Source organism: Epinephelus lanceolatus, chromosome 19 (assembly GCF_041903045.1).
Source record: "Epinephelus lanceolatus isolate andai-2023 chromosome 19, ASM4190304v1, whole genome shotgun sequence".
NCBI lineage: Eukaryota > Metazoa > Chordata > Actinopteri > Perciformes > Serranidae > Epinephelus > Epinephelus lanceolatus.
Window position 1 is genome coordinate 21,425,443 of NC_135752.1, and position 58,045 is coordinate 21,483,487.

Genomic DNA, 58,045 nt, shown 5'->3' on the forward strand with positions numbered 1-58,045 from the left:
CCGGCAGGGCTCTGATTCCTTAATGGCCGATGTATATTTTATTATTATGGCATGAAATAAAGATACACTGGATGCTGCAGCTACCCCGCCAAAGCCTGTTTTTTTCCCTCTCTCTCTCTTTCTGTTACTCTCATGATTTAATCCTGACCATTTCCCCCTTCTCTCTCTATCCCTGCTGACTCCTCCCTCCATTTCTGTCCTGCACTCCCTCTCTCTGCCTCTCTGTCTCTGACACACTCAAACACACGCACACATATATACACGCCCTCCACCCCCATCGCTGCAGTGTCTCAACTGCCTTGGAGCAAACAAGAGAGGATATAGAACACAGACGTTAATAAGACAGAGAAAGAGGGGTGCTGAAAGAGAGAGAGAGAGATGTGCGTGAGTGTGTGTGACCCTGTGAATATGAGGAAGATATGAAGATGAAGCAGCAGGACTAAAGGTGGATTGCACAGAGCCTTTCTCTCCCTGCAAAGGCTTGTCTGCAGTATCCTTTGTAAATGGATGCTGGCTTGTGAGCACGGTAAGCCTGACTACTCTCAAACAGACACAAAGCTGTTTTTTTTTTTGTTTTTTGTTTTTTTTTTTGGTAATCACCGCAAGGCTCAGTCTAGTTTGGACGCAGCAGAGGAGCAAGATGCTGTTTTATTATAGCCGTTCTGTGGAGGGCGAGTGGGTTTTCCTGATAAAATGGGGAAGGTGATGTTCAGAGATGGCACCAAGGCAGGCAGCCTGTCCAGTCCCCTCCTCCACCCTGCTAGCTCTGTGCCAACGGACGCTGCTATCTTGTGCTTGCAATTTGACTCATCATCTCCCCAGAGCATCCTCGATCCTTATAGAATGCTTTTATCTGAATGCAGTGCTTAGTTCATGTAATTACTGTATGTAGGACAAGTGAAGGATGCATCAAAGATGTGTGTGTGTGTGTGTGTGTCTGTGTGTGTGTGTGCGCGCGTGTATGTGTGTGTGTGTGCGTGTGTTTGCATGTACGTCTCTGTGCTCTGCCCAGGCCATAAGCTATGAAATGGAAAGAGGGGAAATGAGAGAGTAAAAGCACACGATCAGGTGTTCAGTACTTACAACTGGCTTTACGAGACATTGAATGTGAATTTGCAGTGGGAGGTGTGCAAACCCCGCGATGCTGGCGGGCACTGGGATAAGCGGGCAAATTGTGGCCCTGACAGCAGCGCAGGAACGTTGTCGGATTTGACAGCGGGGCTTGCTGTCTGTTGTTCTACAGGGGAAATTTACATTCATTAATAATCTCGAGCTGGGATTTATTTAGTTAATTTGTGTCTGGTTGTTTGTGTCCGTTTATGAATGTAAATCTACACGGTGAGAGGGGGGAACGAGGGAGAGAGCAGATCATGCTCATTACTCAGCAGGCAAAACGGGATGATTTGTGACATTTTGTGTTTCAACAATCAGATTTTCAGCAGAGCGTTTGTGTATTTTTTTCAACGGGGGTTGGGATTGGTTGTGCAGCATCAGGAGAGCATGTGTATTTGTGCGTACTGTATGTGTGTTTGTGTTACATGCTTGTGAGAGAGAGAGAGAGAGAGAGAGAGAGAGAGAGAACGAGTGCAGGGAGGGGTCGAGGGGCTGGGGGGTTTAACAGTAGGGAGGCAGATGGGGCAGAGGGGCGGAGGTTGATGCAGCAGAGAGCAAGAGAGAGAATGAAGGAAAGAGAAGATTTGGAACAGATTGGATGAAAGAGAGGGGACACAGAAAGAATGCTGGATGTGTCTGTGATAGTTTCACCAGCAGTGGCTCACGTCGAGGCCTGAGACATCTGTGAATCAAGGCGAAGATGGTGGATGAATTCCACCATGCCTTCATCTCTTGAGCACTACTGAGACCAAAATGGATCAAGAATATTAGATTGATACTTTTGATGAACCTGTGTAATGTAGCCCGATTGGGATTTGTGAGAAAACTGGACAGGGATATTGATTGCTGTCATTGTTTAATGCTGACAGATTGAAATTAGCCTTTACGGGCAGCTGCAAGTCTAATTTACTGTTCTTCATTAAGACAATGCTTTATTTTGGAATTCAGACAAGCAGCTTTTGCAGCATACAAACCATATTTTAACCAAGATGCATCTATATCTTGCTTTATTATTATGTTTTGTCTCAAATCACCATTGTTGATACATCAAATGAATTAACATCCATGTGTTTTTGAAGGGGGAGACAACTGAAAGCACTGATGTATTAATATCTCCACCAGGGCGGTTATGTTTTCGGTTCTGTTTGTTTGTTTGTCAGCAGGATTACGGTAAAACTACTGGCCTGATTTTCATGAAACTTGACGGAAGGGTGTAGCGTGGACCAAGGAAGAACCAAAACATTTTAGTGAGGATCTGAAAAACAGGACAGAACAAATTAGTTTCACTTTCTGTAACATTGCAAGACGGGGCATTTGGCATTGGCAGAATAAAGGCCATACATGTTAAGATTGATGGTAGTTAAGTCCAAAAAGTGATGGATCTTTTGCAATTGTAGAAATACGATGAGTCCATTTCACAATAACATAATAGACGTTCTGCCCGGTTGGGAAGCTGTGGCACCCATGTGTAGTGTCAAATACATGGCATTCCTGGAATTTCAGGTCATGTTGCTTAAAACCATGTTTCAGCATTATTTCTTCATGAGATGAACCATTTCTTTCTCTCTGCCATGACTCCTTCTTATTTCAAGTTTGCAGCAGCCTAGATGCATTCGTTTGACGTCATTGTTTTGCAGTGTGCAATTGTCAGAACAACATGCTGGCATTGTTAAAAGGAGTCAATGAGTTCTGAGGCATACAATTCCAAGGAATCAGACAATTTTGGAAGAACCAGTGATTGATTCCCATCCCTACATATCGTGCAACGAATTAAACTCTTGCTGACATCCAAATGTGAATTCTCTGCAATAAACTTCACCAGAGATATTAAAGGGGAACACCGCCTGATTTAAGAATCCCAATGTTATTTCCATGGACTAGTGAAGTTTAATCTTTCGTGAACATGAGTTACTCTCTCTCAAAGCCAGAAACCAGAGAAGTACGTCTCAAACTTGTGATGTCACCAAGTAAAAAGTCTGGAGCTGCTCCACAGACAATAAATAGGAGTCTGATTTTGTCCACTCTTTCTTATACCCATGAGCTTTGTTCTGTTGCAGTGTTCTCAGTCCTGAAACAGAAAATGAACCCATGTACTCAGAATATTCCCCTGGGTCAGGGGTAGGCAACCTGCGGCTCTTTAGCCCCTCCTCAGTGGCTCCCTGTGGCTTTGAAAAAAAAATTAGATTACATGAAAATGAAAAATGATTATTTAACATTTTTATCTTCATTAATCATTGTTGTAGGCCTAAAGCAAATCATACATTCTCCCACTGTAGAAATGTGTAGCCTTTACACCAAATTTAAAAAGTGTCTCAACATTTTGTTAAACAAAATGTGTCACACGTCTACAACCCTCTAAACTTCGCCAATCCTCAAGAGCTGTGACTAGCCTCAAAGCTCTCTAACTAGGCTAGCTATTCATTCCATATACAAAAAAGAAAAAATCTTCACAGGAATATAGGGAATTGAATTATGCATAGACTGATTTGTTTGCCATCACTGCAAGAGTAGCCGACCTCTGGCCTGGGTGCTCTCACTTTCATCTATAACATCATTCCCAATTTGTTGTCTATAGAGCAGATCCAGACTATATATGTGAGTACATCAGAAATTTGAGTTTTAGCGCTCTAGTTTTTGGATTTGGGAGAGTTGTTACTGTTTACTTATATTTTTGGACTGTCTTAAACCATAGCAACAACGTGTGAATTCGAAAATAGGGCATAGTTCTCCTTTAAGGAAAAATGTTTGGACTTGAGAACAAGCAATGACATTGACCGCAATTTAGCATATTTAGCACATCACTTATCATAGAAGAGGGGACTATTGGCCTTGGTGGAGGTCTCTGAGTTCCCCTCTAGTTGCTCAGTGCAGTATTGGTTTCATTAAAACTTCAAGGGGTCTGAGTTGTGATTTAGGGTGGTAACCAAAATGTGCAGATACTTAATTCCTTATGATGCCATCTCAAGAGAAGATGCACGTCATGTTGCTGGCATGTCAGTAAGTGGAAAAAAAAAAAATATTGGCCTATAATATCACTGCCAGAATCAGAACTGGGTGCACGGCAATAAATGTTTTGCATGCAAACATCATTTTGAAGGCAAGGCAGCGTCTCTTTGTTTGTGTTTTACACCCGCAATTTATAGTGTCTTTGATGATTTGGTCCAGTTGTGATCTTGTTGTCCTCTCAATATCAACTACTAGCCTGCTTGGAAACCATGATAAGACAAACCAAGGTCACATCCGCTGTGACTAAAGCTCTAATAAACCCTAATTATTCTAGCTGTAATTTTCAGTTTTCTTCTTCAACGTGTCAAAAAAAGTCAGAGGCCACTGATGACCTTGGCTTTAAAATGATGTTTGACAAGCTTTGGTGTGAAACATAACAGTTAATCACATCCTTGCATCATGGGGCTTCACCAAGTTTCATACACAAACACTGAAAAATGTCATCACACCCTTATTCAGACTGTTTGAACTTGATATTAGAAAAAACAGAATACCTCTGACTTTGATTTAGTAGTTTTGCTCGGCCAAATACGCAAACCTCAACTGGGATTTTTAAACCAATGGAATACACATCACATAAATTAAGCATAAAGCTTCTTTCAACACCATCAACAGCTACTGTTTTTGTCCTTTTTTATTTTAATGGTAGTGTGCAGTATGATGCCACTCAAGCGACCTTTATGCATATAAAAATGAGAGCGAGAGTGTGACAAAACCTATGCTGAGTTGACCTCCTTCCACCTCCTTTGTTACTTGCTACATCCACTCCACTGGGTGACATAATGGCAGGGGACAGCAGGGACAGACTTGGTTTTAAAGTGACAGCAGCTGTTATTGAGGTAGCAGCTCTTGCACTGAGGAGGCCAATGTCGACGTCCAGTGCACTTTTAGCCATCTTTAACCTTTTAGGTGAGCACGCAGCCGGCTTGGACAATTAAACTCAGCTCTATTACAGTTAAGTACCAAGGGGGCCAAGCACAGTTCCCTCGGCAGCCTACTTAATAAAATGATTAATCTAACATGTCACTTATTTCCTGGAGAGGGAGTGCCAGAACAAGTATTACACATTTGCTTTAGCAGTTGTGAGAATTATCATTAAAATTGATCTTGTAGAGGCAATGAAATATCCTATAAAACCATAGAGGAGATATGTGTCCATAAAGTTCAGGTCTCTCAGCTGCTTTGTCACTCTGTATGTTCAGACAGGGCATTGCTCTGATTCAGCTGGCTCAGCAGTTGTGTTTGTTTTGGGTCTTTAATCCTTGCCAGGTACTGGGACAAAGTGTCAACTAATGTGGCTGTGAGACACTGTTTGGCAGCCATTTCTTTTAGACAGGCACTGATGTGGAGAGGACTAATAAATGACTTAACAGTAAGGCATCAGCGAGGAAAGCTGTCGGCTGAATCGAACCAAATCTTAGGGCGGGGCTCTGTGAATGAGTAAGGATTAAGTTATCTTTGGCTGTTACATGAAATAACATCAGCTCAATTCATCCCTCTCTTTCTCTTTGCCCTCCTTTTCTAATCTTTGCTGGTAGTCGCATACAGGGGCCTGTCTGTTTCCCTGAGGCCGGTGAATGAGAGCCTTACTTCCAGCACTCAAATCTGAGAGGGCAGAGCAGAGGGGACTAACAGAGCAACTTTGTGTTCCATTGCACACACATAACAGCGGTCATATGACAACAAGGAGGTGGAAGAGAGGGAGGAGGGGGGTGTTGAGGGAGTGTATTGCCTACTACCCACTGGTGAGGGGTCTGTGCTGAAAGAAAATGAAAGCAGTGTGTGCATGCATGCATGGATGCACGTACATGTATTGTATTCTGAGATATTACTACAGGCTGTCTGGAATACGGCCAAAAAACAAGTTTATAGCACAACAATTAGCTTGCTTTGATGGGGGCATGCAGGTCTGCTTTTCCAAGTTAATGTCTGAAAGTGAAGTGAAGCTGCTGGTGTATGTCAGTGACCTCCACAGTCATTTGCTGTGATCTTGTAGAGCAGTGGTTCTCAAATATTTTTGTGTCAAGGACCCCTAAATTGATACACATTAGGTAACAGGCCCCCTTTTGATAAGATTTAGCTTCAGGGACCACCTGCTGAAAAGATTTCGCTTGTTAGATGACTAAAATGCTTTAGTTGAGGTGTTAACCGTGGAGGAAATGATACCTTTTACTCACATTGGGCTCACTTCTTTAGTGAAACAAATAGTGAAAATAAACGGTTCCCTATTTTTCTGGGGCCCCCCTTGAACTCCCTCAAGGACCCCTCGGCATCCTCGGACCTCTGGTTGAGAACCACTGTTGTAGAGAAATCAATTCTGATTTGCAATGTTTAACATGCTGTACAATTTCCTTCTCCTGTTTGAACAGGTGACATTTTCTCATATCTCTCCCCTCCTCACACATTCATCTTGTAAACACAGTACAGTTAAACTGTGCTGGCATTGTTGGCTGGCATCTGTCGAGGCCTTGGCAATATAGCAAGATTATACATAACTGAATTAAAATATAGGTGTGGCTTTTTTGGATGGTGATTTCATCATTTGGTGTAAATCTTGCACAGTCTCTGCAGGGGCAAACGCCCTAATGCAACATGTAAAATATTCTATTCTTTATTATTCCATTCAGCCTGTACTGCTTCATCATTGTCGCTACAGCATTTATTTTACAGTGCTGATCGGGTGGGTTAATGGCTGTTGCATGTGCAAGCAGTATGAGTTATTTCTCCTTTTCCTGTTCCAGTTATCAAATCACCAACTGCAGATAATGTTTGTGGGTTGTAGAAGCCTGAAAATGTCCATTACCCACAATTTCCTTCTGTTGCAGAAAGCGTTTATCTTATTTGTCTTGACCCAAATGAATATAAACAGAGTGTCTGAATGAAGTTTAGACTACTTATAATACTAACCTGAATAGGTTTGATCTACGTGATACACGCTGTAGTGAGAAAAGTTCTCGCTATGAAAGCAGAAAAACGTCTGATTGCACCAGCAGCCACAGATCTGAACAGACAGATATCCACAATCTCAAACGTGTACTCGCATTTGCTCGTACACCAGTGCACGCGCGTGCGCACACACACACACACACACACACACACACAGACGCAAGCGCACACCACACTCTAGTGTCCACCTTGTGCCATCTTATCCCTTCACATCAGACAGCCTACCCATAGCTCAGCCTGCGCACAAACATGCCATTGTCATCGCTGGCTGGCCTTGTGACTCAGTGTGACCCGCTGGATTGGAGAAGGGGGAACACAGCCATTGAGATCAGGAACGTTAAACAGAGCATTATCACGAAAAAGCATCTAGCATACAGAGACCTCACCCCCACCCCCCAACTCCACCCTCTAAACAGCCCACTGTTTTGGGGGAGTAAAGAGGAGAACACTGTCCACCATTGTTTTCAATAATGAATGAGTAGTGTCCTCACATGTGTACAGTATACAGGCATCTTTTCTCTGAAGTTCACATTCAGGACAGCATGTCAGTGGTGATAACGTGACATGATAGCATGAAATGTTGAACAAACAATTGTGAGAGAGAAATGAAGAGTTAACAGTAAGTAGCAACTAGCAATTTTGATAAAGACAATGACAGACAATTCAATTTACTTGCTTATATTGCATAAAGCTTAAACTCCCAAATGATTAGATACATTTATAATGAATAGGTAGATTCACAGCGCTGGAAAAAGCAAATATGACAAGCTGTCATGTATGTAGATGTCCTGAGCTAAGAAGGCTGTTTCTCTTAAAGCTGTACTATTTAATTTGTGCCACTAGAGAGCAGAAATAAACTACCCCCAGCTACACAATAACCACCATGTACTACCGTATTTACTAGTGAAAATAAATCTCATATCTACTCTTCTTTTTGGCTCCATTTTGGTCTCCACCCACTTATTTTTTGCAGGATGTTTTAATTTCTTCAACAGCTAGTCTCTGACATTGTTTGGTAGCCCAGTCCAAGAAAACACAAGAAAATGTTGGCATTGTACGTTTCTGCAAACCACGAATACGTTACGATTGCACGTTCCTAAACGTTTCCAAAACATGTAGTTCTGATTACATGTATACAAGCTGATTTCGTCATGTGGAAGTGGAGGGGATGGTATAATTCTAGGCAAGATGGCTGCCTAGCTGCAGACCAGTGTTTGAGAACAACAAAAATCTGTTGTTTATTAGTGAGACATTGAAGTGTTTTAATGGGCGTTCCACGTGCCACCAAACCTGGGTGTTTTTCAGCAACACATTGCTGCATTTCTTGTGGCAATTGTGTGGGTATATTAAGCCAAAACATGATCGTTTTCTACCCATAAACAAGTGGTATTTGTGCCTAACATAACCACATGTTAACCACAGTGTTGCTGGAACATAAAATGTCAACATATCTGTTACATAATAACACACAACTGTTTCATATTCGTGGTTTGCAGAAACGTACAATGCCAACATTTATCCTGGCAAATGGGTTGTGTCTGTCTACTACTTTAAAGCTTGGACACAGAAGCAAAACAATTTGCTAAAAGAGGTAATAAAGCAGAGAAGGGTGGTAGCTCTACGTGATTTTAACCACTTTTACATTACACAGTCATTTCAATCATATCAAAGGTATTGATTATACAGGTTATTTTTCATTAAGGTTCACATGAGTGATCTTGGCAGCTTTTATGTTTACCTAATGGCTCATTTATGCTCAATAGTAGATACGTATACAGACAAAGACGGGGCCTTCTGTCCATACTCTGCATTCATTTTCGACTCTATTTGTGCACATTGTCTGAAAGCTTACGGATTCAGAAGAAACAGAACAATACCACTGGAGACTGGGGGGCAGTGTGGCGTAGTTCAAGCGAGAAATGACTGTAAGACACGACAAAGACATTTTAAAAATGCCAGAAGAAAATGACTTGGTAATATAGTGGCTGTTTCTATTGAACGATACAACATTACGACTTCCTCCAACGTCACCTTGTTTGTTGTTGTCAGAAACTTTTGACTCTGCACTCTACTGCCATCTGCTGGATGTATCCAAGCCAACATAAAGGACCAAGCCAACATAAAGGACACATGTAAGGATGTAAGGTTATAGTGTTTGAAAAGGATGTATTTGTACGTAAAGGGATTATAAATGAGCCTCCTCAGCTCTATTCCATGGCCCCTGACTATAATGACCACATAAATCTAAATTGTGAATCCTGGGTAATCCAGTAGAGGCAATGTCACTTGACATATGATTTTGAAGTGGAGGTGCTATCTGACATTAGAGGCTTTCAGACACCTTCCCCCTGGAGGCTTCTTGTGGAGAAATCCCAGACACATACCAGAGTTACTGACAGGCTCAATCTTGAGACTCCTTGACAGCCCATTTAAAAGTGTCTTCACTACATCAATGTGGTTAACTAAGTATCCTTCTTCAGCCTGAATGACAAGGTCCCCTGCTTGTTCAATTTCAAAAAGGAGACAGAATTCAATGTTGGAAAATGGACTAGATTATTGTCGGAAAATGAAGGCTAGTTTGGACGCAGCTCTTTTAGGATCAAATGCTAAATCTTGCACAAAGTGGTGTGAACTGTTGAACGGTGCTGAGGATTACTCTGCCTGCGACCTATATCTCATATGATTCTGACGTAGGATGTAGCGACCACAAAGCTCTGACTCATCACACATACGCAAGCCTTCTACGTTGGAAGGCTTCATTTATTGAGGTATGCACAGAAAAACATACACTTGGTTATTACTAGCAACAGGACACAGAGGATATGTTTCAGAGGCATCACATGATATAGTGTTATCTACAGGATCTGTGTTAGCGACTGGCATTGGGATGACATTGATCTATCATTCTGCGGCTAGAAGCATGAAATTGACTGTCTGCCTTTTGTCCTAGATTCCACAATGTTACAGTTGCAGTATATTGAGTCTGTGGATGCAGAAACCATCTGTGTAGTGCCCTGCAGATATACCTGTACTTTACAGCTTCTCTCTGTCCTTTGACATGACAGAAATCTATCCATAAACATGCTGCTTCACATTACAGGCAATTCAATACCAATCAAAGTAAACGCCTTTGGATCTGGAACATAACGTCCATCCTGTTGCTTACTAATCAGTTCAAAATGCCTTTGCCCATTTGTTCTTATAGTTAACATCTTGTCCTACATTAAATACAGGGTGGTTAACAGATTATCAAACTAATAGAAGGAGTTAAGGGATTCAGCCCCTTTTTTACTTATTCATGATTCCCATGTTTAGGGTGGCGAAAGGATTTTGACAGATAAAGATTATAATCACTAAAGTAGCCAGCTCCATCTTATCAAAAGCTCCCATGGTGTACGGTATTAGCTGTTAGATGTAGAAATTCCTGGAAACCTCACCAGACTGGTAACATCTCCAGTAGTCTTTCCAGTAGCTCGTAGGCACAACTGATTTAAGACTTGTCTCAGCTTTACTCTGAGGCAGTAGGCCTGAGTAGATTGGTGTTGGGATAAATCAGAGAACACAAACAAGAGAGTATGATTAAATAGTACACTTATCCAAATGGGTTAAGATTGGGTTGTGTAACTGCTTTTATTTAATTTGTCAACGGTGCTGCCTGTAAAATATTTTTTACATGGTCTATTTCAAAATATTTTCCTTATTCAAGATTCAAGGATCCCACCTTAAAGGGATATGATTTTGGATGTGTAGTGATATGAGGTACTTATCCACAGTCAGCTGCCCCCAGTTTGGAGAAGCAGTTAGGAGCACAGTACCACTACGGATGCTAAGCAATGTACTGCTGTGGACAGGGGCATGAACAAAGTGTATTTTAGCCACTTAAAAAAATCAATATCAGTTTCAGTGTATGCTATACTTAATATTTTCACCATGTTAGTTTACCGTGAGACAGCGATTTCCAATGGGGAACTAAAGCTGCTCTCTTCATAGCCAGACTCCATTGAGAAAAACAGTAATTTGACATCGCTGAACACAGGAGTTGCTGCTCTACCTCTGCATAGCTTGATTAGCTTGTTTGTATTATTGTGTGATTTTTACGTTTCAAAAAGTTAGTTGGGATTTACCAAAGTTACAAAACAACACATACAAACTAACTAATTCAGACAGTGGGAGAACAGCAGCTATTATGTTCAGAGAGTTAAAATGACTGTTTTTTTCAATGGAGTCTGGTGGCTTTGATAAGAGCATAGGCTTCCCTGTTGGACATGGCTGTCCGACGGTGAGGTAAAGTGCTTAAATATTCTCAATATAGCATATACTTATACTGATAGTAATTGTTTTAGGTGGGACTTTTTTAGGTGGATAAAATATGTTTTATTAGTGACCCCTTCATGACAGTACATTACTTCTGTGTCGGTACTCTTGCCTGCTTCTCCAAACTGGGGGTGTGCTGACTGACATCCACTGTATGTGATACACTGACTATGGATAAATACCTTATACAACCCCCCTTCAAGATCCATACTATCCCTTTAACCTTACGTTAAATGAGGAGTAAATGTTTCTAACAACATAGCCGTGGCCCTTTAAAACAATGCTACGTGTTCTATGTGACTTAAATGTTATATACCTCAAGTGTACAGTTGCTTTATTGCTATATTTAAATAATGTTTGCCCTCTGTCAATTTAGGATAAACAGAATAAATTAAGTTCCTATATCCATCCTTTATAATTTAGTCTACACTCTATCAAGCTGGTCAATATTGACAATGGTAACCAATCAAAATACAATGAGTCAGCAGTTTTATTAGGTATATGTGTACTTAATGTGGTCTCATACAGTGTCCCCACAATAAATCCTTCCTTTGTCTAGTCCAGTTGTGTTGACAATGTGTCTGACAGGTGTTGATTTAACTCTATGATTAATTTAGAGGCTGCACTTTGCTTTGTTGCTAGCATAATGTCCTCCTCATGTACGGACACGACTTGAGAGCATCAAAAACACCTTTAAATATGATGCATTTCCCCAGAACAATCACTGGAGTCACTTTAAAGGAACAGTTCAACTCCAAATCAAAACTAAATTATACCTCTCTTACGTTTAGTGCTATTTAATAATCTTGTTTTGGTGTGAGCTGGAGTGTTGCTGTAGAGATGTCTGCCTTCTCTCCAATCTAATGGAACTAGATGGCACCCGGCCTGCGGTGCTCAAAGCGCTGATAAAATTCATTTGAAAATTAGAAGCAAAGTCTCTTTCCAGAAATACCAGGATACCCAAGATAATCCACAGACCTTATTGTGAGCAGTATCATGTAGGAACTGTTTTCTTTCTACCGGACTACACCCACCAACTGTATCATCACACAGAAGAAAGAGTGCATCTACGGCTAGTTAGCTAACGTTACAGCTAGCCAAGGAGGAAAGCATTACTATTTCCACCTCATGCTGTCACGCGCAGGAACTTCTTATTTATAAGTAGATGCATGCTTTCTTCTGCACGATGATACAGTTGGCTGGTGTAACATTAGTTTGATAGAAAGAAAATAGTTCCTACATGAAACTGCTCACAACAAGGTGTGTGGATTATCTTGAGTAACAGGGTCGTGATTTCTGGAAAGAGACATTGCTATTGAGTTTTTCAAATCTATTTTCTTAAGCAACACAAGCCGAGTGCCATCTAGTTCCATTATTTCGAGAGAAGGCAGACATCTCTACAGCCAATGTCTCCAACACTCGGCAGCTCACACCAGAACAATCTAGATGGATAAATAGCACTACAGGTAAGAGGAAACATATGTATTTTTCATTTTGAGGTGAACTGTCCCTTTAATATAGAATTTATCCCATACACTAAACAGTGGGTATCTGGTAATATAATTGCATATATTGTAAGAATTGTGAAATCCGTAAATGGCGATAATCATCATGTCAACACGATGTTCTCATACCAGCCACAAACACTGTACGTATTACAACACCCTCTGTTTTTCCAACAGATTTCTTTCATATGGGTATCTGGTTCAGTGAGTCTCAAAGTGAATTTGAGCTTTAAAGACTTGATTTGAGTCATGTGCAGCCCATCAGCCACAAAGATGTTGTGGTCCACAGTATTTGGCACAGCACTGCAAAGATTGAAACATCATGTCTCGAGCCTGAAATTTAATTTTTGTTTGGAATAAAAGTCAAATCCAACATTTCTCTCTAATGAAAGGCTTGTACTTTTACATTAATTCATGCAAGGTTGTAATATCTTCTTTGTTTTTTGTTTTTTTTTTGGATCATACTGACCCCATCTGTGCCCGTTTATATGATAAATGGCTTATTGTTCTCTTAGAATAATTCAATTCTGTTTATTTGTTTTGGTTCATGAAAGCTGAAAAACTGTTGGCAGGTGAATCTAATATTGGTTCCATTTGTTGATTCATTAATCAGTCACAAAGCAATAAGGAATACTTCTTTCAAAATATGCAAATTGAAAATTGGAAGTCCTGGGAATATTTACAGCTGCAGAGTTTTATTGAAAAGGCAAGAGCTGCTAGAACATGTCTGCTACTGATTAAATATTTAGAAACCTCCAGTGATTACAGCCTTAAGACTGTGATTGCTTTGTCAAAGACCAACCAAGCAGTGCTAATATGTATCAATATTCAATATTTTACCCTGGCACTGAAAGTGTTCTTTATTTTGCCATTGTTGTCTGCTCTTGCACAAGGAGAGCTCTTCTTTTGCAGTTGCTGATGATATCCTGATAGTGTTTGTTTCAACTGTCAACACAGTCACTACCAGAGTTTAGATTTCTCATCCCTTTCAAAAAAAATGCAAACGCCCGTGGAAATTTCAGTAAACCTTCAGCAGGTGCGTAGTGCTGATGTGCCGTTGTAGCTCAATAACATCAACACAGCTCCAAACAACGACACACAGAGCCGTGAATGTCACCCTGACCTCCACCTATACGGTCAGCAGCCTCATTCATGAGTGCAAATCCACTCCAGTGCATTTTCATCATTTCATGGCCTGTTCTTGCCTGGTACATTTCAAATCACTGCCCTGCGTGGAAAAAAATGCCAACAATCATGTCTATCTGAAAGAGGATTAGTCTGCCCCGACATCCGTTTACCAGATTTTCTGTTATATATGCCTTCATTTGGGAATTAAAACTTTCCATGTATTCATTTCTGTCCTTTCAACCAAATCATCAACTGTTGATCAAATACCCATTTCTTCTGACTTCTGTAAAACTGTCAGCCTCGGATGGATTACTGAATTGGCCTAGCAGGCAAAGGCCTAGGGGCCCCAAAGTGTAAGGGGGCCACCCTGGCTTTCACTTGCACACTGTCAAATGTGAAATTAACACGTACCGACCAGAGACAGACTCAACATGACCACCAAGAGAAACACAAACCCACAAAACATGCATAACGACTACACAGCCACCACAAAGACTGTGTGTCTTGTTCCTGTGTAGGAGAGGTTGTGGGGCCCTTTGCATATCTGTGCCCAGGGGGCTGTCAGCTCTGTCCATACAAGTCTTATCTGTGACCTTGTGGTGACCGTAAAAGATGTTTAAGAGGACAGCATGCCTATTGATCACCTCAGGTTTTCTCACTAATGCGTTGCTTATTCACTGCCTCTGTGGCATCACATAAATTAATAACATCTCACCAGCAGAGCCTCTTGTCTCGCTTAGAGGCTTTCTCTGCTTGGCTGGTCAACCTTCTGTCCCAGGAACCTCACAAGGCTGGGTTTTTTTTATCTGGTGATTTTATACACCTCTTAATCTATTACAGTTAGAGTTTTATACAATTTAGAAAACAAAGACTATAAATCCAGAACTGCAAAATCGCATATTGGTCTTGTCGGTTGCCAAAGAGCTCATAAATATCCGACACGGCCCAAAGGTTTGATCACAGTTTCACTCTAACCGCTTAATCTTGACACAATAGCAGGACTTAGTACAGATCTGGGGATTAGCTACTGTTTCACTCCTGGGGTTTTGGATATTATTGTAAGAATCACTCAGCTAGATTCCAGTAAAACTCCGACGCTGTATATGGACACTGACCAGACAGCCTGAAGTCTTTCAGTAACCTCTTTTTGTCAGGCAGCCAGGGGAAAGAAGGAAGCAACCTTCCAGCCACCAAACCAGCTGCCTGTGGATGAGAAAGGCCTGAGCCCTGTGCAGCTGATCGTCGGGCATGTGAGCTGTTTTGTCTTCTGTGTGCATGTACTGTATGTTAGATTGCTCCAGGGAGTCTGTGATGCTTCTTGAAACAATGCCAACATCTATCAGTAAGACAGAGATAATATTGCGCTTTTTATTGGTGTTTATATAATAACATGTTTATGGCACAATGCGAGGTCTGTTGTGAAATGCATAAATGATGGTGACACACAAGGTTCACTAGGTCTGCTAACCCATGGGGCATATGGATAGGAATTACTGTGCAGTCATCAGAGTCACATTTCCATAGCAGCATACTGTTCTGAATAGTGAAGGTTATATTGGCCATACATGTGCTTTTCTGTATAATTCTACAGCACTTTTTTGTGTGTGTATTCTGATAGTTGTAGGGTTTTTTACCTCTTGAGCAAATGCCATAGCCCTTTTTCAGTTTTCTCTAGTCACCAGTATCTGTCTGGGCTGTTTTGGCCAAATTTAACACACCAGGTTTTGCCCTCGTCTTGTTCATTCACTTCCCCAACACAGGTGCCAGTCCCCAGGTTGCTGCTCAGAAGTCCTTGGCCTGCTTAGCTGTGATGAATGGGCTGTTTTCCTGCATTGGTTGGTTTTGATGTAAATGGTTAATAAAGTGGAAACATGATTGCTTGCTGGTCCCCCGCTGAAGACAACAGTTATTTATGACTGGCAGATTTTATGAAGTGCGGTATTCTTCCCGCTGCCTGTCCGCGGCGGGGTTATTCTCACGGGAATGCCTCATTCGATCCCTCCTGAAATGCAAGCCTGCTGACCACAGCTCTGATACACACACCTGCACACCTCATTCATAAAGCATTACAAGACGACTAGAAGCATACCGGTGCCTTTCACCTTTTCTTTTAACAATGCATACTTTTGCTTTTCATTCATAAAAATAATGCACTTTCAGCATTTGTTTGTCCTTGTTTTTGACACACCTGAGCACAAGTGGGACTCATATGACATCACACCACTGCGCCAGAGCATCACGTGCACTTTTGCCATTCTTACCCTGAAATCATTTAATCGTTTAATGTAATTTAATTTAAATCACGAGTCTTCAGTGGCACACAGTGAGATACATTTCACAGCAACACATAATGGATTTAACACGCTTGTGTCGCTTTTTAAAATAGCTGCTGTGAAACACAGTTGAATGTTCTATATACACTTAACAAAGGCAGTACTGACCTGGAACACCAAGTTCGCTGTCACCATTTACCTGGTGAGGTGCTCACTGAGCCTGAAACCAGATGAGTGTATACGAGCCAACTTTCTCTTTCATTTCCTCTTTTTTAAAAGTAGTTTTTTGTGGTTGTTTGAATATAGTCGACTGCCTGAACACTTAACAGGTTTTCTTATCTTGGCAGGTGTTAAGTTGCTGCAATGTCTACACTATTTAAACACCTTCTTTGTGTGTTCAATTATCAATGTGAGATTTCTATCTTTGTGAGTCCTAACTGGCATGCCAAACTGTTTAATGCATTTTTCTTATAACAAATTTTGTGTGAGCAACAACACCGAGCCTCTCGTGGATTAAAAACACCACTCAATCTAATGTGATTGACCCCAATTTTAATAGCATTTTTGTGGACTAAACAACCGCAGCAGGAGAGAAGAGACCATTACACAACAGAAACACGCTGTGACTACATGTACTCATCTCTAATAAAGGGCGGGATTGTAATTATTTGCAGCATGGTGAATTAATAATAGGAGGTAAGCACCTGGGAGAGTGATGGAGGGGGGAGCTGATGGGCCGTGTGCAGCAGGAGCAGTAAAGGAAAGGCAGGCGAGTGACCACGCTCCATCTAATCTTGGCTATCACGTTACCTCGGCCCTCATGATACATCGAGGTGCTGGCCTCCCTCCGTGGCCCCTATGCCTCTACGTCTTTTCACTTACTCTTAAAGTGACACGCCTCTTCTTCGTAGCAGAGCCAACTGTGCTAAAACACAGGCGTCGTCTGTTTTTTGGAAGATGGTTTGACATGTATGAGGATAGATAGCAGAGGAGGTAAGCCTGGAAATATATCCTTATTGAGTAAAGGTGATGAAACTCCTGGTACCATGTGGAATAGAGATTGTGTTTTATGTTGTTGCTTGCATTGAGAGCTATTTCAACTTTAAATTAGACTATTTGTTACAAAGAGTAAGCTTGTATTTTTCCTGTAGGCGCTTTCTTAATTAATTTTTGTTTATTTTTTCAAAGTTCCAGGCATTTTGTCTTGCTGTGTTATGCTCTAGTTATTAGGGTTTAGGTCGGCAACAGACCACGTTTTCTTCTACGCTGTGTAATGGCATGGGAAATATTATTAATACAAATTTAATGTGATAATAATATACACTGATTTTGCACTGCTGGCACACTACTTCCTTAGCAATTATCTAAAGTGGTATGACTTCAAAAAGTGCGGAAATGCAAGTGCTGCATATTTCTGAAACAGCAAATTGAAAAGACTTCACACACACACAGCTTTAATGTGTTTCATAGGCTCTCAAAATCAGTGATGTGCATTAACCGGTTTGGCTGGCTATGCCATTTTCAGAGGGTAGTCAGGTGCCTGGAGCCAGGAAACAATGCTCTCCACTCTGTTTGTGTTGTGATGCTTTGTTATGGCTTTGTTCTGCTCTGTTTGTCCTCTCAGTCATTTCAAGAGTGGACCTCACTCACTCTGAGAAATGCTCCCTCCCTCTCTCCTCTCTCTCTCTCTCTCTCTCTCTCTCTCTCTCGCTCTATGTGACAGGTCTGCAGAGTATAGTTTCGCCAACAAAACTAGGCCACAGTATGATTTCACATTTGTTCCTCAGCCAATAACATGCAGCCTGTTTCAATGTGCATCTATTTATCACAGAGTCCCACAGGCATTCACTGCTCCAAATTTGTTTTTGCTTTAAATTTATCACATACTTTGAGATATTATTTTATTTGAATTCATGTCTCCAAACTTATCAGAATTCAGTATTTGTTCCATTAAAGTAAAAGCGCCGCCTCCTGAAAAGCTAATGCACCAAAGCAGGAGCAGAGTAAAACGATCACAGTGTTGAATCTTAAGGATAACAGCACAGATGTCTGGGCAAGAAGAAGGAGCTTTACAGTGGTATGAAAGCATGAGAGGCACCTGCTGGCTTGAGCCTGTTATTTTCCACTGTGATAGTAAATAAGCATTTTATCTGATGTCGTTTTGCTGAGCAGCTCTGAGAGTACGGCAGACCAGAAAGAGGAGAGTCAGAAGTGCTGCGTTGTGTGAACAGTAGAAGATGCTATTGGTTACGACAAAGCACGTCTTAATCCTGCATCCGTTGCCTTTTAAGTAGTGGAATAGTTTGTTTTTCTCGGCGTGATTCTATGTTTGACCTTGATTGTGTCTATAATGAGTCTGTGTGTGTATATGTGTGTGCGCGATGGTGTTAAATGGGTAGGCGTGGTAAGCTGAGGTCTACTCTGGTTCAGGGTCTATGGTAACACAGGACTGCAGAGGGAGAGACCTGGGGTGTGTAACTGTTAGGAGCTGGAATCTCAAGAGGCAGTGCACACAGAATAAGGGTAGCGTGGCAATGGTTGAATGTGAAATGTGCAGGTTAGTGTGCATGTAACTGTATTTACTTTCATTGTTGCTCAGTCAGTTTACATACACTGCCTGGCCAAAAAAAAAGTCACCACCAAAAAAAAAGGTCATACACTCTAATATTTCGTTGGACCGCCTTTAGCTTTGATTACGGCACGCATTCGCTGTGGCATTGTTTCGATAAGCTTCTGCAATGTCACAAGATTTATTTCCATCCAGTGCTGCATTAATTTTTCACCAAGATCTTGCATTGATGATGGTAGAATCTGACCGCTGCGCAAAGCCTTCTCCAGCACATCCCAAAGATTCTCAATGGGGTTAAGGTCTGGACTCTGTGGTGGCCAATCCATGTGTGAAAATGATGTCTCATGCTCCCTGAACCAGTCTTTCACAATTTGAGCCCGATGAATCCTGGCATTGTCATCTTGGAATATGCCCGTGCCATCAGGGAAGAAAAAATCCATTGATGGAATAACCTGGTCATTCAGTGTATTCAGGTAGTCAGCTGACCTCATTCTTTGAGCACATACTGTTGCTGAACCTAGACCTGACCAACTGCAGCAACCCCAGATCATAACACTGCCCCCACAGGCTTGTACAGTAGGCACTAGGCATGATGGGTGCATCACTTCATCTGCCTCTCTTCTTACCCTGATGCGCCCATCACTCTGGAACAGGGTAAATCTGGACTCATCAGACCACATGACCTTCTTCCATTGCTCCAGAGTCCAATCTTTATGCTCCCTAGCAAATTGAAGCCTTTTTTTCCAGTTAGCCTCACTGATTAGTGGTTTTCTTAAGGCTACACAGCTGTTCAGTCCCAATCCCTTGAGTTCCCTTCGCATTGTGCGTGTGGAAATGCTCTTACTTTCACTATTAAACATAGCCCTGAGTTCTACTGTTGTTTTTCTTCGATTTGATCTCACCAAACGTTTAGGTGATCGCCGATCACGATCATTGAGGATTTTTTTCCGGCCACATTTCTTCCTCGAAGACGATGGGTCCCCACTATGCATTGGACAGTTCTTAACCCAATTTTAGTAGTTTCTGCAATCTCCTTAGATGTTTTCTCTGCTTGATGCATGCCAATGATTTGACCCTTCTCAAACAGACTAACATCTTTTCCACGACCACGGGATGTGTCTTTCGACATGGTTGTTTAGGAAATGAGAAGCAACTCATTGCACCAGTTGGGGTTAAATAACTTGTTGCCAGTTGAAAGATAATCGCCCATGCAGTAATTATCCAACAGGAGGCTCGTACCTATTTGCTTAGTTAAATCCAGGTGGCGACTTTTTTTTGGCCAGGCAGTGTATGATTAATTAAGCAAAGTATTCAATGTGTCATTTTTCGTTTTGTTTGTTTTTATTCATTTGTAATATTAAGATTGATGTTACTGTCATGTCAGCGGGTTAAAGGGATACTTTGCTGATTTTTAACTAGTGCTGCATGATTAATCTAATCACAATTGCGATGTCAGGCTGTGCGATTACATAACCGCATAAAAGGCTGCGATTTGCGATTTAATGTAAATAAATGTTAATGTGTGTGCCTGTGAACGTGACTGCCTCTCCTGTAGTGCGTGGAGTTTGTTGACATCACGCCCACAAGCTATCCTGGTGCGTGCAGCCGGCGTGCAGCAGTGACCAACACAGACGCTGAAGAAGAGCATGAGCTCGACCAAGAACAGCCTAGTTGGTGACTAAAAAAAACACGTCTATTATATGGCGATAATTTGGATTCAGGTACGGCGACGCTGAACAGAAAGACGTGCTGTGTAAAAGTTTACAAGTTAAAGTCGCCACGTCCCGCGGCAACACGACCAATCTATATCAGCACTTGAGACAACACAGCACAGGGAAAAGTAAGAAGAGTGCATGCGAGAGAAAGCCGAGCCGTGTAACGTTAAAGACAAAGAGACAACTGAAAGCCGCCAGAGCCTCATAAAACAACATCCAAGCACAGTTAAGCAAACATTTGTAAGTGTCACAGAGAAATCATGGACTCCATAACAAATGAAAAATTGAGCAATTTTGCTCGGTTTCGGCCCACGTGACATGCTGCTGTGTTGTGCTATGGTGTGCTGGAATTTGTCATTTACGTGACAACGCCTGAACGCAACACAGGCTCGCTCCGCTGTGTGTACAGTTCCGTGCTGCGCTGCTGTGTGAGCAGCATGACTGTGCTCAGTCTGTTGATGATCATTGACTCACTGTCTGTCCATAACAATAACTATGTCAGGTCAGTGCCACCCTGATATAATGCAGGGGAAACACTGAAACAAGCAAAAAGACTCATGATACCATTTATTTATTATATTGTATATTGTAATTATATTGTAATCGCGATCGCAATCGCAAATCGCTATATTGTCCACCATAATTGCAATCACACATTTTTATCAAATCGTGCAGCACTATTTTTAACCAGCTTTGCGTCATTACAATGTTGGTAGTATGTGTATATGGACTGTGGTAAACGTCCCTCCATCTTACCAGCGCCCAAATCTTTCTGCTCATCTGTCAACTCAAATCTGCCAGATTATGTTTGTTTCCGCTGGTTCTAGAGTTGCAGATTGATTGCTACAGATTGCACTTTGGCATTTTTGTGTGCTGCCAAAGAGTATAGAGGTGGATCGAGAGAGAGCTGCCCTAACAAACACATCATCTGATCAAACAGTAAAACTAGTAACAGTAAAACTAGTACTGAACAAATATAAACCAAGATTCTGTTAGTGTGTTGTCTATTTCTCACCTCAAAAGTTTTCAGAAACATATTTTAGTTTACTGTAATTCAAGATCGTTTCTTATCAGCCAGCCGCCATGTTGTTTCCTGTGCCAAAATGGCCAAGACCACAATACGTCGCCCACCAGTGGGAGTGTTTATTAGTCTGGTGCAGCACACTGTATTCTGGTAGTTGCAGGTTTTCTCCTCGTTGAGAAAAAGCAAATGCCACGGCCATTTTCCTCAATTTTCTCTTATCATGTAACACCAATTTCAAAAGCATTTGCATCCTTCTTCTGCATAGACAGCCTAGTTTTATTGAAACATCATCTTTCCAGCAGTGAAATACTTTTCTAAAGTGTGGAGCTACATCCAGGAGGCAATTAGCAAAGACTGGAGGCAGGGACAAACAGCAAGTCTGCCTTTCTCATTATAAAATGTGCTCACCAGCATCTCTAAAGCTCGCTAAGTGACACATTGTATCGCGTTTGTTTAATCGGCACAAGTGCAAAAACAATCATTTGTGGTTCATCCATCCACCGAACACTCCTGTGCAGAGTGCCTCTGGCATTACCGTGGGTTGCTAGATTCAGTCGGTGCACACAGGTTAGGTCTCAATACACCCACAACGAAACCTGGCGACCTATTTGTGCAGGGATTTAACGAGTATAATATGTGTTAACGAGCGAGCTTCAGAAGAGATGGTCGACGTATTTCTAAACTTTGAAGGAAGCCAGGTTTGCTTTGTCCCCTTGCTTCCTTGCTAAGCTAGATTACCTTCAGGCTCCAGCTCCCACTCTAATACACAGACATGAGAGTGCAATCAATGCTTTCATCTCCAAGAAGAACCAAATGAGCTTATTTTCCAAAATGTTGAACTACTTAACAGTGATGACTGTGCTTATTTGTCTTGTACATTCATGTCTCTTCTCTGTCTTGTGTGTTTGGCAGACTCGGAGGCCTTCAGTTGCTGGGGAGATATCAGACCACAGAAGAAGCAGCAAAGTTTTTATCAGGAAGATCAAGCAAAACAGGCCAATTTCTAACTGAGGTGGATGGTAGCAGAAGCCAAGCAAGGGCAACGTACCACAAGAGCCATGTGGGAGGAGAGTGAGGGAGTTTTGCTATTCTCACACATCAAGCCCAAACACTTTGTCTACTGATATACGCTTAACGTTCTCCAGCACTCTTCCAGAGCTTTTCCTCAGGGGGAGCCCCTGCTATGAACCCCAGCTCCGTTGGCTTCAGCAGGCAGTCCAACCTCAGTGCCAGGCTCTGTGTGGGCATCCCACAAGTCTGGGTTCTGCCCACACAGGACTCACAGACTGCCCCAGAACAAAAAGAATGAAATACTCCTGAGTCACTCCTCTGTGTGGTGGCTCTCCTGTCTAGTGTTAAATTGGTCTGTTGTGAAGCTGTCTGCCTCTTTACCGACAAGTTCCTATCTTTAGTGAAAACCCTCTCCAACTCTTCCACCAGCCCCTTCTAGGTCACCACTTCGTTATAATTTGCTTTCCCATCAAGCAGCAGCACGAGTTCCTTTGTGCTTACCACGTGGTGGAGGACCATGGGATGCCGTCAGAGCTCGGAGGAGAAGGAAGCGGCGCGGCGCTCTCGGCGAATCGACCGCCACTTGCGCTCAGAGAGTCAGCGGCAGCGGCGTGAGATCAAGCTGCTGTTGCTTGGCACCAGCAACTCGGGCAAGAGTACTATAGTCAAGCAGATGAAGATCATCCACAGTGGAGGCTTCAACCTGGAGGCTTGCAAGGAGTACAAGCCCCTCATCCTGTACAATGCCATCGACTCTCTCACCCGCATCATCCGCGCCCTCACCACTCTCAAGATCGACTTTCACAATCCTGATCGTGCTTACGATGCTGTGCAGCTCTTTGCCCTCACAGGGCCAGCTGAAAGCAAAGGGGAGATCACTCCAGAGTTGCTGGGGGTCATGAAGCGTCTGTGGGCTGACTCAGGGGTCCAGGAGTGCTTTCAGCGATCCAATGAGTACCACTTAGAGGACAACACTGCCTACTACCTGAATGACCTGGACCGCATCTCTGCACTCGAGTACATCCCAACTGTAGAGGACATCCTACGGTCCCGCGACATGACCACCGGCATTGTGGAGAACAAGTTCACCTTCAAGGAGCTCACCTTCAAGATGGTAGATGTGGGCGGACAGCGTTCAGAGAGAAAGAAGTGGATCCACTGCTTTGAGGGCGTGACTGCAATCATTTTCTGTGTCGAGCTAAGTGGCTATGACCTCAAACTCTACGAGGACAACCAAACGGTAAGAAAAATCTGTTTTAAAGGGCCCACATTTTCACCCAGAGTGTGTACGTGTATGCACATGCACACATGGATGCACTAACACATGCTTTCACAGAGCAGCAGCCACTCAGTGTAAAATAGTAGTCTGAGGAGAGAGGAGGCAGATCTCAATCCAATTTGCACAAATTATACAAATGTTCTCTCTTAATAAGTTTTCACACCATTTGTGCGAAGAGGTGCAGCTTCTATCTTTCACAATGAATTAAGATAAGTGGCGAGAAATATATCTCTTTTGTGAGACAGATAATACCTATCTGACTTACTGCAATGATCTCAGATACCAATAATCTTGTTATCTAGGTTCTAGTCCACGCAATTTCTTAAAAGCATTAGGTGCACAGGTAAATAAAGAAATATTCGTCTCACATTATTATTTACCCTACCAATCGTTCTTTACACAGAATAAAGGCAAAATGCCATGAGGTGTCAGTCTTATAAAACAAGTTGTATAAAATGGTGAGAAACAAAGAGCACACAAGGCTGTTCTGCTGTGTCACTTCCTCTCTGTAAATCCCCACCGTCAAAACGACATCCATGTGGTTACACTGATATAGAGATTACATTTTGTTTGTGATCACGTCACACACATACTTGCTAAAATAGGAGCTATTTGAAATGAATTAGAGGTATATTCAAAATCATTTTTGCATACTGTGTTGTGTTTGGGTTTTTTTGTCTTTATCAAAGGAAGGAAACTGAACATTGAATTTAGCTGCTAAAAATAAGGAATTAAAAATGTAATTGTTTTCCTAGCATTTCATTTCAGTAGATCAAATACTCTTTGTCTGCCCTTTCCATTTTATTTCAATGATATCTGTTCACTTTGGTGGGAACAAATGCACAATCTTTAGCTTACTGACTCCTAACTGACTACTGATTCCTATACCACCAAACTGCTGCACAGCTTATAACCTGAAGTAGTAAACAAAGTGTTAGAATTCATTCTACTAAGTGGACTGTTTATTGGATCTTGAGGTAAGGTCTACAGCTACAGGATGCAACTACATAACACTTTAACCATGCAAAAATAAAATGTCTACCCAATTTTAGAGATCAGAAGTTGCATCAATGGTATTTTCTGTTGGAAAGAAGACTAACTGATTTGGAGGGTTGCCACAGATGCCAGAAAAACTCTCCCACCCTTTTTGTTTGATGATCACTACAGCATAGGGTGACTATTGATTGGATATACTGCATGAATTAAAGCCACTACTGTCTACATAAATTACACATGCACCGTTACATAACTGATTGACACTTTACCCACATTGGCTATCTTACAAATAACACAATAAAGGGATTAATGTGTTTTTTATATGCCCCTGAGCCCCATTGTTGGTCGCTGGGTGATGTGTGGCTACTTAACTGCAGGTAACTTAGTAACAATTGCTAACATTCGTGATGGTTAATTGAATAGCATAGTGACAGTTCAACTGCGAAATGAAGTTTTGACATTAACGTTACCTTTTCATGCATGTCCTTACTGAAGTGAAGTGTTTTTATTGGTACGGTGTTTCAGTATAAAAGTTTCCCATCAGCTAATGGGAACATTAATGGATGCAAAGTTAGCAAGTGGAATATAACCAGAATATATGGGCTGTTCGCTAGGTAATGCATGGAATTTATGCTCACTAACATTTTGGCAGTAATTTAGCATAACATTGCAAGAAGACAACCCTTCATAAAATTATCATTTTCATAACTCTGACAAAAACTATCACAATCTATAGTGATATAGCCTTTTTTTTAAATAAATATATTGGGGATGCCACCCCTGTAGTGGTTAGCACTGTCGCCTCACAGCAAGAGGGTTCCTGGTTCAACCCCAGGAGGAAGCCCTACTGTGCAGAGTTTGCATGTTCTCCCCCTGACAGTGTGGGTTTTCTCTGGGTACTCTGGCTTCCTCCCACAGTCCAAAGACATGCAGGTTAATTGGTGACCCCAGATTGGCCATAGGTGTGAATGTGAGTGTGAATGGTTGTCTGTCTCTATGTGTCAGCCCTGTGATAGTCTGGCGACCTATCCAGGGTGTACCCCGCCTCTTGCCCCACCTCTTGCCCAAGTCTCCATGACCCCCCCCGCAAACGTCAAGAGGATAAGCGGTTACCAAAATGGATGAATGGATGGGATGCCACCCCCTCCCATATATATAAATATATATATATATATATATATATATATATATATATATATATATATATTAATTTCTACCTTGATTAGAGTGCTGAACAGCAACTCTTTCCTAATGTAAAAAGAAAAAGACTCAAATTGCAGTGGGCAATTTTCCTAATGTCCCCACAGGGCACCCAGGACCACTTTCTACACCCTTTTTACGTCATTTTATTCTCATCCTTAATAACATAACTACTCTCTGTAATTCATCTACAGTTAATTCAGTTTTGCTTAATAAATATACAACATTTGGAAAGCCTTATCCAAATTGTATAGTCCATATCTAAAGCTCTTTGGCTGGAGGCAGGAATGGATTGATTTTGTAGAAACACATTCACTTAATGTGGGAGCAAAGCTATTTCAGATCTGTCTGAATGAAGAGAAGAGAGCGGCCAGTGTTTGTTATCTCCCCTTCATGGTTCTGGAATTTGAACGATTTGCTATCTATAGCATATCTGCTTTGTTATCTAGTGTTTTGGAATAGCTGGGTAGTTATTGCTTGTTTAACTGCCTTTTTTGATAATGAAAGCTCAACAATAGATACTATTCACTTTTATTGGTCGAGACCAACTATGAGAGGTCTGCTATTTTCTATTTTTTGACAGGCATGATCACATTTTTTTCCCTAAAGAGGTTCCAGTATCCATGCTCACCATGATGTCTTTATACACAAGAAATAACTTGAGAACAGAGGAAACTTTGTCCTTCCTGTAACTGAACTGGCCTGATAATTCATGGGTTACCCGGATAAAACAGGAAGTACACTGTGCCGGGTTGGAACATGAAATCAATTAGTTTTATAGGTTAAAAATAAAGTCTGGAGGAGCAAAATGCAGTGTGGTGTTAATTGAGTTCACAGAATAAAGTGTGAGGCTGTACCTGTGAGAATTAGCAGATTGTGAAGGCACTGTGTAGCAATGGGAGTTCACAGGTGCAAGAAAAAACAACAAGATAGGAGAGGAAGAAGACAGCAATGGATCAAAACTACCAGAAAGAAAGACATCATTAAATTAGACCAGCCATACTGCAGCAGAGCCAACTATGAGTACGATTTCTGCAAAATACTGTCATTTTCAGGGTTGGATTGTGGTTAATTAACGACTTCCTCTTCAGTTTTATGTGGTCTAACAAAAACAGGGTTTCTTCTGTTGGTGAACCTGTGACATAGCAGGACTGACATTAATGCTGGCTGTAATTTTCTGAGTCCAGACTGTGATGTGCTGCCTTATCTGATTCAAGTGAAACCCTTTCTCAAATAGCCTGTCTTTGTGTTCCCAATAACTGCATTAGCACAGACACTCACCAGACATCAGCGGAATGTTACTGTAGGCACATCTTGTACATTTTTAGATTTATATGTACTTTAAAGTTCTTTATATGTTTGTTCTTGCTACTGCTGCTTTGTCAGTGATTAGCCCATGTGCATGGTGTTATTCTTTATAACAAGACTGATGCTATTCATATGCAGTCATCAGTACTATCAGCACTAACCCTGCCCTGAGTCACAGTGCCGACCACTGAGTCACACCAAATAGTTGTACTCGGCAAAATTATTGGTAAGAACATGTAACTGATAAAATACCATGATGGTCAGGCATTTAGCAAATTGTTTACTTGCATGGGAACTTTGGAAGCTTGTTAGCCATATTCAGTGCAAGCCACCTGCATCTATACTTTGAGACCAAAACCAAAGCAAATAACACACCACTGATAAGCAGTTATGTTACTTTAATTTGAGGATCTGCATTGGAAAGCAAGCATATAGTTGCATACACCAAGTTTGTGCATGTTGCTCAAAGACTGGCAAACTAGTGACTCATTTACCAAAAACTGTGTACCACTACCAACAAGGGGTGTAGTCCTGCCAGAGCACTCTGTAACGACACTCCATCACTTTTTTTCTCCAAGTGAAAAAATAAAAGCAATCCGGTTGAAATTCTTTCACATTTTTTCAGCGCTTGAAGATCCAATCATCACTAAAGAGAGAGTCATGCAAGAGAGACAATAAGAACAATTGAAAAGGTCAAAGTTGTTCACATTTAAGGTGTGTGGACTGATTCACAGCGTCAACTCATGCACTGAGTGACATGCAGGAAAATATTCCACCTTGAAAGTTGCTGGTAGGTTTTATCTACAAGTGCACATCACACACTGAGCGGGCCGCCTGTTAATGACGCTGTCGCCAAAGCAGTAATGATTGTGCTAAGTGGCTAATGGGCATGTAGCTACTTCCATATTTCAGATGATACGTCATGTCTGTAGTCGACCAATGAAGATGAGTTTACATATCACCTTGGGTTCGTCCTTCACCTTCTCAAAGTGATGCCACACTTTGGATTTCCTGCCCGACATGTTATTAACTAGCCTGTGAAATAACCACAGGTACCAGCCCTGTAAATTAACTTGACTTGTCTGACTGCTGAGCGTGGCCACTTCCTGTGTCTGTCCTTTCAAATTAAATTCCCACATGGTCCAGTCATATAGGTTTTGATTTATTTTGATAAGGTGCATCTCCTAATAAAGTTTCATGGTTTTTGTTTTTGGTTGGTTGGGGGTTTTTTTTGTTTTATTTTTTGTTTTTTTTCTGCAACTAAGCGACCAATGAAATCTTGACGACTGATGTCCTCTCTGGTCGACGAATGTTTGGTCAACTATTAGGGGGCAGCCCTACATGCATACATACGCACTCAGGTACAACTGCTATTTGCTAATGTATTATTAGTCATGAGCTCAAATCTTTTGGTTTAAAGAAACTGGTTTAAAAATGCTAAATGTGTGAAAAAATGTGCCAAAATCAATGACTGCAGATTCAACACTATGTTGACAGCAATAGCACATAAATCCAAATTGAATATTCATGACTTTCAAGACGTCAAAACCAACACACCCATCGCTAAAAAAAATCAAGTCAAGAGACAGGGAAAATTTTAATTTTGTAGGGCACATGTAAAGCCAGAATTATATATAGTAGGATATATATTATATAATAAGCAATGGTTTTTGACAGCATCCTGTGCCCCCAAGTATAATTTTATCCATATACAATATATACTGAATGCATAGAACATGCATAAATGTGCAGAAGTGTATCAGGATGCAGGGGCTTATTAAAGTATGACGTGCAGAGATAATCTACTCACACACATTTTAAACTGAATATCACTATTCAGAGGGCTTGTAGTAGTATTTTCTATTTAGTAAATTTGAACAGTCAGTGACAAAGTACTCGTACAGTAGAGGCACATTTATCTCATGGCTGAGATGTTCCAGTTATTTGCAGTATAATGTAAGCTTAACATTTATATAAAAGCCCTCTGCAGATTTGTGAAAGAGAGGCTGTACGAGCATTCAAACCACGTAATGGTGGGAATACAGGACATCAGGCCACACCCTTGTAAATCTACAGCACCATCAGGCTGACAGGATAATGCAGCAGCAGTTCTAAATGTCACAATCGCTGTACATCTAATGTTAATGTTACTGGGTTGAGTGCAGGTATGTCACAGTGGTTCCTTTGACAACTACACAAGGCTCCTCAGTGGATTCCTGCGTCTTGGAGCCACCCATTTCCATAACCACTGTCAGCTGAGACAACATTGCTGTTACCTAACACATAGTGTAGCCTCTACATGCTCAATACATCTGCACTATGAGACAGAGTGTTTGTATCTGTGCACTGTATGTCTCTGTTTATAGATTGTATTGCAGCTGATGGTACATAACAGCGGTGAAACCAAGCATCAGTTAAGATTAATGTTAGATAACAGGTGTAATGAAGGTCAGTACAATGTGAGGGTAAAGGACTGGGTCATTAAGCTGACCCTGATTCGGGTGCAAAGTGAGAATACTAACATGCTACTGTTGCATAGAAAATAAGAGAGATATAAGCAGATATTTCCCTCAGAATATACAAACCAATATACAATATGAGATACTTCAAATATATCCAAAAGCCTAAAGTATGTCATGCAGAAAATATGCTTCTAATACACTTACTAGCAAAAAATATGCCACCCTTTATGCTCCAAGTACACACAAGACAACACATTTCAATCTACCAAAAAACTATTAACAGAGCAAAAAAGTATTACAGAGACTAATCTCAAGGGAAATGTGTACATAAAAAGAAAATGTCTTCCATCTGTTCGCTGGGTTCTGTACATAAATGAAGAGCAGATTTTTCGATAAAGAACAAAAACTTAACCACATCCTTGCCTCACACTTTCGCAAGGTACCTTGGGGCCTAACCTTTGATAAAAAGGAAAACTGAAAGTCGTATTTATTAGGTTGTAGAATACACACACTAGATTTAGCAGCTTGGAGGCATGACCTATGTCTCGTGTATTGATTTAAACTTCCCATGAAGAAACAGATCAGAAATTTTGAATTCATTTGCAGTAAAAATATTGTACAGCGATTACATTGATTGCTACTTAACAGCTCTTCTACAGTAATGTTGTAAAGTTCTGCACTGTTAAGGGGGAGTTGTCATTTTATAAATTAGTCTTTACTGCCTTAACAGTGGAGGTCATTTTCCTCTAGCGTGAGCGATATTTACTCCTTGACTCAAAGAAAATGCTGACATCTGATTAAGAGGCCTTCCTGTCTTCATGTAAGCAGAGCAGAGATGTCTATGACCTCTTTTAGCTTGGCTCTAACGCAACTGAGTCAGTAAGTACAATGTATTCTTTCTAATATGTCTGCATGAAAAACAGCTAATTAAGTTATGTGAAATAAACCTTTGTGTGATGAAAAAAATCATTCAGCACAACAAAGTCACTGATTCAACTTTCTGGACCAGAGATGACTCATCAAATTTTAGATCAAGTGCAGTTCTGACTCTTGTGTCTCTAAGTCTAGAGTCACAGTAGCAGAGTGAGCATGTTTAAGTAGAGACTCCATGAGTTATGTATTATCTACTGGAAAACAACACAGCAGGGATCAAAGCTGGGGTTGGCAGAAATCTGGAAAAAGGCCACAAAAACAACGACAACAACAACAACAACAAGAATCGGCCTAATTTAAAATTACACCCTCCCCCTGCAGCTCTTCCCTGTCCTCTTTCTGTCTTTGGCCCCTCCCACAACGAGACCACAAGCATGAGCTTCATACAGTAACCCAGTGTCTTACTTAGTAGTACAGTTGCACGCAGCACATTCACTCAACCCTGCCCTGCTCTCTCTATTCATCAGATCACAAATAAAACAAGAATTAGCTAGCTAACCACCTCACAGTCCCTCCGCCTTAATCCCCGCTGCTGTGGGCTGCTTTTCTGGAAGGAGGGTGGATAGAAGCTTGGGAGACGGATCTTCAGGCTGTAGTGGCTCTACTTTGGCCAACGCAAACTCTCCTGAGTAGTCGAAGCTGTTGGTCCGGCAGAGCTGCAGATTGCACTGGCTGGATTCGGGTGGCTGCAGCCTCTAACTAAAGGCCCGAACAGACTCTGCGGAGGTCCGCGCAGACTCAAAGCAGACATCCGCAAGCCCTGTGCGCGCAAAGCTCAGATTTTACGACCGCGTGGACTCCACTCCGTGCACCAGTGACTGCTCGGCATGTATTTTTCACATCGCAGGATTTTTCACGGACATTTTTACAGGAAACTACAACGTGGAAGTGCGCTCGACTATGAAAGCCCGAATGACTGCGGACATTCCTTCTGGAGTCCGTTCTGCATACGTTCCGCCCGAGTATGTTCGGGCCTTAAGGGTCAGTCTCCACAGCTGCTGCCTGCTTTCCCGCTAAAATGTTCTGTAGTGGTGGGGATTGAGGCGGACGGCACACTGTGATACACTCTCCCCCTGCAGCTCTTTCTGCTCCCCTCTCTGTCCTTAGCCCCTCCCACCAGACGACCACAGGCATAAGTTTCATACAGTAACCCAGTGTTTTCCATACATTGATTTATTTAATCTTACTTCATTGTACAGTTGCACGCAGCACATTAGCTCAGCCCCTTCTTGCCACAAATAAGACAAGAATTAGCTAGCTAGACACCTCACGGTCCCCCTGCCTAGCTCCTCCCCACTGTGGACTGCTTTTCTGGGAGGAGAATAGGTAGACGCTCAGGAGACAAAGCTTCAATCGGCGGCTGTAGCGGCTCAAATTTGGCCAACGCAAACTCCCCTGTAACGACAGCCAAAAAAGTTTGTTGATCCGGCGGGTAGTCGGGGCTGTTGGTCCTGCTGAGCTGAGTTTGTGCTGGTTGGATTCGGGTTGCTACAGGCTCTAACCAAAAGCCAGTTTCCACAGCTGCTGCCTGCTTTCCTCCCGCCAAAATGCTCTGTAGTGGTGGGGAGTGAGGCAGAGGACACACTGTCATTCAAGGCTCTAGCTAACATTAGCTACATAAACATGAACAGCTGTTAGCCTTTGGCTTTGGGTTTCAGCAGAAACCTAAACTTTCGGGTTGCTTTGCAGTGGAGGTACATGCACATGTATGTGCAATTGTAGAACAGACAATAGAAATGCCCTCTCTCTGAAATGACCTGTGATTGGCCAAAGTCTACCATAACGGGCTAGGTTTAATAAAGGCTAAAAACAGAGCCAAGAGGAGGTGCAGAAGTCTAGTTTTCACTCAGACCACTTGAATTACAATACACTCATAGTTTGTTATGGGATCTCTGCCCAATGATGCCAAAATTAAACTGCCTACCCCAGCTTAAAGGAAGTCGATTGGAATCCCTAAAGGTGGTTAAATTCAGTTGGTTTTACAACTTTCGTATTTTGAGACATTCATCCATTTTTATGTGCATGCATATGCATGTTGATCGCTGATTAATAAAAATCAGTCATACTAACAAAAGACCACTGCTTTGAAGATTCCTCATTAGATGAAAAAGGTGTCGTTTTTATCATGGTTGGCTTCTGTCCAGTGATCATATCAGTGATCTAAACCTTCACAACTTCATACAATCTCACACGAGCAGAAAACAAACTTCGTCCGAGCAGATCGACAGCAGTTCAGTTTCAATGCACCAGCTCACACAGGATAGAAAATACACCATAATAATTACAGTACAACATTTACCCATCAACCCATTCCCTGATGCATTTTCCCTGTCCCATCCCTGTCTTCATAATGAATCGGTTGCCGTGGTTACTGTTGCTTAGCAACAGGCCAGTCAAATGCTCCTAATCCTGCACTGTTGACAGTGAGCTGTGACTAGGGAAGGGAGGATGAGAAGGGGAGAGGAGGGAAGACGAAGGGAGGGGGGGTGGTGTACAACAAACAGCAGCACTGGAGAGAATAGATAGGAGGTGTATATGTGCATGCGTGTATTGTGTGCCCGTGCAAGTGTTTGCGGCTACATTATTATGAATGTGTAGTGCAGGTTTATATGCAACGGCTGAGTCTGAGCAACTGCAGTGAATTCTGTGTGTATGTGAGGTGAAAACGAAAAGCCTAGATGTGAGGTTAACCGTTGTTTAAGCTTGTGTTAGCCAAACATCAAGGCAGACACTGACTGCAGTGTCAGCTCCATTTCTATTGTCTCAATTATTATTTTATTAATCTCTCAAACAGGAATTAATTACCTGTCACATGAAAGACGACTCGAAGTTAACTACTGGTGTTTCATGTCTTTATGTCAAAGTTTGTCATGTGCACTTTCCTTTAAAGCCACAGTAAAGACGACATATGAACTGATTTGAATGTAAAACGACAGTTTCCCAGATCGGAGACTTTAAATCACATTACATCCTTTCAGAAACACAGAGGAAGGTGTCAGACTGGTGTCTCAAAATGTATTCAGGAATATTCTCCCGCACTCAGCTGCAGCATCTTAACCGCCTAATGGGTTACCAAAGGCATTACTATCATGTAATTGAATTGCTTCATATGACATAATGGTGTTTTGAAAAGGAGCTTTCCAGGAAACGGAATGAGACTGTCCAAGGACACACCAAGAGAAAAAAACATGTCCTGCTTTTTTGCCAATATTTTCCTGACCAGGTTACACATGCTTACATAGGTTTCATTGTATCCCTTGTACTATTATTGTATGCTGGACAGATTCAGTTCATCTAAAATCTTATTGAAATGCTGTACAATGACCTCCAATCTGAAGAATTACTGTTTTGCATTACTACCCATGTTAAAAGTGGTATAAAAGCAACTACAAGGTTCTTTTATTTTGTGCTGATTTGGCAGCCCCTGTGGACAAAAGCAGTAGTGTTTCCATGTGAACCACCGTCTCGTGATGTAAAGATCGTGAATTTGCTAGCATGTGCATGTGTTTTGAAAGCGAGTGAAAGAAAAACTCAACTTAATTTCAATACTGATTTTCTTTTTTTAACACAGCTGTTTGCAGGATGCATAGAGACAGAGCACAATTAGTTCCCGCCCACAATGGAGAGGAAACAATTCATCACTCTCCATTGACTTTGTATTAGGGCTGAACGATATGGAGAAAATTTCCTATCTCGATATTTATGCCAGATATCTCGATACCGATACGATACCATATGACTATGGGTTCAGTGAAAACTAAGCATTCTCTATAAAAAAATTTTTTTAAAAAAGAGTCCGAACCATTTTCTGGAAGCCCTCTTTAGTGACTGAATACACGGGAATCATGTGTAGCAATATGGTACGTTACAGCGTTTGTAATGTCTTTGTACCTGCTGGACGTCGATTGGTATGGCATTATGCTACTGAATGCATCGGCAATCCGACCTTGCTTGGGCTTGACACAGGAGGCCCCAGATGTCCCTGCCGTGTCTTTTAATGCAAGGCACTGTTCATACAGTACTCGGTAGTGTTGTCACGGTACCAAAATTGGGACCCACGGTACGATACCAGTGAAAGTATCACGGTTCTGAGTAGTATCACGATACCACAGCAAAAATAAGGCAGATGTGCCTTTTGTCATTTATAAAAAGATAAATCACTTTTCTATAATACATCAATGATATTTCAATGGAATAAATTATTTATTGACTTATTCATACTTAAAAACAGCATCAATAAGTAATTAACATAGGGGGGATCAAAATAAAATAAATAAATAAAATAAAAATCAACCAGCCACCCTCCTCCCCTTCATAAGTAAAGAACAGTCCCTAAAGTGCGGTGAGGTTTGTGGAAATGTGAACGGCTCGTTTCTCCTCTGACACGTCACATACCTGTGTGCCGCCACGGCTCAGCTGTTCAGGTACTACTGGGCAGTCATGACACCAACTTATTCACCTGGAGCCGGGCTTCTCGGTCGCTGACCACGATAACCACATTATCTTGCGGCGGCCATAGTGCTCTGCCGTATTCCCGTCTGTGACCCCCGTTCAACCCACAACCGGTAGGTTTCGCCTTTCGTTTCTGCTGCTGGTTGAAATCTGTACTCACACAGCGTGCTAAATGATTTATTTTGCTCGAACAAAACTATTTTTAGTCGCAAATGTGTTGTGTGTACTAGCAAGTTGCTAGCAGCAGCACGTCTCCCTCGCTCAAGGGGATGTTTGTGATTGGCTGGCTTTGCTGTCGATCCAAGGCAAGCAGGAAATGAGGTTTGTGATTGGCTGGCCTTAGCTGTACATTTAGGGCAAGCGTAAAAAGGATGTTTGTGATTGGCTGAGCTGTACATGCAGGTCAAGCTGGGGAAACTCATAGGGAAATTATATCGTCAATATTGTTGCCTTTTGGGATATTAATATCTTGCATGTTCATATCTCCGTATAGATACGATAACGATATGTTCAGCCCTACTTTGTATTGCATAAAGGTGCGTCGTTGTCACTTTTATCTGCTAGCAAACAACAGAAAAATGCCTAAAAGCTGCTGTGTGGTGGGATACATTACCAACAGAAACCAGAACTAAGTTTTTAAAAACTGGGCCTTCAAGCAGTAAGACATGAGGCATCAGTGGGAAGAATGGAGAAACAGTGGGATCCTGACACTCATCATCCTCTCTGCAGCAACCATTTTGTTAATTTGGCCAGACAACCTGTGGAGGTTGAAGCTGATCAAGCAAGCTCCGATATTTGTTAGGTTAAATGTTGTTACCAGATGATTCGATCAAATAAAAATATAAAAGTAGACCAACAATACTGACTTTGTCATTACAACTTTTCCTCTCCACATAGGGTGCTAAAATAATCCTCCGACACGCTGTAATCTGATGTTTTTAGCTAACTAAAGGCATTTTGTTAGTGTTATAGCCCTTGGTTGCATTTTGTGGCGCCAACTGCCATGTGGTCGTGGTTTTCAGACCATGACGCATTGCGCTCTGTCTCTATAATGATGAGGTAATGTATCTATTTGTAGCTATGTAAGATTAATGACTGTAATATGACGATGGTGAGACAATGCAAATGTTGTTTTAGCCACCAACATAGATTCATATAGAGATGTAAAACCTTTTCAATGTATTTTATTAAAAAAATAGAAGAAGGGCAATTTAGGATCGGTTTTGAATTCTTTCAAATCCCGCAATTCACTCCATCGGTTTAAGGACCAACCATTGCAGGCAATACTCTTTTACTCCAATTATGAACATGTTTACCGTCAGATGGACATGTTCATATCATAAACAAACAAATGTACGACATTGTCATTCAGCGGTGTTTTACTGATATTAAAAAATGTGACTGATGAGAATCTAGTGCAAGAATAATATATTATGTACAACTGTAATGTGTTTATGTTTGTTTGTGAAATCTAAACCCAGCAGTGTTGCTGCCCACAGTAACAGAGACATTAGTAATTAAACGGAGAGGGAAAACAGAGAGGGAGAAGCCTGAATAATGCAATTTTCAGGTACAGCTGAGAAAAAACACGGCGACGGAGAAAATCGTCTCGGTAGATAAGAGTAAAGCATCCCTTCTTGTAAGACCGTGACATTTAAAATGAACCTTAATGAATTACGTTGCGGTGGCTGCACACTTAAGTGATTTGTATTTATGGGAAACATAGCAATGACACTGGGTTGAACTTCCTCATTAATACTTAAGCTTAATTAAGGCCTGTGCCTCTGGACTACTCTGACAGGGGGAGGTGAGGGTGGAAGCTGTGTGTGTGGGTATGTATCAGTGGGTGTTCGAAGCAAAGGAAGGGGGTCTGCATGCTTTAGTGCTCCTGGATGTTGCTCCCCCACCTCCAACTACCCCATTAAGAAACTCTTACTGTACGAGCGCTGTGGTGGCCCGGTGAAGAGACCAGAGACTCCCTGGGCTCAGCTGGCTGTCTCCTGCCATACTCTCTTACCAGCTGGGCTCTTGTTTTCACACCCTGGAAAGAGGAGGAGTGAGGTCAGAAAGTCTGACATGACTGTGTAATGTACAATGTTAAGGGGCCAGACTAAGTCCCCGAAGACACATACTTATACAGAAAGGAGAGCTTATGTTTTCAGTCTGGGGTTAACAACATGAGAGAACAGAGCAGAGAGAAATATGTACTGTATGGAGGAAGGAAGAGCAGTTTTCAACTTTTGGTGCAGCACTGGTTGTTACATTCTCATTACATTTTTTATGCAATTTGTATTAAACAAAACCTGTTCACATTCTCTCTGCTGCAATTTCTCCAATAAATTCTATTATTCATTCATTAATTATCCACAGCTGCGTATCCTGTTCATGGTCACGGGGGATGGAGGGTTCAAACCCAGAACCCTCTTGCTGTGAGGTGACAGTGCTAACCACTGCACCACCATGCCGCCCTTCTCTTATTTTCTGTCACTAGAAAGAATAAGAGAACTCCACTTCAGATGAAATAAATATTCTTTACCATCCAAATGTGCTCTTGAATGATAAATCCCACTTGATTATAAAATGGGGGTGCCTGGATACTGTTTGCTGCTGCCATAAATAACACCCCCTCAACAATTTTAAGGGCAGGTGATGTGCTGTGTGCAAATACTCCAGCACATGCCCAAGAATTGGAAAGATGTAGGTGTGAAATCACGGGATTTGACCAGCGTTTTTTGAATAAGTTAAGGCTTCAGAGTATTGCACAAATCTACAAGCGGTGCACTCGGCAATCTTAAATGGCTCACGCCGATCAAGTAGATCTGTACAATAATGACTTTAGTTGTTCTTTTATCTCACACATTAGGATGTTACATACCTTGACATGTTTCGGTGGAAACTTCCGCCTTGTGTCACTTGGTGGTGGTTGTGACGCTAACTAAAGTCATTATCAGAAACTAAAGACATAATGAACACAATTGAACTAGATCTGTACGATCTCTAAAAATGCATTCTCTGCATAAGGCCTGGATGGCCAAATCATCCAAGAGCAGTATGCAAGCCATTCAGAAGATGAACACATGCCACATCACCCGAGGGTTTTTAAAGTCTTAATTGGGATCAATGGACCAATAGTATTTAATAGCCCATGGATTTAATAACCTAATCATTATAATTACTGTAAAATATACAATAAAAAAGTAATAATAAATTTGATTATATTATGATCAGCAAGAACAAAAACAGTTTGAGGATCGTTTTATTTTTAAAGGACAAAGCGCTTTGTCCTTTAAAAATGCTTGAAAGGCCTCTTTAAAAACTTTTTATCTGCTGACGGACATATCTGTGTGCGATCCTCAAACTGTTTTTGTTCTTGCTGGATATTTATTTGGACTACGCACCAGGAGGGTCAGAGCGCAGTGGTGACTTTTGAACGATAATATCATGATCATGTATTTTTTGTGTTCCTCATATTTAAAGCTCAGGCTACTCTCACAAACTGTTTGTATGTTTTCCTACAAAAAGTAATATTTTCCTTGAAGCAAATAAGGAAGCATTCCCGAGCAGTCTTTAAAGGATGCAGGTTGGGGTGATGGATGGGTCACAAAAACCCAGACTTTCCCCAAGACTTTCCCCTGGAGTTGTTTGTTTGGGAACGTGTGAATTTTGAGTGAATTCTGAGTTAGTTTGAGGTACGTTTCTTTTCCTAAACTTAACCACAGTAACTTTACTTGCCTAAACCCAACCTCAGTAACTTAACATTAATTGCGTTACTGTACGTTAAGGATGTAACATCATTCATGGGGCGCTAATTTGTAGGATTTAATACAAACTGTCCTATGAGAATACCTTGTTAAAATTAATGTTTCCCTGCATTGGACAGACAATGCGTTGACTGTGAAAACAAGATGTTTTTGTCTCACCTTGGTGTTCTGGGCCACTCATGAAGTTTTCCACTGCCTAAGAAAAGAAAAAAAGAAACACTGTTGAATGCCAGATATCAATGGGCACTAACAAAATAAGACAAAATGGTTTAGACGAACAAAAATTAGGAAATTTGTCCATAAATCGCCTCGTGCATGAGGCTCACTGTTTACAGTATCTAAGTTCACAGTACATGTGGTTCAATAGATGTCAATTAATCATCAGTATTTTTTTGGAAACCTTTGTTCCTTCTGCAGTTTTCCTTCAGGGATGTATTTATTACTATGTCTGCTATAAAAAAAAAAAGAAAAAAAAAAGAAAAAAGGGTGCAGCATATAAGGGTTACATTCAATTTTGGTTTTCTCATAAGTGCAGCCTTTTTCATCATTATCCAAAAATAGTGCACTTACACCACTGAATAATCAGGGTTTACACTGAATCTGTACTATGATTGTCTCATTCTTAGTTCTTCCCCTCCGTGTCTTTTTTCATGCTGTGCAGATCTTGTGATTTGCTCAGAGCACCATGTTGTTTCTGTAACCTTTTAAACAGCAGTCTTCCATCTGACAACCTCCCAGTCACAAGCTGCTGGCCAGTCGCCATATGCCAGCAGCTGCCATGAACAGATCAACTCTTTTTTTTCATTCTTTTCTCTTATACATTCAATGTCACATGAGCTCAAACTGTACAGGAGCACATGGATGCATACATGCACATACACACAGACACACACCGAGGCACTTTTTCTTCCATACCGAGACCAGCATGTTTTACCATTCAGAAAATTATATGTAAATAATCAAAAGTAATACATGTTTGTAAGGTCCTGTCCTGCATGTAGTGTAATCAAATTTAAAAAAGATAAAATGATTAACAAGTTACATAACATAAAAAATAAATACATTTTCAAGTAATGAGGTTTTCATTTAAATAAAACGTATTGTATGTCACTATCTGTCACCAAATGAGATAACACAGCGGTGGTTGAGCCTATGGTTACTGAATGCATTTTCAGTATTACAAATTGGTTGTCTGTAGCAACAATCCTGTGAAAAATCACAAGCAGCGCACAGTCATTCATAATCCATTCTCACACACACTGAACAGACTGTTCTAATGCACTGTTTGTCCGTAATTCAGCAGAATTTGTACACTACCCATGTAATCAGGAAGGCTGCGATCATATTACCAGTGCACTACGGAAGGAAAAATAGAATAAGTATAAAGAGCGAAGGTCAACTCAGTTTCAATCCAAAGTCATCAAAATCCAAGGCTTGGTCAGTGACTTCGGGCATCAGACACCGACGAAAAAAGCTGTCTTTTCACGTCGGCATGATAGACGGCCGGTCACCGTTATTGTTTAATGGCGTCTGGTAGTGTAAGGGGAAAATGCGGCATGACAACAATTAAAGTTAAAGTGGTGAAAGTCCAAGAAGGGCAGGTCGGAGGGGTGGTGACTTTCACCCAGAAGGTTGGTGTTTGCTTCCTGTAAGATCGTTTAGCCAAACTCTGTTCTTTTTTCTTAAATCCAACCACGTGCTTTAGTTGCCTAAACCTAACCACAAGCGGGTGTTGGCAAAACGTAACCACATAACATATCGACTTTCAGGAAGTCGGTGTTTACTTATGGGAAGTCGGTGTTTGCTTATGGGAAGGGGAACTGCCCATTGGTTCGACAGCCCATTGGTTCGACATCCCATTGTTCCGACCATATTAAACTCATTGTTCCGAAGTCCGTTCCGAAATCATCATGATGCCCTGTGGTTAAGGTCTGGTTAGGTTTAGGCACAAAAACCACCTGGTTAGGGTCAGGAAAAGATCATGGTGTGGGTTAAAATGAAAAAGAAAGTGACAAACACATAAGCCATGAGCCTGCTCCGCCTCAAGCCGGTTGCGGCGCACCATACGCCCGCCGCGAGCCGTTCAGCACCGCGGACAGTCGGACTAATGGGATGTCGAACCAATGGGCTGCCGAACCAATGACATGGACCCATGGGAAGTCGGTGTTTGCTTCCCATAAGATTGTAAAGCCAAACCCTGTTTTATTTTCCTAAACCCAACCAAGTGTGTTTGCAAAACGTAACTACGTGTGTTGAAGGAAAAAGAACATCAATTTGTGGTGGTGTACCAACATAATGTGTTTATTTTGAAAGAGACTGTATTCAAACTGTAAATTTCCTGTGAAAACAGAAGTGTATTTTGAGACAGACAATATATATAACAGGCTGAAGTTGACACGATGTTCCAGAACGTCAAGAACCAACACACCCAGGGTACCTCGCACATCGTATTTTGACGTGGAAAGTCCATGACCAAACATCAACATGTGACGAGGTTGAAGTGAGAATGTGCCACAAAAGTTCACATAAAGAGGCAGGTTGGGGTGGCAAATGGGTCAAACAAACACAGGACTTACCCTCAGGCAGCCGGTGTTCATGACATGATTCTTTTCCTAAACCTACCCTAAGTAACTTTTCGTTAAATATATAGGGTGACACCGTTTGTAGGATGCTAAATCGTGACAGAGTAAAAAAGCCAAAAAGGTTCGACTTTCCTGTGTATAAAATTACCCCAATCTTCCGCATCCATGGGCCCAGAAAGCAAGTACACTTGAGATTTACTTCCGATTTAGCCCTTGGCTAACTTAAATGGAGATAAAATTATGTCATTGGGTGACTCTTCTAGACTTTCAAAATGCGATCGGACTGAATGGATAGAATCCCAATAGTGAAACGAGTCATTTTGCAGGGATTGCGATGCTCAAAAAAACGTATCCACTGATTTATAGACATCACTTTCACAATGTAAGTCTATGGGAAAAAGTCTTTTTGAACTCAATGGCATCACATCACGGATCCAGAAGTTGTAATTCAATGGGTTGGCCACGACATCAAATGGGCCTCAAAGCCCAGTGCTGTTCCGGAGGGCTTTACACACGCACGCACGCACGCACGCACACACACACACACACACACACAGATCTATACTGTGGTAACCCTTCTACAGAGCTTAAATAATAAGCCAAAATGAATAAATTCACCAGCCTGGTCTACCAACAAACACGCTGCAATTACAGCTTATTGCCACAGGTGTCGCCAAAGACAACAGAGATTTTTGAGTTTGTAACGTTAAGTATGGTAGAGTGCTTAAGATCTGGTTTAATGCTGATGTCAGTGATGTGTTTTATATTTTTGTTTTTGCTTCTACTCATCTTCCCTTTCTGTATCTTATGACTGACTTGTTTATTTGCAGGACATGACAGACGTCAGTGATATCCATTACAAAATTGTGAAACAAATCTGAATAATTAACTTTGGAGGAAAAACATGTGACACCTAATGTGGTCCTACTGGCTATAAATGATGATGCATCAACATTTGGAGGACTTTTATTGAGATTTATTTATGAAGCTGAAGGCTGAAGAAGAAAACAATATCATAGAGCCGGAGATGTTATGATGCACTGGAGGAGCGAGAAGGTTAGAACAGTCTGTCCTCAGTGTAAACAGCCTGTCAATACAGTCTTTGTCCCTGCATCTGTCTGATCCTTTAAATTTTTTATGCATGACACTTGTTGCAATATTTACAACTCACAAGAGTGAGTAACTGACTGACACAAATCATCTGTGACTGACCACAGTTTTGGGCTTCGAGAAAAAAGTGGTGGTAAAAAGAAGTGATCAGCTGTTTCAGTGGAGAATGTAAGAGTTCAAACACAGGTCTTCATCTGTCTCAAGTCTCTGTTGACATAACAGAGAGGCTGTACTGCTGGCTAGCCAGTCAATTATCTTGTCTTCATTTTCATCCTCAGCTCTTGCCTTACATAGTCTAATTTCCTCTCGCCAGATTACATGACCCTGCTCGTGAATGAGGTCTGATTGGGCTGATCTGAGTTGCTGCTTCAATGTAAATACTACATGTTCTTAGCTGTGAAATCCTCATGGTGTGATCTTCTTCTTTATTTCCTTTTCTCTTCCCAAATCCACACAGAGCCGCATGGCCGAGAGCTTGCGCCTGTTCGACTCTATCTGCAACAACAACTGGTTCACCAACACATCGCTCATCCTCTTCCTCAACAAGAAGGACCTGTTGGCTGAGAAGATCAAACGTATTCCTCTGACAGTGTGCTTCCCTGACTACAAAGGTCAGAACACCTATGAGGAGGCAGCTGTCTATGTGCAACGGCAGTTTGAGGACCTCAACCGCAACAAGGAGACCAAGGAGATCTATTCGCACTTCACCTGTGCCACTGACACCAGCAACATCCAGTTTGTGTTCGACGCTGTCACGGACGTGATCATCCAGAACAATCTCAAGTACATTGGGCTGTGCTAGGACCTGATGCTGGGTGGGGGTTGGGGGGTGGGAGGTAAGGCAGGCTGCTCGGCAGCAGTTGGCCTGCCATCAGGCTGGATAAACAAAAGGCATGTCAGTCTGCCTGACAGTTTATCTCTTTGAAGAGGTGCAACAGAGACCTGCAAAGGAAATGAGGTAGTCAGATGGTCAGGGACGGATGATAGTGTTTCAATTGAAACAAAAGAGCTGATGGGCCATGGTCAAGATGGGATTTTTACCCAATGTGTTTGCACTGAATATGAGTATGCAGAGACACCCAAACACACATGCACACACACTGACACACATCCTTATGTTTGCTCACACACAAGATCTTTGGATTAACAGTCAAGCACTTGTTTGACAAGGCAACACTGGAAATTTTAGACAACTACCCCTACCTGCCTGCCAAACCTGAGGTAGTAGGTCTGTACTGGTGGTTTTCGGTTACTTTTGTCTCCTTTATTTTATTTGCCAGAGTCAATTAATGCTGCTTTACATGAAGAATTTTGACAGAATCAATGTTCTCTTTTGGATTTTCACCCTAACAATGGTAACCAGTGAGTGCACCTGATGAAACATAGGGAGAGCCTGTATCTCTGAGAAAAAAAAAAAGTCAGTAGACATGATGTCACAGGGTTTCTGCCTAAAAGAGGAAACTGCCACAGTGTAAAGCTGAAGTGAAATACGTTTTCTACACACTATTTCTGTTCTGCCCCCTGGTCGACTCTCTAATGTTGTTCTTTCCCCCCTATTTCTTTTATCGTTTTTTGTGCTTTAAAAAAAAAGAATATGTCTCATAAACCTGCCTTTTATAGCAGGTCACTGACTTATGATACCAGGAGAGTGTTATACTCGGTCGAGTCAAAAGTATTCTTTATGATCATTCCAGTTTCCAGCAAGAGACAACAAAAACAGTGCCAAGACCAATTTGTAAATAAAACCAGATCCCATCCATTACGTTAATTTTTGTTTTGTTTTTATGGACAAATACATTAAAACATGCATGATTTTGTTACTTTGGGATACTAATATATTTTCTTTGGAATTATGTTCCTCTTTTCTTAGGTTTAAATAATATATTCCCAAAAATATATATAAAAGTCAAACACTGTGTACGATTGTACAGTTGTCAGAGAGGAATCTATTGAAAAGAGTTATATCGATATAATAACAGTGACGATGATGTTATGATGAAAAAGATGACTGATGATGATGATAGTGGTGATGATGAATACAATAATGTCAAGGAAAAACAAAGTTAGCATGAGTGGAGAAATCGGTTCAAAGGAGAACAAGACTGTAGAAAACTATGACAGCGACAAAGCAGATCTTGAGAGTTCAATCTTCCTTGCATTATCTAAGTGGAAATTGTTAAACAGCCAGTCAGTATGATGTGTAAATATACTGTAAGGTACACTCTTTGTTCAAACAAATGAAAATAAAGGTTGAGTTGGGATACTGTAAGTGAGATAAAGAGAGAGCGAGAGAAAGAGAAGGAGGAAAACCCCACTCTGCTCCTCCTCTTACCCTTTCTTTTCAGTTCAGAGGGTGATGTGCAAACAACTCAGCTAAGGGCTTCAGGCTTAACTTTACGGGATGTCCACTTCAACAAAAGACAAAACAAGTAAAAAAGAAATATAAAAAGGACAATAACTACGAATAAAACAACTTATGCAAATTTTCACGGTGTAGTCAATGTGTTTTTGGGTGGTGGTTGTGTCAAAAGTGCTTTAAATGTGTTGGGGAATGTTCATAGAAGATGAGCTGGTACTGGCCACTGATCTTTTATATGCTTTCCTTACTGTGCTGCATCAAATGATTTACAACATGGAAAAGGACATACTGTCCGAAGTCCATGCTTCCGTCCTCCGTGTACAAAATCATGACATAAAAAGTGTTTGTCCTCACCATACAATGAAGCCGCTGGTGCAAGAATAATTTGGACATAAAGTATGCAATTAAATTACTCCTGAATGAACTTGGCCTATGTGTGTTGGGGCGACAGGGTACAGATTCCACTCTAATTAGTGTATAAGACCCAGCTGTCCCAACATGTCTGCTAATGAAATGAAAGATATGTTTTGCAATTTTTAGTCTTTAGAGAGTTAAATATGATGATATTTGATGCAATATTTATGCATAACATCAACCAATGCATAGAAACTGAGGTTTTCTAATGCAGAACACTAAGCATGGTGACATATAGACACTATAGGCTATGTTCAGACTGCAGGCAAATCACATTTGTTTCTCAAATCAGATCTTAAAGACAGACTGTCCGCACTGTTGTGTGCAAGTGAACAGATCAGATTTGTGTGTCCAGACCACAGACTCTATTAAAATAATGGATGTGACCACGGTGACATCAGTGGTTTGTGGACTCCCATTTTAGGCCTCGAGTTTGACATTTTGGCCAATGCTATCTCGGATTTCTGGAGCCAGAAGTGGCACGAGGTGATCATATTTGGACTAGAGGGTGGAGCTGTGGAGGAGCAAGGGGTAGATCTGACGCATAGACTGCAGTGACACCTTGCAGATAGCCTGTCACTCAAAATGGCCACACACTTGAGTATGCATAACTTTAAGCGTTGTGGACCCCTGAAAGAATAGCTGCTGCTTTGGGTGCAGCTAATGGAGATTCTTATAAATGAAATAAAATAACATTTTACCAAGTGAGTTAAATAAAACTTTACCCCCACACAGTTTTCATGAAGGGTGAAATTAGCTATAGAGACCACAACCGTTTTTTGTGGGGGTCTGTGGGGATTGACTTGCTTTAGGAGTCAGCCTCAAGTGGCCATTGGAGGAACTGCAGTTGTGTTGTCTTAATTTTTCATCCCAAGACGTTGCCACTTAATCCAGACGTCAGCAACCTATCTGCATAGGTCACCTGTGGTAACAACATAGGCGTCAATAACTACATAGCAATGCTGGTGATGTAGCTTTCCAGACAGGAAGCATGAGAAATGGAGGTCCATTATTTTGCCCTTCAAACTATCGCTCTGTCAAGTGGTAGTCTTTTGCATCTGTCAAAGAACTGTTGTCCTCCATGTTGTCCTATTTAGCACTCTGCCATTAGCAGCATGTGTTCTGCTCAGCATGTCTGTCCCTCTGGATTTGACGTCGTCATTGTGTGTTGTGTTAAATAACATGTTGAAATTTGATTTGAGCAACCATTGTGTCCAGACTGAGACACATCTGTGAAAAAACAGTTGGAATTGCATTTCAAACCGCCTCCAAATGTGATTTGGATCTGATTAGTGGAAATTGCATTTTTTGCTGTCCAGACTTTCTAAAATCAATCTGGTTACAATCTGGATATGCCAAAAATCAGTTTTAGGCTGGCAGTCTGAACAGGGTCTCAAACAAAAAAAATAATGTAATGACACAAGCCTGTAACAAGATTATGTTTCTACCAAGCAGGCCATCCTGCTACATCCCTGCTATGCTCCTGTGGTGTGAATATTTTTCACATTTAAACACCATTCAAGTGTTGATAATGCTTAAAGTACATCCGAACGGCGACCATACATGAAGCATTTCAGTACCGTCTGGCTTATGTTTTTTATTATTATTTTTATAGGCTACATCTTATTTTTTTATGATTTTAGCCTGATTTACTGTGTTAAAAACATCGTTAGGTCATGGTGGGTATTACTGGCAGGATTCATTTAAGCAACAGTGGGAATTTGTTTGAGAAATGAACATAAATAAAATCCACTATTGAGAAGGGAGCTGAAATCATGCCTTGTGACTGTCATGTGGTAGGAGACTGTGCCAACAATAAAGAGCGAGATACAGAACGGGAGAATAGCTGCTTAAAAATTCTTATAGAGGTATCTTTATCTATTAATTCGAATGAATCATGGGGTGATTTTAAGTGAAATTGAATTGAAAAGTGAAAAGGGTTTTTTGGGGGGGGGTTTTAGGGACTGTTGTCACAAGGTGGTGCTAAGCAGCTTAAAACCACTGTCAGATGAAGTGAATAACATTGATTATCTTGTTACAATGCAATGTTCTGTTGGGAAACCTTTGGTCCTGACTTTCATGTGGATGGCACCTGACACTAGTGATGGGCAAAGCAGTTCTTTAGATGTTACTGAATCACTAGAATCAGTTCATTAAAAAGATTCGTTCACCAAATCATTCAGCGCTTGGCGGGAGGAGCCCTGACTGTGTACTGCATAGTCCAACTCACTGAACTGATACACGGCTGAGCTGCTGCTGCGTCTGCCCTGCATTTTAAGTTTGTTTATCTGGAAAATAAGTCTGTTAAAACAATGGGGAGGTGTGTGATTATGTTCCTGTGGCTTGACTCCTGGCTACATTAGCCGTTAGCTTGGAGAAAATGTTCCCTATGAAAGTGTATCGCTGAGAAGAAATTATTTGAATCACTCAGGGATCGGGGTTACGTCGTTCACCGAGTGATTTGTTTACCGAGTGATTCATCATGCAGTAGGCAGCTAGTGACTCATCGTTTGCAAGGACCGAATTGGCAGTTCCACTCCTGGCCTGCATGCTCGCTGCTGAGCTAAACTGAACTGAGAAATGAATGAATCAGTTCCAGAAGTGATTCAGTTCAGTACGTTCACTCAACAGATTTGTTCTTTTGAACGATTCGTTCACCAATGACACAACACTACCTGACACGCACCAACTAAACATCTTTGCGGACCAAGTATACCCCTTCATGGCTTTGGCACTCCTTGATGGCAGTGCCCCCCCCCCCCCCCCCAGCAGGACCACGTGCCATCCCACACCACAAAAACTGCAAAGGAATAACCTGAGAGGTGTGACAAATACCTCACGGTGATGTCCTGGCCCCCAAATTCCCCAGATCCCATTCTGATCGAGCATCTGTGGGATGTGCTGGTACTCCACCTAACAACTCTTAAAGGATCTGCCACCAACGCTCTGGTGCCAGACTCCTCAGGACACCCCCAGAGGGCCACGCGTCAGAGCTAAGTACGATCCAAGGAGGCCCCACCAGACACTGGGGGCACCCTGAGGTACTGGCACGTCCCACAGATGCTCGATCAGATTGGGATCTGGGAAATTTTGAGGCCAGGTTGATGCCCTGAGCTTTTTGTCACATTCCTTTGGCCAGTCCTGAGCAGTTTTTGCAGCTTGACATGGTGCATTGTATTGCTGGAGGGGCACTGCCATTCGGGGTGTGCTGTAGCCATCAGGGGGGTAACTTGGTCTGCAATGGTGTTTGAGTGGGTGGTGCGTGTCGAGAACCATCCATATGAATGGAGCACCAAAGGTTTTCCAACAGAACAGTGCATTGTAATGAGACAATCAATGTTATTCACTTTACCTGACAGTGATTTTAATGTTTTGGCTGATCGGTGTGTATGATTTTATCGTGTGTCCCCACAAAAACCACCCACAATAAGTTAATTGTGGTGAATTTCCATTATCGGAATAATCTTAAATATCATGTCCAGCAGCGCCCAGAGACTGCCGGGCAACCCACAATAAAAAAGACACTCATTTTCACTGAAAAGTCTGTTCACTAAAAAAATGTGTGTCCTATTTGTGATACAATAAAAAATATTTGCTCCTTGTGAGGTAAATGTAAGGTAAACTAATTCCAGTATGTTTAAGAACCATTTTGAGACTTTTATGCATATTGGACGATTATCATAATTATAATATCATGAATCACAATCATTTTTGACAGGAACATTGTGACATGAAATTGTCTCATTCCTGATCAAAATGCTGAATGGCATACATTAAGAAAATTAATCTGTCAATATATTGTTCAGATAGATTGAACAGAAAGCCAAATGATGCATGATAAGATGTTATATGGAGGAATAGGGTGAAATGGGGTTAAGACACAAGATCAAGATATCATGTGTCTTTTTGTCATCCAGCATGACGCAGCAGGTGCTGATATGAAATCCAGGTGCCAAGATTGTGCCACTTTCATTTTACGAATCACGAGCAGATTTGTAAACATGGACTGGTCTACTTTTGATCTTTATCCAAGTTCACTTACAGCAATTTCTCTGACAGGTTGCTATAATGTTTATGGACCCTGAACAGAAATACTTTTGTCTTTACTTTTATATTTTGGAAATGTCACAAAAGCTTTGTCCATAGATGTAAGATTTAAGCTGGGGCCATGCCAAACACAGATTTGTCATCTGTATTGAGACATCTGATATCTAATAAGGAAAAGGGATTGAGGACATTTCTAAAAATGTAAGTAGTTCACAAACAACCATCGGCACAAATAGAAATTCTTGGCCCCATGATGACAGTTCTGAAACAATAAATATCTATAATCCCTGGCATGTTCCACGGCCCGGTCTATTTCTAGGCCTCCTTAATCATTCAGACGTTTCACTCAAAGAAAAAAGAGAGAAAAGAAGAAGGCTCTCGCCACTAGCCTCTCTTGACCCTTGTCTTCTTGTTGACCAGCACTTATTTCCCTCTCCATTCCTTTCTGTAAGTCCTCTTCTATACTGGTTTTCTTCACACCACCACTGAGTAAGCTATATCTTGTGATTTTCTCCTGTCCTCAGCTCCCTTCTCTTTACTCCTTCCAGCTGACTTCTTCCTGTATCTCCTCCGTGACCCCAGCATTTATACCTGCCCTCTTATCCCCTCTGGACCTTCTCACCTTTCATCTAAGCTTGTCTATCTGCTCCCACCTGCTCCCTCGCTGTAAACCACCTGGTCGAATCAAATGGTCAGGCCCTCAGGCTGCTGGGACAAAATTCCATAAGTCTGGCTTTCTTGAAAGAGTTTTATCATCTCTTCTCCTCTCTTTTTGGCTCTATCTGTTCCCAAATCTGCCATTTACCACTTCCAGTCTCCTCCTGCTACATTAGTTTGTCTCTATCCTCCCCTCCTGTCTCAGCACTGCTCCTCCCTCCTCTGTTCGCTCCACAAAAAGAGTGATGACAGTCTGTGCCACCTTCTGGCCACCGTCTCCTGCTCTGACCCCTCTAACATGAGCTTAATGTCCCGCTCTACCCATCCTAAATGAAGCCTTAAAGAAATTCCCATGAGCAGACTTAACTTCTGCCCTCTTGAACCCCCTCCCTTCTCCCCCTCCCGTACCTTCGCTGCTGATCTGCTTTACTTCTTGACTGATATCATCAACCCCTCCCTGACATCTGGCTGAGAACCATCTGTCTTCTAGAGCCACTGTTCTCCTCACAAAACCTTCCTTAGACCCATCTGACATCCATTATAGACTGCTGTCAGGCCTTTCTTGGGCATTCTCGCTATTGCTGCGTGTAGTTTTATCAGCACAGAAACTGAACCTGTATCTAATACAGCCGTTGCTAGTCCCATTAAAGATCAACGTATAAAATGTTGTCAAACATTAAATGATTTTTATTCACATTGTGTTCCAGTTAGTTATGTGTGAGTCCAAATTAGTGGCTTTTTAAAAGGAGGCTATAAAAGCCTTTGCAATTAATGCAATGAAACACAGCCTGTAGCCAGTGAGCTGTTTTTACCATTACACGTCTTTGAAGTGTAGACAATGTTTAACCAGCGATTTAGGAGCAAAATGAAAATGCTAAGAACTGTTAATAGGCTTCTTGAATGCCATTTGCTAAAATGAAATTAGAGAAATAACAATTCAAAACCTTGTATTTGAAGGACCCCTTCAGTAAAAATCACATTTAACCTTCTTAACATGTCTAGGATATATGGTGTTTTTTCGTATGCTTCAAGACATATCATGAGCAAAATAAGCAGTCACTGTAATGGCTGAGCATTTCACCTTGGAAATGCATTGTACCAATGACAGTCTGAAAAACACAGATTCAGAGAGCCAGGGTTTGTGATGTAACAAACCCAAGGAACTAATCCTGTCAACATGTGAGGAGGGGCTTACGGAAAAACAAGGGGTATCAGAGGAGAAGCTGTATTTTGCAAGCTAAGTTTTACTTTTATTTTAAACTTGTCAGACCTGGCGATCGATTGGGAACAAGGTTTACCTGATATTAGCAAACATCAAACAGACTTAGTCAAGCCAAAGGTTTATCAGTTCCCGTTTACAAGCAGAGGTTCCTGTATTTGATAAGCAGAGTGAAGGTGAGCAGGTATGCTCAAGTTCAAGGTGAGTGGCTGAGGGGCGGGGCTATTCTGCATATTCATAAATACATGCATCCCATCAGTAGGTTTTCAGTTTTTAGTCATAAACCAAAATATTAGCGCAATTAAAAACTGTACCTGGTGATGGCACAACATAAAATATCTCAAGCTATGACAATTCTTTTTCTTAAAGATTACTTTTTGGGCCAGGACAGCTGAAAATGGACAGGAAAGAGGTCATGCCCCAGGTCATAATCATACCTGAGCCACTAATAAGGATTCAGCCTTTAGTACATTGGCCGCATGCTCTACCAGGTGAGTTAATGGGGTGCCCTGGTTGTAATAAAAATTCTGTACCAGATTCATGCTGATCCATCCAACAGTTGTTGAAACATTTCTCTCCACAAATTTAAACCATATGTTGCTAGAGGTAAAGTCATTAGGATTCATCGTTTGGGAGGCGTGAATGTCTGTACAAGATTTCATGGCTCCCAGTTATAGTAGTTGAGATATTTCAGTCTGGATCAAAGTGGTGGCCCGATCATCCAACCATCCAACACACAGGCCAACCAACAGGCCAAACCATGCCGCTATCATGGCTAAAAAAGATATCAAAAAAACCACAGGAAAGCATCTCCTGCTTGTGATTTGTCAAGGATAAAGAGCTAGGCTAACAATAATGGCCACATTAACTTAACATCAAAGGTTACTGTTGCCTGCCAGCTTATATGTACATAATACAATCCCAGACAAATGTGTTGTGCTGAAATCATTTCTTTTTATCCATAGCCAACTTAATGCTCTCTCCGCAGGCTCTGTTGTCATTTTGTTAGCCCTCCTCTTGTGCCAGCTGGATATGCCAGGAGACTGCAGGCCCTGCAGACAGACTGGCAAGTGAACCTTCTCCAGCCTCCCTCTACGGGTATATACAGTAAACGTAACCGCACTTCTCCATCAAGTCCTCATACTTGTCTTGCTCTCTTACAGCGCCATGGTCAAGTCAGCTCAAGACTGAACTTGGCTATTACAAACAGCAGAACAATGTCTGGCCTAACAAGGTGACAGCGTTTGTTGCGCTGCTATGAGGAGCAACACCGGCACTCTCTGCTGTAGCCTGGATGCAATAAAAACATGGGCCAACCTTTCTAGGCCTTTGGAGATGCCTAAAGCCTTGATCAAGTCCATCTTACTGTGCTCTTGGGCCAACATTCCTGCACTGAAGCAAAGCGTATAAATGTGACTGATATTTTACAGCAGCACTTTAATGTGATAGCACATGGCTGGCAAATATAGACTGAATCATAAAAATAAGGGTTAGGGCTCAGCCACACCTATAAATTTCTGACAGAAAGCCATTCATTTCCGTGGAATCAACATGATCAGGGTTCGACTTCCTTTAATTTTGAAAATGTAAACTTGCCAGTTCACTTAATATTGCAACAGTGTACCACACCAACATTTGCTGCAGCTTGAGTCCCACCATTTTGGTAGCAACTTCAGAAGACACTACAGGCAAAAAAGACATCAGCAAACTGGGACACTGATTCAACAATTTGACAATGCAGTAGCCACAAAGAAAGAAAATAAATACACAACACAAGCAAAAGCTAACACATCAAACCCGTGGTAGCATGAGTAGGCCTGCCAGCCTGCATTGCAAGTCCCGCCTAAGTGCCATCTGCAGTGTGGGACCAGACTAAACTGGAACATAAACTGTCAGACTGATGGACAGAGACAAAGAGACTCAGAGTTAGCAGCTACAGCACCACACCGAACAAAGTGGCGCAGGAACAAGTCCTAAAACCTGGAAATGAGTTAGCATTTTTGCACTTCTGTCTCCCTCGTCTGGAAGTCATTGGTTGTTTTTTAAATGGGTTTTGGTTAGATGCCTGAAATAAGGCCTGTGGTTATCACAAGTTGCTCTATGACATAAAACACGTCAGTAAAACCCCACTTAAGAATTCTAAAGTTCTTTAGTGTCGTAAGAAAGTGGCTAAATAAGACTACAGAGCACCATCACAGCAAACACTCTTTTACAGCCTTGTTGTGGAGGTGATGATAGAGTCATGGGACCGTGGAGCAGTTAGTTTATAGTCTAACATGAGCTTTCTACTTCTGGGAATTGCATTTATGCTTCAAAAATCATAAAAGTGGTGTTTATTTGTGAAGACTGTCTTGCTATACAAAAAGTGTAAGTATCATAAACGTTTGTTTGCAACAGAGCTTATTTTCTGCAATAGTACAAAATCCAATAGCAAAATCTTTGGCTTTTTGCTGAAGGAACAAAGGCGATGTTAACTGGCCAACAAAAAAACACTGCTCTATGTGGGCAAAAGAACTGATCACTAAAATGCTAGAGCACTAACACTGTATTGCTATTTATCTTATTGCAAATTCCCCCTTATTCATTGATTATATTGGTCGCTGGATGTGGTTGTCTATCTATGAATGTTTCTGGTTCTCAGGTCTCTCTTGAAAAAGAGATCTTGATCTCAGCAAGAATACCTGATTGAATAAAAGTAGCTTTAACGCATCCTAATACCGTCCTACAGATAATGCTATGTCACTGTTATGAAGCAGTTAGTGTTTGTAGATAATGTGTTCAGAGTTATCATGCATTCCTGTTTCTGTGGTTAGCTTTGGTGAAGTCGTCTGCCAATCATGGGTTCAGGACAGCGTTCCTTGTGCTTGGCAGCTGGTTCAGTACTGGAAGCTTACTGTATTTTCTGTTTTCTAACTTGTAGTGGTGTCTATACAAATAAAAAGCACACAGCTTCCACAGGGTGTATCATGTCTCCTCAGCCTCACTATGCTGCTGCTTTTAGTCCAGTCTATTTTTTGTGTGAAGTAAAGCCTCATTTTGGCAAAGTGACTTTATGAACAGCTTGCTCTGAATTTAACTGCAGTACTTATCCAGCTCTTAGAACAGTGGAGGAAAAACATGTTCACATTGCCATAATTTTTGCCAGTCTGTAGCAATTACCGTAACTTCTAACACTTTTTGGGTGTTTGAATGCTGGCGAAATGGCCTGTTGGCATTATTAGAGTAGGTAAAAATATACTGACCCAAGTAACTCCATCAGACATTTCCTGTGCTGCCTACTATGCACAAACACACACAGTATTCCCCTTATTGTAAGGCTGTCAGGCTCTGTGTGATTCTGCTGTTCTGTGAGTGAACTGGCGTGTCTCTTTTCCATGAGCATGACCCTGATTTGCTATGGTCCTCTAGTAAATCATCCTCATGACTGACTGACATACTGATGTGCATGTGCATAAAATCAAATCACTAGGCTGCTCTTGTAATACTAATACATCTCAGGGAGGGGCTACAGCTGTGAAGCAAAAGTTGCTCTGCGTCAGTCACAGGTTTCCAAGTCAAAATTGCTGTTCTCCTTTAGTTGTTGCCTTGTTATAAACTGTGCCAGTCAGATAAAGACCTGACCTGGTTGAGACACTGCTGACTCAGCCCAAGACTCAGCTCAACCTCCTTACACTTGATCGATTTTATTTCTTTCTGTTTGTTTTATTTCAGTCAAGAAGAAAATGTTGGCATTGTACATTTCTGCAAACCATGAATATGTCACACTTACTGTTTCATATGTATTAAATCAACGTTTCTGAAGTGACGTCAGAGGCTATATAACCTGACTTTGTCACCTGGAGGTGGAGGGGATGGTGGATAGTACGACACCTCGGCAAGATGGCTGCCAAGCTGCAGACCACAGCATGAGACCAACAAACAACAAAATCAGTGTGATTTACTGCTGTGTTTGTTTGTTGCTGCTTTTACTGCTGGAATTGTGCCTCCAAAACCTACTATTTCAAGCCAAAACAAGATCTTTTCCTAACCATAACCAATTGATTTTTGTGCCTAGATGTAAAGTTTCAGCATATCCGCTACACAGTAACTTGCAAATGCAGCCGAAGTATCTGTGGTTTGCAGAAACATGCAATGCCAACATTTTTCCTGGCGATTGGGTTGTTTATTTTGCGTTATTGCAACTGGGAACCGAATCAATGCATCGCTCCGACCAGATGACATTTAAAAGGACATGGCTGGTGTTTCCACAAATAAAATAAAAAACAGCAATGTTTTCTCAATACTACTTCGAAGATGTAAATTTTAAACGAATGACTCATAAATATATAGTTTCATTTTTTAAAGGTTTAGAAATGTATGAAAACAGCTGAGCAGTGCAGTATTTAGTAAATGTTAGTCAAACAGGAATAAATAGTGCATTTGTTGGGCGTTATTTTTAGTGGCAGATTAATTTGTTTGTTTTTGTACAATAGAGGTATAACCTCGGTATATCAGGCTTTAAAGGGACAGTTCACTCCATATCAAAAATATTTATTTTTCCTCTTACCTGTAGTGCTATTTATCAGTCTAGATTGTTTTGGTGTGAGTTGCAGAGTGTTGCAGATATCAGTCATAGAGATGTCTGCCTTCTCTTAAATATAATGGAACTAGATGGCACTCGACTTGTAGTGCTCAAAGCCCTAACCCTTTTTGTGAGCAGTTTCATGTTGGAACTATTTTCTTTCTACCCAATTAACATCACACCAACCAAGTGTATCATTACGCATGATGAAGCGTGCATCTACTACTAGCTCGTCTAGCACCACTGAACTAGCTAATGTTACAGCTCAGCTAAGAAGGATGCTGTTAACATTCACATCTCGCACTGTCACAAGCACAAACCTTTATCAGGCTCACAGGGAATAGTCCCACATGCATGAGGCAGATCAGGTAAGTGATAGCTACGGTCTTTAATCACAAAAACAGGTCTAGCACATGAGTAAGCCAGCGAGGCAAACAAATCCAAAAAGGGCAAGACAAAAGCAGAATCAAAAGACATGGACCGCTTGCTACAAAAGACGAAGACAAACTGGCACAGGAGGAAGGGAACGCCCAGCTTACATACACAAGGGGAGGGCAAGATAACAATCACACGCAGGTGAAACACAATAGGGCAGGGCTGGTACTTAATCAGGAGGGAAACTTGACAGGACGTGGGGATCTGACATGATATGAGACAGAGATTAACAAAATAAACTAACAGGAAATAGACCAAATGAAGACATAAACAAAACATGATCTGACACAGAAGCATGATGCCTCTTGGCCATGAGTAGATGCACACTTCCTTCTGTGTGGTGATCCAGTTGTTGGGTATAATTTGGTAGTAAGAAAATATTTTCTACATGAAACTGCTCACAACAAGGGTGGTGGATTATTTTGATTAACCAGGTCATGATTTCTGGAAAGAGACATTGTTGTTGAATTTTTCAAATGTATTTTCTTGGTGCTTTGATCACCACAAGCAGAGCGCCATCTAGTTCCATTATACTGGAGAGAAGACAGACATTTCTAATGCAGATATCCTCAACTCTCAACAACTTAAACCAAACAATCTAGACTGATAAATAGGACCACAGAATAATATGTAATTTTGATTTGGGGTGAACTTTCCCTTTAAAACCTGATGTACTGTAGCTTGCTTGTTTTGGTGTTTTGGTGTTTTAGTGTAATATCCCCAGATGCTTTAAAGTTAGAGGAGGAAGGATGTATTATTGGTCCTCTATGGTCAAAGAGGGGCAAGAAATACTAGTCCTGGTCACACAACTGGCAGCAGTGTAGTTTGAACTGTAGGTTTGTGAACACCCTTCAGAACAGGAGATGAGACCTCTTTCTGAACAGGGTGACCAGAATAAAATTCCTCTGTCCAGGTAAACATCTGATACTGTGAATCACTTCTTTCTGATAACCAACCCATATATAGTAATTCCTACTTCTCATCCACATCAAGAACACAGCTGAAACCATTTTCCAACTTATCTTCTATTTATCTCATTTCCATGGTGATCCTCCATTTCATGATCCCACTTAAAGAAAATGATTCATTTTGAGCCTCTGTAAGTCCTTTCGTTGTCATATGTTCCATTACTTCAAAAAGATACGATTTGAGAGAAGCAATCCACCTATAATTAATAGGCTTACTGGCTTCAAAATTCTGGGCAATCTGCCCTACTGCCATATTTTATTACACCAGTCTAAAAATGCCTCTAATGCTTTATTACTGACATGACCCAACCTTTTTTAATAATTTAGATATTGAATTATCTTCTTCTAATAATAACAGCTACAACAACAAAATCATTATACACTTTCTTTTGTCGTTGCTTATTCACAGGAACAAATCAGATGTTTTTTTAATGCCTTTTTCAGACACAACTGTCAACATATGCGCCCAAAAACCATTTGTTCACAAAGCTTCTGGTATATAAATTGTTCATATAATGTTAATAGTGTTGTGCATGAACGCACTAAAAGAGCGCATTCATTAAACATGCTCATATTTTTGGTGAACCGTGAACTGAGCGCATCAGTTTGCAACTTATAAAACTTGAACGTGAATGACTGCAGCTACCAGTACTACTGAAGCCAGTTCATATGGACATTTAAAGGACTTTTATGAACAA

General features: G+C 41.3%; 1 protein-coding gene across 1 annotated transcript; it reads left to right on the top strand.

The window, feature by feature from the left end:
- Window positions 1–221: 221 nt before the first annotated feature.
- gnaz (guanine nucleotide binding protein (G protein), alpha z polypeptide) lies at window positions 222–45,171 on the top strand. The gene is made up of 3 exons (XM_033647365.2): window positions 222–526; window positions 22,506–23,844; window positions 43,145–45,171. The coding sequence occupies exons 2-3, from the start codon at window positions 23,122–23,124 to the stop codon at window positions 43,487–43,489; spliced, it is 1,068 nt and encodes a 355-aa protein (XP_033503256.1). The 5' UTR covers window positions 222–526; window positions 22,506–23,121; the 3' UTR covers window positions 43,490–45,171.
- Window positions 45,172–58,045: the final 12,874 nt, after the last annotated feature.

Coding starts and splice junctions, on each gene's coding strand:
- gnaz (XM_033647365.2), top strand. CDS start 23,122: ATGGGATGCCGTCAGAGCTCGGAGGAGAAGGAAGCGGCGCGGCGCTCT. Junction 23,845..43,144: donor TCTACGAGGACAACCAAACG/GTAAGAAAAATC, acceptor AAATCCACACAG/AGCCGCATGGCCGAGAGCTT.